Source organism: Equus quagga, chromosome 9 (assembly GCF_021613505.1).
Source record: "Equus quagga isolate Etosha38 chromosome 9, UCLA_HA_Equagga_1.0, whole genome shotgun sequence".
NCBI classification, from domain to species: domain Eukaryota; kingdom Metazoa; phylum Chordata; class Mammalia; order Perissodactyla; family Equidae; genus Equus; species Equus quagga.
In genome coordinates this window covers 29,219,661-29,291,749 of record NC_060275.1, presented here as the reverse complement: position 1 = coordinate 29,291,749, position 72,089 = coordinate 29,219,661, and the positions used below count along the sequence as shown (strand labels likewise).

The 72,089-nt window shown below is 43.8% G+C and overlaps 1 protein-coding gene across 6 annotated transcripts; it reads left to right on the top strand.

Annotated features, from left to right (window-relative positions):
• Window positions 1-34,416: 34,416 nt before the first annotated feature.
• On the top strand, window positions 34,417-60,554 carry SLC14A1 (solute carrier family 14 member 1 (Kidd blood group)). 6 transcript variants are annotated; one of them, XM_046672414.1, is made up of 11 exons: window positions 34,435-34,537; window positions 35,180-35,243; window positions 36,569-36,654; window positions 43,149-43,305; window positions 43,934-44,123; window positions 46,831-46,959; window positions 48,657-48,849; window positions 51,392-51,539; window positions 51,746-51,880; window positions 56,837-56,886; window positions 58,385-60,554. In XM_046672414.1, exons 4-11 carry the CDS (start codon window positions 43,164-43,166, stop codon window positions 58,556-58,558), a joined length of 1,161 nt encoding a protein of 386 aa, XP_046528370.1. In that variant the 5' UTR covers window positions 34,435-34,537; window positions 35,180-35,243; window positions 36,569-36,654; window positions 43,149-43,163; the 3' UTR covers window positions 58,559-60,554. The 6 variants fall into 6 exon arrangements, with proteins under 6 accessions (XP_046528372.1, XP_046528370.1, XP_046528369.1 ...); XM_046672413.1 differs by having other exon boundaries at window positions 36,499-36,654; XM_046672417.1 differs by lacking the exon at window positions 36,569-36,654.
• Window positions 60,555-72,089: the final 11,535 nt, after the last annotated feature.

Below are 72,089 nucleotides of genomic sequence, written 5' to 3'. Positions count from 1 at the left end.
CTCTAAGTGGAAGGACCCAAATAAGAAGATAAACGAATCTAGGAAATGCAGCAAGGGACACAGAAGTATAGGGGTGATCAAATACTTGGTAATGTTTATAATTTATTAGGACCAAAGGGGAAAAAATAGAAGAAATACACCATTACAACCTAGAGCTGGAATATTAAGTGATGGTGGAGGCCACCAAGCCAGGGCGGAATGGGGAGATGTGGGAATGGTGACAAAAGAAAGACGAAAGCCTGTTCAAGTACTGAGCTTGTACAAAAATTGATAAGTTTTAAAAAGTCTACAGGGGGGCTGGCCCAGTGGCGTAGTGGTTGAGTTCATGTGCTCTGATTCAGTGGCCCAAGATTTGTGGGTTCGGATCCCAGGCATGGACCTACAACTGCTCATCAACCCATGCTGTGGTGACATGCCACATATAAAATGGAGGAAGACTGGCATAGATGTTAGCTCAGGGCCAATCTTCCTCAAGCAAAAAGAGGAAGATAGGCAACAGATGTTAGCTCAGGGGCAATCTTCTTCACCAAAAAAAAACAAAAAAGGCTACAGGGAGGAATAAACATGGGTGATAAGGGCAACCACCACGAGAACAAAATTAGAATTATAATTTTTGAACTAGAAGAAAATTCCATCTTTCCAATGGAAAGCGGAAAAGGAGAAAAATATTATAGAAAGTCCCCCTAAAAATATCGCAAGTACGAAAAATAAATAGATGGCAGAAACTAGTCATAATATGACAGTAATTGACCAAAAGAAAGGTTAATTATTAAATTTACTGCTGGAAGACAGAGACTCTTGGTTGTATTTTTCAGAAAGACCTAACGGGGGCTGCTGGGAAGACAGCAGTACAGGAAGACTCTGAAGTCACCTCCTGCTATGAACACAACAAATCCACAACCCCCTGTGGAAAACTTCCTCTGAGAGATATCTGGAAACTGGATTAAAAGAACCGCCACAACAAGGGATGACACTGATGGGGGTGGAAGAGGCAGAAATACACCCCGCTGAGGAAAAAACCACATCCTAGCAGCAGGGGTTCACAGCTGGGAACAATCTCAAAGGTGTGAAGCTTTTCCCAGGGCAGTGGGAGGATCCCAGCAGGAGATCTATGCCACATGAGGCATCCCAGCCTTTCAATTCAGCACAACCCAGACGAGATCCCATAATACCAGGCTTTGCTAGCTTTGAAAACCGATGGGGAATACCTCCAGAAAAACTATCAGACTTCAGTGAGAGAAACACCTGCTCTTAAAGGGCCTACACACAGATTCACTCATGCTGGAAACCAACACAGAAACACCAGAAAAAAGTGCATAGTCCATTGGTAAAATGACTCACTTACTAACCTCTGAACACATCTCAGAGAGGCAAGAGGCAGCTGGGCCCACCTCCTTAATGTTCAATATCGCTAATTATTAGGGAAATGCAAATCAAAACCACAGTAAGATATCACCTCACACCTGTCAGAATGGCTATAATTAAGAAGACAGGAAATAACAAGTGTTGGAGACGATGTGGAGAGAAGGGAACCCTCACACACTGCTGGTGGGAGTGCAAACTGGTGCAGCCATTAGGGAAAACAGTATGGAGATTCCTCAAAAAGTTAAGAATAGAAATACCATATGATCCAGCTATTCCACTGTTGAGTATTTACCCAAAGAACACAAAAACACTAAGTTGAAAAGATATTTACACCCCTATGTTCACTGCAGCATTATTCACAATAGCCAAGACTTGGAAACAAGCTAAGTGTCCATCAATGGATGAACAGATAAAGAAGATGTGGTATAAATATACAATGGAATATTACTCGGCCATAAAAAAGAGAAAATCGTGCCAGTTGTGACTACAGGGATGGACCTTGAGGGTATTATGCTAAGTGAGTGTTATACGGGGAAAAATCAAATACTGTATGATTTCACTCATATGTGGAAGCTAAAAACAACAACAAACAAACACATAGACACAGAGATTAGATTGGTGGTTACCAGAGGGGAAGGTTCCTCAAAAAATTAAAAATAGAACTAGCATATGACCCAGCTATTCCACTTCTGGGTATTTATCCAAAAGAAAACAAAACACTAACTCAAAACGATATATGGGGGCCAGCCCAGTGGTGTATTGGTTAAGTTTGCACACTCCGCTTCGGCAGCCCAGGATTTGTGGGTTCAGTCCCAGGTGTGGACCTATACACCACTCATCAAGCCACGCTGTGATGGAGTCCCACATACAAAAATAGAGGAAGACTGGCACAGATGTTAGCTCAGGAAGAATCTTCCTCAAGTAAAAAAAAGGAAAGAGGAGGATCGGCAACAGATGTTACTTCAGGGCCAATCTTCCTCACCAGAAAAAAAAAGGTATATGCACTGCCATGTTCATTGCAGCATTGTTTACAATAGCCAAGATATGGAAACAATCTAAGTGTCCACTGATAGATGAATGAAAAAAGAATGAAAAAATATATATATGTATGTATATATACATATACAATGAAATATTATTCATCCATAAAAAAGAATGAAATCTTGCCATTTGCAACAACATGGATGGATCTCAAGGGCATTATGCTAAGTGAAATAAGTCAGACAGAAAAAGACAAATACCATATTATCTCTCTTATATGTGGCATCTAAAAAAATATTTTTTTTTTTTTTTAAAAAAAGCTCATAGATACAGAGAACAGATTGGTGGTTTTCAGAAGCAGGGAATAGGAGGTGGGAGAAATGTGTGATCAGTTTTTGTTTTTGTTTAAACAAATTGAACAACAACAAAAAAGAATGATGTAAAAAGGACAAAAACATGTAATCATCATAAACACATATGTACGTAAACAATCAGCCACAAAATACGTCAAGCAACAATTGACTGAACTAGAGGGAGAAATAAATCAATAATTATAGATAAGATTTTACCAAAACCTCAGAACTTGAAACATCAAGACAACAAAAAATGAGCAGAGATATCAGAGATATAAACAATAGAATTACGAAGTATGAACTATTGCATGCGTGTAGGATTCTGAACCCTCTCACTCAATACCTCCCCCAAAAAAACCAAGTCGAGAGCACACATTCTTTTCAAGCACTGGTAGAACATTTACAAAATAGACCACGTATTATGCCATCAGACAAGCTTGGGCTCCTCATGCGATGCTGGTGGGAATTGACCAGTGCAGCCACTTGGAGAGCAAGTCTTCAGGATCAACGTTAAGCATACACACCCCCTGTGACCCAGAAATTCCCCTCTAGAGTATGTGCTGGTCCCAGGAAGACTGCTCAGCATAGCAATCACTGGGACACACAGAGCTGGAGGAGAATGTAGAGGCAAAGCAGGGGGGCAGGCCACAGAGTCCTACACAGCCGGTGGAAGCCCAGGACCACAGACATAACAACGTGGATAGATCTTAAAACCTAGCGCTGGGTCAAAAATAAGAAAATGCCATTTATGATCAATACTATTTGCATAAGTTCAAAATGCCTGCACTCCAAACAGTACGTATTTTGCAAGGGCACAAAAAAAAGGTGCACTGGAATGCAGGAGGGAAAAGAGAGTGGAGAATAAAACTGAAAAGACGCACACACTTTCATACACAGAAGAAAGGTCGTTGCACGGACCAGTGAAAAGAATATGCAGGAACTAAGCCTCATGGTGAACTCCACTCTGCTGGAAAAAAATTAAAATGAGTGGGTCATGGTGTGAGCTCTGCTCAGCCATGTCAGAGCCTCTGGTTGTCAGTGTCAGAGTGACCTCAGAATTGGGGCAAGGTCAAGCTGCAAAGCCCCCAGCCCTCCTTTCTGCCTCCACTAGCGTTCGGAAGCATTCTGGCCACGCTACAAAGTGCTACATACATTGAAAAAAAAAGGTTTCTGCACTTTGCCTCCAAATTAGAGGAACATTTTGATCCCTAGAGTAACAATAGTAATGAACATATGTATTGATTTCCGCTTTTAGAATGTTTTAGAATCTCTGACGAAATGTGGAAATAAGCGGAATTTTTTTATTGTTGAGATTGCAGACAGATGGGAAAGAAAAGACATTCCTGAAAATGAGAGATGTAGGAACTGAGGCTGCGAAATGAGTTCACAGAGAGCATGGACCTAGGATAAAAAGAATAAATTCATGTAACCTCCCACAGTCTTCAAAACGAATTGGTGATTCAAACAGGAGGTGGGTGTGGAAAGGTCCCAGCTCTAAAGACAAAGCTGGTTTTGAATCCAGCCCTATTCCGTTACTTACTGGCTGGGGGGTTAATCGCTCAGAGCCTGCAGTTTATTATCTACAAAAGAAGGACCATACCTTCCTAAGAGCAGTGTTCACGTGGAGGCTAACCAAGAACCCCTGGAACGGAACCAGTCCATGCCGGGGCCCATCGGCACTGATTCCCAGGCAGCCCCAGTGACCAGAAACCCCCAGCAGCGCCTGGGCATCATCTCATGGATTTTCTTTAAAACGTGGGTGTCCAGGGCCAGAGGGGCCAGATCAGAACCCTTTCTTAGCTGTAAGATGCTACGGAAAGGAATGGCTGGACATCAAAGTGGGGATGCACTGTCCCCTCATTTCACCGTTTGAACTGTCCTTCCTCTTCCCACCTTCCCAGAGCAGAGCACCACCTGTTTTAGGAAAACTTCCTCAAAACAAACTCCTCAGAGGCCCCCTAGTCTCCTATTCCCTTAAAGTCACGACCATGGAGGGTGCTGCACAATTGTTCTCCGCTTTAGTTATGTGCATCTTTTCTCTCCAATTAGATTGCAAATCCTGTGAGGATACTGGTTGTAATATACACACCCAAATATACATACAACACACACACTCATACACATACATACACACATGGATATGTACACACATGCTATATACACAGGAGTGCGTACATATGTGCAGGCATACGGAAAGATACGCACATGTATGTATACACGTGTGTTTATGTGTTCATATATATATATCGCCACATAAATAAGTACAGCTACATACACACACACACACACACACACAGTTGTTTTTGTTGTCTCTTTCCTTTACAGAACTAGCCCACTGATGGGCACATAGTAGCCCCCAAAATTAATTGAATAATTGCCTGAAACACCCTCCCACTCCCACTCTCTCTCCCTCCAGAGAGTCTGTTCACTCATACTGGCTGGAACTCGACATCTGTTTCACACACACAACCACACATGCACAATAAACACGCAGAATCTCCTCCAGCCAGCTGACTGGAATCTCATCTCCAACACTTCCTGCCTGTAGCCTCCTCCCAACATGGATTCCTAAATAGTGTCAGGGAAAGAACTCTCCAGAACGATACACACCATTGAACCCATTTCATCATTTTTAGGGTAATAACTTCAAGCCTCTACAAGCGTCCTTTTGCACCATCCTTTCCTTACAGAGCCTCCACAGTTGGAACCTGAATCAAGTAACGGTCTCGGGTGAGGCAGGTAGATGGTAGACCAGCAGCTCCCAAACTTGAGCAAGCATCAGAATCACCCAGAGAGCTCGTCAAACACAGCTTTCTGAACCCCTGCCCCAGAGTTTCGGATTCGGTAGGTCTGGGGCAGGCCCTGAGAATTTGCATTCCTAACAAGTTGCCAGGTGAAGTTGATGTTGTGGATCCAGTGACCACACTTGGAAAGCCACTGGCATAGACTTAGAAATAGGATGGTGCCTCCAATCATGCCTTCCTCCTTCTTGGCATGGTGTAATGCACTGGTTGACAAACTCTTGCCCATACAAGAATCATCTGTAGTGCTAATTAAAACACAGATCCCTGGGCCTCAATCCCAAAGATTTTGCTTTAGTAGATCTGGGTGGAGCTGAGAATCTGAACTTCTAACAAACTCTTGGCTTATGTGGATGCTGCTGGTTCAAGGTCCAGCCTTTGAGATCATTGCATAGGTACTTAGACCTGGGTAGATTAGAGTCACCTGATTCTGATGCCCAGGCCCTACTCTAGACCAACTAAGTCAACAGTGGGCATGGGCACTGGGGATTTCTTAAAAGCTCCTGGAGTGATTCCATGGTGCAGCAGGGTTGAAAACAACTGTAGTGTCTGTTTCCTGGGCCCCAACCTTTCTCCAATCAGAGTTACTCCTAGAGACTGCTAAGCCCTCACCATCCTCAGTCCCCAGGAAGATTTTGATAAGGGGCATTGGGCCCAACATGGGTGCAGTGAGAAGGCCTGGGTGCCTGGAAGCAGGAGGGGCATGCGCAGGAGGCACAGACAATCCTCTGTGAAGTGACGTTAGCCTCTTTCTCAGTGTTCTTGGGTCCCAGCCCTGCCCCCTAAAGGAGACTAGATAAAGATAAATGAAACCACTAACAGGAAACATCCAGCCCAATAGGCTGAGCAGACAAGCAAGGTTTTGCATTGGCCCCGGAAGCCTGCAGGGTGAGCAGCCTTGACCCTGGAAAGGAAGAGTTGAGCAGCGGGACTGTCAGCAGCACCTCCGTCCACGCTTCTGTCAGTCAGAGGTCCATCTCTCTGGCCCTGTGGGCGCAGGCAGCGCTGGTCTGGTGGAGAGGTGTGCCTAGAGGTGAGAAGCTGCAGGTGTGCTGTGTGAACAGGTATGGGATGGGGGTCGAGGGCAGCCCTGTGGGTGGGCACAGAAAGTAGAAGGGATGGGAGGCCTATGCTCTGCAGGTGCACAGGAATGTGGGCATGTGGTGCGACTGGAAAGGGAGCTCCATCAAGACCTGCATGCGAGAAACCCTGGGCAGGTAGACATCTGAGATAAGGTTCAAGAAGACGGAGAAAATCAGAACACAGAGAAGTGCGGAGAGCAAGTGCTGGTGGGCCGAGTGGTCCTTAACCGGAAGAGGGCAAACAGCAGGCCGGTTTTGGTAATAAGACGAGGCTCCACTCCTCTGTGAATGGCCTGGTGGGGCCAGGATGGGACAGGGATAGGGGTGGCTCTCACTCCTTTCCTCACCCCTTGCTTCTTGAGGAGTCATTTTGAGTCAAGAGGACCCACCAGAATGTTGGAGAGAGACTGTCATCTACAGTGCGGCCTGAGTGGACAAGGAGGGTTACAGGAGGGGCACATGAGTAAATCGGGAAGCAGAGCATTTGAACATCCCGCTCGCCAGGCCACAGCCCAGACCAGCTCCATCAGAATCTCTAGGGTGGACCCGAGTAGGAGTAGTTTTCAAAGTTCCCCAGGAGATGCTGGCCTACAACCAAGATTGAACCCCCCTGCAGTGGAAGGTGTGGTGGGGCACTCAGTGCTGTGTCTGTGCTGGGCTGTGGGCCAGTGCCCTGGAAGATAGGCATGAGGGAGGCAGGTTACAGGGAGAAGATTCTCTAAAGAGTCATCAGCCAGGAGGAGGCACAGGCATCATTATTTGGTCAAGGGAGAGCTGTCATGCAGTTCTTAACCTCTGGAGCTGGACGCATTTAAGCTGTGCTCCTGGCCCCACTAAAGATCTGGCGAATCCTATTCTGCTCATCTGACTGTTTTTGTTTTTGAACTCCCTGAGAGACAGTGGTGCCCAGCTCGTTTCTGGCAACCCTAGCATGGAGCACAACAGAGAACGCAGGGCCCAGATTGAGGTGAGGGTCTGGAAGGCAGGAAGGGGGCTGGGGCTGGAGTGCCCACCACCATTCCTGAGCTGCAAGTTTCCCGTGCTCCTGGGACCCCACCTTGGCTCCCTGGCCTTGGTCGAAGCTCTCAACAGGAACATACTGTGAGCCCCTTGCAGACAGGGATGGAGATTCGTACGTCCTGGAGCCCCCACATTCTCGGCCCAGGCGCAGTGAGAGAGTGACAGACACGGTTAAACTAAAGTAAATCCTCTAAGCTATGTCCAGAAAAATGTGGCATTCCCTCCTCCGTTTTCTTCTATCCTCCAATTCTACCTCCTTTCCTCTCCTCCATAGATCGCTCAATCCTCTGACAGGCAAGTTATTTGCAAGTTAAAATGATGTGCCGTCTGTCCTGTTTCCTGTGCGTAGGTGGCCTCATGGGCATGGGACCCATGCATCACATGGGCCTCAGATTTGGCTTAATACTCTTCTGTCACCATCTCGAAACTCTGAATAATTTTTGAGCGAGTGGATCCACATTTACATTTTGCACTGGACCCTGCGAATTATGTAGCCTGTTCTGCACTGGGCTCTTGCTGGAGATTGGAGCTCTCTCCCATGGCAACAGCACCAAAACTCCCCCTATGCTTTTCAAATTCGCTCCTCATCCGTGACAGCATGAGACAACAACATGACACTCCAGTATACACAAAGGGACCTCAAGAAGAGAAGGGCGAGTACCCAAGGGAAGAGGGAAATGCAGAGAGAGGTGGCACCTGCCACCTGGGCTCCATGGTGCAGGGACTGGAACAAGCCAGGAGGACACCCAGTGACCAAAATGTTCATGAATTTCCTGGCTGGAGCAAATCAAAAACCTAGACAGTCCCCTACTCATAGCCAACCAGCAAAACACTCTACTGTAGAAAGGCAAAAGGGCAACCGAACTTCCCCCTGCCTCTCACACTCCCTGGAATAGATGCTGAGCAGGACTCCACCCAAACAGGAGGGTGTGTGAGCAGGGAACCCATCCATGACTTGGCTTCCTGTGCGTGCATCGCCACAACCAACTTGTCCAGTAATCTGTGTTCCCTGCACACCATAAGCTCTGTTAGGGCCAGATCATGCATTTCTCGTTGCCCACTCCTGCAGTGGTAAATGCTTTATAATTTAGCAATTAATTCCAGAAGGTGTATATTTAAGCAAGGTACTGTTGGTTCAAAATGCAGATTCTGGGGCCCCACCCTTGGAAATGGGATTCAATAGGTTGGGGGGACAGGAATCTGCATTTTTACAAGCATCCCAAGTAATTTGAGAAGGCCAATGCTTCTGAGTGTCTGAAGGACCAAGGGAGGTGGGTGGGGAGAGGAGGTCTCAGGGTGGGACACAGGTGGGATTCACATAGAGGCCTATGAGTGGCCATGTGCCGGTGGGTAGCTGGCTTACCATTGGGTGCAAATCCTAGGCCTGTAAAGTCTGACCTGGGAGCTGCCATCCTGCCAAGAGCAGCAGCAGCCTTGCAGATGACTCCATGCCCTCTGAAGCCCTCGCCCACCCTCCTTCCCTACCATCACAGTGTCACGTTTGCCCACGTGACTCAGAGAGGAGCTTGTGGGGGCCACGGTTACTGCTGACCCTGGAGCGAAAGGATCAAAATATGGTTTGGTATAATTTAAGGAAAACATAAATAGTCTGTGCATTTCTCACCTAAAAAGCTTCAATTTATCTTCAGCACAGATTTCTTAATAGAGTCCATATATTTTAAGAAAACTGTAGTTTTAACATAAAATGTGACCTTGAGCACCTAACACTTAATTTAACACAATTTTATATTGTCTGGTATCATTTGTTTTATCTGGGTAGGTCTTATTTCCTCTAGGAGGTGGTAACTTCTGAGGCCAGCTACTTCATCTTTGTAATTACATGGACACGGCATACTCTGGGGACAGAGCACATCTCAGGGTACAGGAAATGCTTGCTCCTGGGTGCCATTACTGTTTGGACCTCCTAGGAATATTGTCTGAGGGAAGAGAGCGGGTGCTGGGTGGGCTTCCATGGAGAGAGGGGAGCAGTGTCTAAGTGTTAAAGGGCGAGGGCTGGAGGTGTCCACAGCCTATTCCAGAGCCACCTTTGCTGCTGGCCATGTCCACGCCATGACTTTGCATCAGGTGAGCTCTCTCGGCTGCCTTCTATTTCCTCATCTATGAAATGGCAGTAACAAGAGCAACTGGTTCCCAGGTTTGTTGGGAGGATCAAATGAACTAAACTGTGAGGCTCCCCACTCTTTAATGTGCCCTCAGATCTCCCAAGGATCTTGTTAAACTGCTGGCTTCAGCATATCCCCAGTGGGGCCTGAGATGGTACAAATTTACAAGTTCCCAGGTGATGCTGAGGTGCTGTCTCCAGGCCAGACTTTTACAGAGACAATGTGCAGCCCTCAGACCAGCAGCTTCAGCATCACCTGGGAGCTTGTCAGAGATGCAATTCCTGGGCCCCAACTCAGATTTCCTAAATCAGAGACTCTGGGAGTGGGGCCGAGGAATCTGTTTTGACAAGCCTTCCAGGGGATTCTGATGCAGGTGGAGCTCAAGAACTACTAAGCTGAGCATGGTACTTTCTTTTCAATCACACAAGCCCTGATATAAGAACCTATTAGGTGCCCAAAACTGTGCTAAGTAATGTGGTGGGAGCAAAGACCCTGTAACCTCTTCTGGCCTCAAGAAGCTTAGAATTTAGTTCAGTGGGTCCCAGCTACCGTGTATATAAGAATGAGATGTGATGGAGGAGGGAGTGCTCATGAAAAATGTAAATCTATGGTTTTCTACCATTACCACCCCCAAGGGATTTTGAGTCAGTAGGTCTGGATTTTTAAAATAGAATCCTAGCTTTTTCTGACCCTTATTCTGTATTCCAGGACCACACTCTGACAAATAGTGATTTAGAAGATGAGAGATGACAAAGACCAGAAAATTCATTGGAAAATAACCAGGTGCCAAATTGTGTGATGCAGACCCTTGTGTACTGTAAGCAGCTTTTAGAAGGGGATGAGGTTAAAAAGTCCTGGCAAGCAAAGCAAGGTACCTCAGATCTGATGCAGTGTCAGGAAGTGGGATCAGGTGAGACAGATATGGCCAAAAGTTGGGAACTTTACGTAATATCTCAGTTAAGTCTCACAAATCCCCTAGGGTTGATCATCTCATTCCCATTTTACAGATCAAATACCTGCGGATCTAATAAGTTCAGGGGCGTATTCACAGATACCCAACTCGTAAATCCCATAGCCAGAATTCACACCCAACGCCCCATGGCTGCCCTTGGAGGCTCTTGAGTGAGGGTGGGACTTGAGGACAGTGAGAATTTGGGAATGTTGGTTTGTTAAAGGCAGGCAAGGTAGACTGGAGACGGATGGGAGTAACCAGCCTCGATTGGGGTCTTCTGGCCAAAGGAATTAAACAAAAGAGGCTCAGAGCTATCGAACGTCATTAATGGGCCCGGACACCTGCGGAGGGGCAGTCATGACAACTGGAGGAAACCACAGTGGTATAAACAAAGCATCGGACACAGAGTCCAAACACCTCAGTCTGTGCCCCATTTCTTTCTCATTGTGACCCTGAGCAAGACATTTCCTGTCCTTGAACCCTTTTTTTCACCAGTAAAATATAGATAATAATCCCTGCCCTGCCTTCCTGGGAGGTCACAGTGAGGATCACATGTGGTTAAATGTTCTGGAAGCTGCAACGTGAAATGCTATGAATGCTCTCAGCTAAGCTCCCTTCAGTGTTACTTGGCACACTGGTAGGCTTAGTCCAAGGAGCGTGTCTTCCCCTCTTTTCTCCAGGAATATATTTTCAAAAACTTTACATCCTTGTCACCATTTCAGATCGAGTAGCTAGAGCTCTTCTTCTAGTTTGAAAATTCAATTTAAAAATAAAGATTCCTTTTCGTATATAATTCTCAGGATCTTTCCACTGTCTCCATGGAGTAAGGAAGCTTATAAGATTTTTTTCTAGCATCTTTATTGAGACATAATTCAAATACTATGCAATTCACTCACTTAAAGCATATAATTCCACGGTTTTTAGAATATCCACAGAATCGTGCAAGTCTCACCACCATCAATTTTAGAACATTTTTGTCACCCCAAAATTGGCAGTGACTCCCCACTTACCCCCAACCTTCCAGCCCTATGTAAATGCTAATCTACTGTCTATCTCTATAGATTTGCCTGTTCAGGACAGTTCACACATAGGCAACCAAATAATATGTGATCTTTTGTGACTGGCTTCTTTTACTTAGCATAATGTTTTCAAAGTTCGTCATGCTAAAGCATGAACCAGTACTCCATTCCCTTTTGTTGCTGAATAATATTTCATTATATTGTTTTACTACATTTTGTCTATCCATTCATCAGTTAGTGGATATTTATATTGTTTCTACTTTTTCACTATTGTGAATAATGCTGCTATGAACATTCTTGTACAAGTTTTCGTGTGTTTTCATTTCATTTTGGTATATACCTAGGAGTGGAATTACTGAGTTATATGGTAAATATATATTTAACTTTTTGAGGGAATGTCAGACTGTTTTCCAAAGTGGCTGTGCCATTTTACATTGCCACCATCGGGAATGTATGAGGATTCCAATTTTCTCTACGACCTTATCAGCACTTATATTATCTATCCTTTTTTTTTTTTTTTTTGGTGAGGAAGATTGTCCCTGAGCTAACATCTGTGCCAATGTTCCCCTATTTTGCATGTGGGACGCCGCCTCAGTATGGCTCGACGAGCAGTGTGTATGTCTGTGCCAGGGACCCAAACCTGTGAACCTTGGGCCCCTGGAAGCAGAGCACATAAACTTAACCCCTACACCACCGGGCTGGCCCCTTACCTGTCTTTTTTGATCCTAGCTGTCCTAGGGGGTGTGAAGTGGTATCCCACTAAGATTTTGATTTGCATTTTCTTGATGGCTAACGACGTTGAGCATGTTTTCACATCCTTATTGGCCATTTGTAAATCTTCTTTGGGGACATGTCTATCCGTCTCTTGCCCATTTTTCAGTTAGATTGTCTTTTTATTATTGTTTGAGAGTTCTTCATATATTCTGAATACGAATCTCTTAGATAGATGACTTGCAAATATTTTCTACCAGTCTATGAGCTGTCTTTTCACTTTCTTTGCGATGTTCTTTGAAACACGAAAGGTTTTAATTTTGTTGAACTCTGATTCATCTGATTTTTCTTTTGTTGCTTGTGATTTTGGCATCGTATCTATGAAACCATAGTCTAATCCAAGGTCACAAAAATTCTTCTTCTAAGAGCTTCATAGAGCTAACTCTCATATGTAGGTCTTTGATCCATTCTGAGTTAGTTTTTGAATATGGTATTAGGTAAGGGTCCTCAATCTGTTGCATGTGAACATGCAGTGGTCCCAGTATCATTTATTGAAAAGACTATTCTTGCCCACTTAGAGGGGTATTTTTCAGAACACAGAAAAATCTTTAGTTTACATTCCTGTTGTTCTAGGGTGATTATTTCCCAAACTGGTCTATCATAAACCTTAATAAACGTGTGACCAAAATCAAGAGAAATCGTAAGAAAAAAGTCACATGATCCAAAAAGATCCAGGTACCTTTAGTTAAATAGAGTTAAACATCTTTCCTTACTCTAGGTGTCTCAGACTTTCATGCCAGGTGCTTCAATGAATCTCTCATCCTTACTTTATCAGAGAAGTTTTTTTCTTCGGCCACATATGAGCATCTCTGGAAGCACACTTCCTAGGAACTCAAACTTTGGATCCACTCTTTGGGGGGATAGACATTAATTTGAATGCTATTAAAATGTCTTAACTTTAGTCTTTGAGAATTAAGCCACCAGGATGGCTGGGCTTTGCATGCTTTGTAGAGAGGTGCCTTTCATCTTTAAACAGGTCAGAGAAGAAATAAGACAGTAACTCATGAATTCCTCTGGATTCCTTTCTGCAACTGGTTTAGGTCCCCCATTTTTAGTTTCCTACTGAAGTGTCCATCTTTTTAAAGCTAAATATTAAGCGATGTGGTTTTTTGAAAGTGCAGTCCAGGACCCACCTGCATCAGCATCACCTGGATGTGGTTTAAAAATGCAGATCACTGGGCCCCCTTCAGACCTAATAATCAAAGGCTCTGGAGCTGGGGCCCAGATCCTATGCTCCCAAGTGCTCTGGTGTTTCCTGTGCACACCGAAGGTTGAGAACCACTGCTCCTCCTTGAATTAAGGGACAGAGCCAAGTTGTCTGTAGACAGATGGGGGACAGAAGCTGACAGGTACTTAGGAGCAAGATGTGCCTTTTTCCCTTCCCTTCCCCATCTCCACTGCCCAATTCTGTGCCCTTTTGCAGGTTGACACATCCTGTGTATGTGATCACTGAACTCAGGTACACTAAGCGCTCCTTGGCTTATGATACCTTCAGATTGTCACCAGAGGGCGCCAGAGCACCTCCAAAAGCCATGCAAGTGTCCGCCGCCTTTCTCCCTGCTCTCCTTTTCTGTCGCAGGCTCTCCACTCGGGTCTTGTCTCCCAGGCTCAGGCCTGTCCCCAACCTCACTGATTCTCACAAGGACATCAGATCACAAAAGAATGAACAGCTGCTAAAAAAAAAAGTACTCATTAAGTGTAAGGCCCTGGGGAACTTACCTAAGACCTTTGAGTCCAAGTTTCTCATGCTAACAAGGAAAAATATGAACCTGTTATTGCGGTTCTTTTAATGGTTAAAGGAGGTAAGAGAGGTAACGCTCCTTGGTCAGCTCCTGGCTACTATTATTCTACCACAGGCAGTGATTTGCATGACCAGAAAACCATAAACTTTGAATTGCAAAAGTAATTTTTTTTAAATTTTATTACTAACAAATTATGAACAAATCTAAGTTCTGTCTTGGCTGTCTTTCATCCATATACACAGAAGCCTTTCCATCTCCTCTACAGTCTTCAGTGTGGCTCTTGTAATTTTGCTTGCAGCACAGTCCATGACACCAATGGTGAGCAGAAGAGTGCAGGTTAGCCAAGCGGAGCATCCCTCCCACCAAGGAGCTCAGCTCCATGCTCCACAATCACTCAGCTTTCTTCCCTAGGCAATGCCAGGTAGTTAAAAATAGGTGTCATTTAAGCATTGTTCCCTAATTAATAATGCTATAATTAGCATTATGATAATTCCTTCTGTGGAAACAATTATTGTGATAGGTAGGCTGGTAATAGAGGTGGAGGTGGTGGTGGTGGAGGTGGAAGTGATGAAGGTGGTCATGAAGGGAGTACTGGAGAGGGAGATGACAGTGAAGGTGGTGATGGTGGTGAAGTTGATGGTGGCAGTGGAGGTGATGGTGCAGTTAGTGGTCGTGAAAGTGCTGAAGTTGGGGGTGTTGGAGTTGGGGGTGGTGGAGGAAGTGGAAGTTGTGGTGAAGTTGGTGCTGTACTCGCCTCCTTAGCGTCCTGCAGAGATTCCACCTGCCTGAAGGGTAAATCCCAAACTCCTGAGCTTGACAGACAAAGCGCTTCATGGTCCAGCTGCTGCTTACTTCTTTAGCCTCACTTCTCACCAGCTGCACTCACACACTCCCGCACTCACACATACTCACACTCACTAAGCGCTTCCACATTAGAAGACTTTCTGAGCCCGGGACCCAGCACACCTTAAAGTGATTCTGTCTTTGTTCATACTATTCTTGTCATCCCTTTCTTCCATTTTCCACCAAACACACTCCTATCCAGACTTTAATACACAGTTCAAACGTCACTAGCATCGTTTGGGAGGAGTTCTCTGATTCTCAAGGCAAAGTTAAGTTTTCTTCCTCAACGCTTCTGTAGTATTTTGTGCATACCTCAACTCTAACATTTTTTGTTTGTTTCTTCGTTTGTTTGTGGGGTTTTTTGGTGAGGAAGATTGGCCCTGAGCTAACATCTGTTGCCAGTCTTCCTCTTTTTTTTTTTCTCCAAAGCCCCAGTACATAGTTGTATGTCCTAGTTGTACGTCATCCTAGTTCTTCTAGGTGGGACGCTGCCACAGCACGGCTTGATGAGCAGCGTGTAGGTCCATGCCCAGAATCCAAAACAGCAAACCCAGGGCCACCAAAGCAGAGCATGTGAACCCAACCACTTGGCCATGGGGCCAGCCCCAACTCTAAGGTTTTTGATCTAGCTTGTAACGGGCTGATGGGGTCTTCTTTCCTGCCAGAGATGGCCTTAAAATTGACCTATTCAAGGATCCCTTTAGACTGATCTGAGAACTCTGACCCAGTGCCCTCATGCTGTCCTCGCAGCCACTCTGTTACAGTCTCGAATGCCTACTATGAGGTCAAGTGGCAGAGCTCGGACAGCCTGTAACAAATCTATTTTTAATATATATCCAGAAAAAGTGAAAAAAACATAAAGTGAAGACTTCATAAATGAATTTCCAATAAATGAGCGTATTCATGTAACCAGCACCCAGATCAAAAAACAAAGTATTACCAGCATTCAGAAGCCCCTCAACAATTATATTTAAAACACGTTTCTAACAATGTAAACTGATGATTTTAAAAATGAGCTATCAAATTCCAAATAGACAAGTAGTTATTAGATTTTCAAAGACAATTTAGAAGTTACAGAAGACAAATATCCCTGAGGAAGTCATTCAAAGATCTGGAGACACTGTGTTCCTTTCCATAGCAAAACCCAAGCCCTCAGTTAACACAAACCCCACAGTGGGCTCCCCCAAGCCTTGGAGCTGAGCCAGGATGAAAGGAGACAGGTACACCATCTAACTGAGTGAAACCCCTAGCGATGTTAAGAGAGCAAGTTCACGTTGGCCGTAAGGACATTCCAGGCAGGGGTCATTGGAAGTGAGAGGACAACTACTATTTGTTGCTTGCCAACTCTGTGCTGGTCTCTCTGCTAAGGGTTTCCCATGGACTAACCCAGTGATACTAGTGAGAGAGTTGTCCCCATCTTAAAGAAGAGGAAGCTGAGGAGAGCAAACAGAACTTGCCCCAAATCTACATAGTATGATGCTCAGAAGCCCCAGAACGAGGATTTCTATCCATCTGACTCCCAAGAACATCTTTCTAGAAGGAACAGCATAGGCAAAGGCACTGGGGTAGGAATGAGGACCGTTTGTCCTGGGGCACTTCTCCTCTGGGGCAGCTGACACATGCATGTAATATCCCATTGAGGAAAAATGAGAATTAAGGATGCAGGGGTGGGGTAGCACCGCACTACAGAGAGAGGGCCCTGAAAACAAGTAGAGGAGATTTGATGGAGGGCTGCTTTCTCTTGCCCCAACCAGCTACTTTGTCCCTCCTGCCTTCCGTGTATGATGGTTAAGAGTTCATGGTGGGGACCTTGGTGGGCGGGAGGGGGGGAGGAATATATGTGTGTAACATCTTGATATATATTTTTATTATGCATTTACGCAGATGCTTTGATCCTTCATGGGGGTGTGTTGATAGTCCCTACTGCCCTGTTATTTTCCACTAGAGGAAATGTACTAGCTCTGTTGTTGACATATCACCTCAGCCTCCAGCATCACACAGGTGTTTGGGATGGTACCCTCACCTTCTGATCTAATGTGCTTATAGGAAAAGCACAAGCCCAGCAGCCCACATGAGGTGGTGGGACAATAAGGCTGTGTCACTGCTTTGTGTGTGTGCACAGGCTGACCTTCAAGGCCCTTCCGTGGGGCCTGCCAGCCTACCCATCTGCCCAGGTGCCTCAATGCCCCCTGCTGTTGGCAGCAACTGTGTCAAAGGCATCACATGCTGCCTCACCCTACCACTCACCAGCTCTCGACTGCTTGCCTCGCCAACCCTCTCTTTCTGCAGCTTTTAAAGGGACGATGATGCCACATGAAGGAATGAAGGAACATCTGCCCTCCACCCCATCAAAATATGAGTCCCAAAGGATAGAAATCATGGCTAGCAGAGCGAAGCAGAGGGTCCTGATGCAGGGAAGTGCTGAATAGGCTTCTGAGAAATGACTTTGCTCACTCCTCATCTTCCTCTTGCCTTCTGATGGGACCTAATAAATACTGGCTCTATCCACTCCCCTACTGTCCCAGAAGACAGACCCATGCTGTCGTCTTCCCTGTCACTTCTGTGTAAACAGTCCCCAAGTTCAATGTTGCCAGCCCTGGGTTTTTGCCCAGACCAGAGTCCCACATCTCCAACTTCATCCTAGTCATTTCCACTTCCTGTCTAGACATCTCAAACATGTCACAAAATGGGCTCTCAATTGCCTTTACTCTACTTCGTATTGTCATTTCAAAATGTTTATTACAGTGTAATAGCCTTGCATTAAAATGCACATATCATAAGTACACAGCGTGGTGAATTTTCACAAACTAACACACCCAGGTAACCGTGACACGGAAGGTTGTCAGCGCCTCAGAAGTCCCTCTTGTGCCCCATCCCAAAGGAGAGTAATATCCTGACTTCTCTCAGTTTAGCCTGTTTTGAACTTTGTATAAATGGAATCACAGTCTCTACTCTTTTGTGCCTGGCTTCTCTCACTCGACACTGTGAGGTGCATTCATACCATCGCATGTTGTTGTAGGTCACCATTCTCTTGCTGTGCAAATATATCATTATTTATTCACTCTACCGTTGGTGGGCAATTGGGTTATTTCCTATTTTTGGCCGTTATGAGTAGTGCTGTATTGGATTTTGTCGGGCATGTCTTTGGTTGTGATGGTATGTACGCATTTCTTTTGCATGTGTTCCTAGGAAGGCATTGCTGGCCTGAGGGGTGCTCAGACACCCCCTCTAGTAGATACCACCATGCACTTTTCTAAAGTGGGTGTATGCATGTACATTTCCCCCAGGAGCACATGTGAGTTCTGGTTGCTCCACTTCCTCACCAACACTTGACACCATTTTTTATTTACCCATCCTTCACCCCATGTCTCTCAGTATTTCTTTTTCTTCCCAAATTCTCTCCTGTTTGCAGCCCATTCTCTTTGGTACTGCCCTGCTGCAGGCTCCATGAGCTCAGGGCGAGCCTCCCTGGCTTCGGCCTTCAGGCCACCCCATTGAACTGCTCCCAGATAATCTCCGTGAATGCTGCTTTCATCATCGCCCTGTTCTCTCTACAGAACTTCCACGACTCTTGATCTCTAATTACTTTAGAGGAATATCTGTTCGCCTGATTTTTGACCCTCTGAGCGAGTCTAGTCAGTGATCCAGCAGACCTCATCTTTCCTTCCAGCCTCAATGCTGCCTTTGTAATTCCCACATGTTGTTTTCCAAGCCTTAATCCCTCTCCCGTAAGTCTCGGACAACAGCTTGTTTGGCAGGAAAACTGTCTCCTCTGCTGGCCGTTCTACAAGAAATCCCCAAGCTGAGAGGTTTGGTGTTGGCAGAGCCTTAAAGAGGCTGTTCCAACACTCTCATTTCCAAAGAAGCCTCAAGCTATAAAGCACTTTAAAGAAATTCTAATGACTTGCCGGGTGTTTCATGGCTTTCTTAAAGTAACAACTATCACTTATTTGCTGGTGGCCTTTATTTGATCTGAAGGCAGGCAGTGCTTGGGATATTAACTGGATGGGGAGAAAAGTGAATAACAAAGAAATTTCAAGTCAGCTCTGCTTTTAAAACTGCTTCTCAGGGAGAGAAACATATTCTCAGCTACAGTTCTTCAGCATCTGCCACAGTGAAGGAGATTTGGGGCCAGTAGAAAGTTTTTGAAACCTCTTCTCGTTACAGAGAATCATAGAAATAAATGCACAGGAAATAGAAAGCAGGCAAATTTCACTTACTCCTCCCAAATTTTAAGGAGACAAATAAAACTATGTGTTTAATGTTTGCTTGCAGTTTATTATCATTATTGCTTGAATGTAAACTTTGCGTAAGGAACCTCAATACACTAGTTTATATTGCCCATATTTAGAACTTAAAGCAGAATTTTGCTATTTTAAATGGCCTTAGAGTTTCATAGTTCCACCTTTTCTTTTCCAGTGTAGTATTTTTCTCACCTATACTTTCTTTGATGCTGAGTCATTTGGTAGGGGGTCAATGCCTGGTTAGCGTATCGTATCAGAGGAAGCGAGTGTCAGAGTGCATCATCAATTCAGACGCCTGACTCGAACATGATGGAGCATTGCATTCATTGTGTCCCCAAGCTGCAGCTGGACTCACAACACACACCCTTCAGTGTAATCACAAGACTGTTGGCAGCCCACAAACCTGCCGTGCTTCTCTCAGCTGACACAAGTTCCTTCTTGAAAGGCTGTTCCCTCTTTTCCTGCCTTCCCTAAATTCTGCTCAAATGTTGAGGGCCTTATGAGGCCCATATCTTCAGGAAACCTCCCTCTGCCTACTCCAAACACTGCTGATGTTACCCAAACGCTTTTAGCCCTAAATCATGTCTGCTCACAACTTAGCGCTTAATTGCACATTTCTCATATCGTTGGAGAGCCTCAAAATCTAGCAGTTCTTTTTTCTTTTTTTTTTACTTAAACAACAGACAATTATTTCTCATAGTTCTAGAGACCAGGAAGCCTAAGACCTAGGTGTCTGCCGCTTCCATTCTGGCGGGGGTCTTCTTCCTGGCTTGTAGACAGCCACCTTCTCGTCTTCTTCTTGTGCACTGATATGGCCTTTCCTCTGTGTGTGCATGGAGAGACAGAGAGAGCCCTGGTCTCTCTTCCTCTTCTTATAAGGACACTAATCCCAGGATGCGTGCTCCACCTTCATGACTTCATCTGAACCTAATTACCTACCTAATGTTCTATCTCCAAGTTCCATCACATCAGGGGTTAAGTCTTCAACATATGAATTTTTTTTTATTGCTGTAACATTGGATTATAACATTGTATAACTTTCAGGTGTACATCGTAATGTATTTTGAATTCTGTGTAGATTATACCATGTTCACCACCAAAAGACTAACTACAATCTATCACCACACATGTGCATAATCACCCCTTTCCCCCCCCCCCCCCCTTCCCCTCTGGTAACCACCAATCCAATCTCTGTTGCTATGTGTTTGTTTGTCATTGTTTTTGTCTTCTACGTATGCGTGAGATCATCCAGTATTTGACTTTTTCCTTCTGACTTATTTCACTTAGCATAATACCCTCAAGGTCCACCCATGTTGTCACAAATGGCCGGATTTCATTGTTCCTTATGGCTGAGTAGTATTCCATCATGTATAAATATCACATCTTCTTTATCCATTCATCCCTTGATGGGCACCTAGTTTGTTTCCAAGTCTTGGCTATTGTGTATAATGCTGCAATGAACATAGGGGTGCATGTATCTTTGTGTTTTCAAGATCTTTGGACAAATACCCAGCAGTGGGATAGCTGGATCATATGGTAGATCTATTCCTAATTTTCTGAGGAAACTCCAAACTGCTTTCCGTAGTGGCTGCACCAGTTTGCACTCCCACCAGCAGTGTATGAGAGTTCCCTTCTCTCCACATCCTCTCCGACACTTGTTGTTTCCTGTCTTGTTAATTATAGCCATTCTGAAGGGAGTGAGATGATATCTCATTGTAGTTTTGATTTGCGTTTCCCTGATAGTTAATGATGATGAACATCTTTTCATGTTCCTGTTGGCCATCTGTATATTTTCTTTGGAGAAATCTCTCTTCAGATCTTTTGCCCATTTTTTAATCGGGTTGTTGGTTTTTTTGTTGTTAGGCCATATGATTTCTTTGTATATTTTGGATATCAACCCCTTATCTGATATGTGGTTTGCAAATATCTTCTCCAAATTGTTAGGTTGTCTTTTTGTTTTCTTGATGGTTTCATTTGCTGTGCAAAAGCTTTTTAGTTTGATGTAGTCCCATTTGTTTATTATCTCTATTATTTCCCTTGCCTGAATCAGACATGGTATTTGAAAAAATGCTGCAAAGAGCATACTGCCTATGTTTTCTTCTAGAAGTTTCATGGTTTCAGGTCTTACCAGCAGTTCTCGATTAAACTTGACAGGCATCTCTCCCTCCCTGGAAGACTACATCATGGGCTCCCTCTTAGGCCAATGAATTATAAATCCCTTCTGTGCTAAGGAAAAAGCACTAGCATGACCATTGATCGTATACAGTCTTGACCTTGACACCAATGTTCCCTTTGTCTTCTTGCTCCACCAGGATGCAAGAACTGTCTTATACCTCATGCCATCCTCTAGAGTCCTGAGGACTTACCTAGATACACAGTAGGATGAGAAATCAGGGATGAACAAAGGCAGCTTGGAGCATGGCCTACAGCCTGAGAGAAGATGCTGGGTCCCAGGTCAGCAGGAGGGTGGTGAGCTAGCCAAGGCATCATGAGTTTACAGCCTAAGACCTGGGATGTAAAGGGAAGAGGAGCCAGCCATCCCCACACCCAATCTTTGGAGAGCCCAGGCCCCCTGGGTTTGGCAGTTGGGATTGGGACTGTCCTGTATCATCCACATTAATCTCCACCAAGGAGGCCCTGAAGATGCAGGCTTCCTTTCTGCTTGGCCAACTTCAGGATGGCTCTGGTACCCCCAGAACAGGCCAGCCTGCACATCAGGAGCTGAGGCCCAGTCCTCCTCGGTTTCAGGACAGTCCTAGAGGCAAGCCAAAGCCTCTAACCATGGAGGTTGACCTGCAAGCAGGAGTGCCAGGTGTGTGGTGCCTCAGACTGACTGACCTGTGGCAGGAGCAGATGAGAAAGGGTCATCTATGTGTGTTCTGCATGCAGGGGCACTGTCCCCTGGACTACATGTCCCAGTCATAATGCTATGCCCTGCTCTGAGGGCTATGTTTGGGGAAAATCTACCCCCACTCCCTTGCCATACCAAAGACACACACACACCCCTATCTCATTATGGCGCAAGAACTCATCCTAGCCTTTCATGTTCCCAGAGCCCCAAAGTTAGTTTCCCATTTAGTCATCCATATACTCAACGAACAGCTACTGAGAATCTCTACAAGCCAGACATTGAGCCTGAAATTGGGGCCACAGCAGTGAACAAAACCAGCCCAGACTCTCCCCTCAGGAAGCTTGCAGTCTAGTGGGCAAACTTAATGAAGCAAATATTCACACGATTATGTAATTACAAATAATGACCAATGGGGAGATACATGCCAATCATTGCAGCCATGGCCTAAAGTGTTACCTTTCCTCAAACAGTGAGTGTTAATGAGGAACATTTAACCACCCCTGCCCTGGGGTAGGAGAGAAAGCAAAGGGGAGGGCAGGTATAGTTTGGAAAGTGTATTTAAAATGTCTATTGTTGTAATTTAGGCTATAGAGAGTACAGTTCCACACAGATTTTTTGCCTTTACGAGTGAGAGGAATCATTGCAGGGCCCCAGGGTAAAAAGGCAAGGAATTCAAGATGGAGAACCAAGGGGTCGGGGCTACCCAGGAAAATGATAAAGGAAGATCCCTGACACCTGGGGTAGGGGGGTGGGGCAGGAGTTGCTCCTTCAGTGCAAGGGGTGTTGGACCTGTGGGTGGGCAGGATGCAGAGGCCTCTGGCTGGACCATAGGAGCCACTGCCAGGCTCCCCGAGCAGGAAGAGGCCTGCCCCTATGCATGCAGGCCTCACCCTCCTGTGACCTGAGATGATCTGAGGTGACTGATGGCTGTGTGGCACTCACCAAGCCTATGTAAAGCAATTAGCACCAGACAGAGGGTGGGACCTGATGGAGTGGCTTGATGGACTCTAATGGGATGATGAGGTTTCACCTAGAGCCCTGCCTTCTGGTGTGGCCCAGCATGTGACAGCACGCTCCAGGCTGCTAGTTGGAACGCACCCATGACCCACTTGGGCTCACTATGGTGTCTACAACCAAGACACTGGAATTTGTAAACTGTCGCCACTCCAGGAACTTGAATTCCTCCCTTTTCACCAAGTCTCAAAGACAGTGATGCTTGAGAGCAGTGCTTCCCAAACCTTAATGTGCATGAAAATCCCCTGGGGATCTGGTTAAAATGCAGATTCTGATTCCAAGGGTCTGGGCAGGGCTGAGATTCCTCATTCGGAACAAGTTCCCAGGAATGTCGACACTGCTGGTCTGTGGACCACACTTTGAAGACTTGAGAACATTAACAAGGGCGAATGAAATTAAACCTTCTCCTCTCCTTCACGAGTGAGGATCGTCAGATCCACCATCCTTTACTCACCCATCACACATTTGTTGAGCGTAAGAACTGGGATGATGATGGCACCACTAGCAGAAATAAGGAAGTCAGAGGTAGGAACTGTTTTAGGGGGAATAATAATACAGGTTGCCTTTGCTTGAATGCCTATCATGTGCCATGATCTTGCATAATCTTTACATTTTGCAAGGTAGGTATTATTAACCTCCATTAATTTCATAATGGATTTAAGGCTTGAAGAGGTAGAAGTAATTTCCCCTGGGGTGTTATAACTGCTGGAATTTGAACCTGGTCTGTCAAACTCCATCTGAACCCACTATGAGACACTTCCTTGTTTGGGAGAGTAAGGAATTAGGATTAGATTCAATCCAGTGGTCCTTAATCTTGCCTGCATGTTAAAATCACCAAGAGGACTTTTAAAACTCCTACACCCCAAACCAATTACGTCAGACTCTCAAGGAGAAGGACCCACTATCAGCGTTTTTTAAAAGCCCCCCAGCTAATTCCAATGTGCAGCCAAGACTAAGAATCACTGATTTCATTCAACTCCTCTTTTATTAAGTGAGGTAATTGAGAAGCTGATGGGTGAAATGCCAATCTTGTCAACAGTAGGACCTCTCAGTTCCTACTCTGGGACTCCTCCCGATAAGCCAGCGAAAGATAAACCAGGCTGGGGGAGGAAGCAGGATGGAGGTGCTTGCTCAGGGAAAATACATGGAGAAGAGCAGAGAATTTCAGCCAACACTAGAGACATTACACATTTAGAAGTTAAGGGGAAGATAGAAAACTCGCCAAATCCTTGAAATTAGAACAACATCTTGTTCATCTATGCATACTCTTGTACTTAGCATACATTAGACAATGGATAGATGAATGAATGGATGGAACAGGAAAGATAGTGTGGGTCCAATGGAGAAGAAGGTCCAATGGAGAAGAAAGTCCAGAAGTCAAGTTAAGCTGAGAAATGGGGAGCCACACTGGGATTGAGGGAAAAAACAATGATAGGAGAAAATACTTTACCTAGGATGAAGCTACCAACACAAAAGTAAATGGTCACCATTAGGAAATCATGTTTTGGGGTTTTATTTTTAGGATTGGGATTATTTTTTAATAGTAGGATGGAATGCCCCAAGTGGAAAGATAAATGGAGCAATCTGTTTGAAGCAAAAAAGGCTTGAGGCTCCTGTAGAGACTTCATTGCGTCATCTCTTGCCATAATCAAGGTGAAAAGCTGAGGCTGCCCATCATCTCCTCAAATAGAAATCGCAGATTCTCCACTGAGCAAAGCGCTGGATCCTCCACCTGTCCCCAAGGCAGCCTTTGGGTAACTTTTTTTCTCCCTTCAAGACTGTAATGGAAATTAGTTTAAGGCTAGTTTCTCCTTGTAAATTGTTGGGGATAAAAAGCTATTGAGAAATTGGTTGTCAGACTTACATGGCAGTTGAATTTCTCTGTAAGATTCTGTAAGCCCCAGACTCTGCAAAAATGTGAGTCAGGAGGAGCCAAAACTCTGAATGATGTTGGGCATTAAGAGTCCACACTGAAATATTGTTTTGCTCATCCCTTATCATTATGTTTGTTTAAATTTCCTACTGGATTCGTCCCCTCACCCAATAGTGTTTAATTCATTGTCACTGTCAGAGGTGGGTTTAATTATGAGCCCACAGACCCTTGTCTTCAAAAATGACACCCCCTGAGCTGTGTCTTAGGTGCTCTTCTGTAAAGAGGAAGGACTTTTCTTCATCCATCCACACTCCCGTGGCCTACTTTGTGACCTCATCTGGCACATGGGCATGGCAGGCCAGTATGTCATGCATTTGAGGGCTAGAGAGCTAACCAACCTGCTCAGAAATAAACTCTGAATTCACTCACACCAGATCTGGGACTCTGACCTGTCCCTATGGATGACTATGTCCCCATCACAGTGACAGTGACATGCCATCGATGCTCTGATAGCACTTCCCATCCTGTGCCTTGGGACAGAGAAAGGCGGATCTTAAGATCTATGACTAATAAATTCTTCCCAATCAGAGATACTCTACTATGTGTTTATTTATTGGAGGTAGGAACAGGGGGGTTGCTCTTTGTAAAAAAGAAAACAGCCTAGGGAGCTTGGGGTCCTGAAATCAGAATTCAAACATATGATGATGATCAGCCATTGTGCCATCTTGTAAGAGAAAGCTGAAGATCACAGAGAGGTTGACAAAGATTTGAGGCAGACTCTCGGGGACAACAGGAACCATATCTGTCCTGTTCCCTGCATACCCCAGAACCTCCCACAGTGAATGTATACAGGATGGGCTTAATTATTCTGTGACTGAGTGGAGGAGCTAATGAATTACTATTTCCCAAACCAGTACTGAGCACCCAGGAGCACAGCCTCTTTGAAGAAGCCCTGATGTTGATACCCCTGAAAAGTAGATTCATTAAGAGCGGCCTGGGAGGTAAACCAGCTCCGCCACAGCAATGCCTCAGCCTTCTGTTTCTTCACATGCCAAAGCGAGATAACTTGTCTTGTAGGAATCATGATAGTTACAGTGAAAAACACCCAATAGCCAAGTGTGCTCTCTTCTTTATTTGAATTTTAACACAAGGGTAGGAACATGTCCCCAACTCCTGCCCCCAATTCAAGCTATTCCATTCTGAATGGACTATGGAATTTGTATACTGACTACTTTCCTACCATGAAAGCACAGTGTACAAAGAAAAACCAAACACACTTTTTATATGCTTATGTTAAAGATAATTTAACTGATCTGGACATTTTTGATTTTCACAAGTAACATTTATAATTTAATATCTAACCAGTTAATTTTACCCACTACTGTAGCATTGTTTAGAAGACTAAATATGGTCTTAAGTGACTTTCAAAAGGAAATTGAACACAAACGAACACCAGTTAAAAATGATGAAAACTGAATAACGTCTGTAACCTACTTAGCTGCATTGTATCACTGTCAGTATACTGGCTTTCATAATGGACTATTGCTACATAAGATGTCACCACTGTGGTAGCTGGGCGAGGGCTCCATAAGACTCTGTACAACAAGTCTCCCCTTTTGGGAGATTCTAGTATAACACATGTCAAGTGCCACCTGCAGAGGACACATATCATTTTTCTTTTTATTAGGCATTATTTCTCACCTGAATGGTATCCCATGGAAAAACAATTTTTAAAAATGTACGTCAAAATACATACACAATAAAGGCCTTAGAAAATAAAGATTACAGGGGCTGGCCCAGTGGCGCAGTGGTTAAGTTCGCACGTTCTGCTTCTTGGTTCGCCGGTTCTGATCCCGTGTGAGGACATGGCACCACTTGGCAAAAGCCATGCTGTGGTAGGCGTCCCACGTATAAAGCAGAGGAAGATGGGCGCGGATGTGAGCTCAGGGCCCGTCTTCCTCAGCAAAAAGAGGAGGATTGGCAGTAGTTAGCTCAGGGCTAAGCTTCCTCAAAAAAAAAAAAAAAGAAAAGAAAGATTACAGAGCACTGAGAAGCCATAGAGAGGAAATGGGGGATAATTTTACCAGGAACCAGGATCCATACTGCAATTGACGTAAGGATTAAATACATATAAAATGCTTAGAACTTGGCTGATGCTCAGTCAGCACTCAAAAAACATCCATTATTAGCTATTAATATGGGTTATTTTGCTCTCATAAAGTAAAAGAAGCCAATCAGCTCTTCTGGTGAAAGAGACATTCCCTACCAAGAAGAAGGGGTCACAGGATCCTTTATAGCAGGGGCTTTGATTCACATCCAAGACACTGTCATTGGGCATGGTTTACTCACAAGAGAGAGAGGATTTTAAGTGACTATTGTTTCTTTAGCTGACGTGGGTGGGTAGGGCCCAAGTGTGCATCTGGGGAGAAGCACAGTAGAACAGAATTCTCTTTCTAGGGGGGTCACGTGTGTGCTTATTTTTATTGAGACATAATATTCTTCCATTTCTTTGGTGGTGACTTCTTGACTCCTTTTATGCCATTCCTTTGCGAATCAGTATTTTAGTGTATGGAGAAGGCATATTTTTGACAAGCAGCACTCTGCACTGCTTGAAGACAGATATGGCCCGTGAGGCCCTTTGGGATGACCACACTGAGAGTCCAGAAACCTGGGACCACATTCACATTCCGGCTACTAACCCACAAGGAAAAAGGCCTGGATAGCGACCAATAAATGTTGGCAGGCCGTGTCATATCTCTATGTCCTTTTCAGTCAGAAGTGTAATAGAATGTGTGTAGAATAATAGTAATTTAAAAGCAATAATAATATTAACAATAATGGCTATCATTTCTCATGTGTATCATGTGCCATGCCCTGGGCTAAGTCCTTCACGTGTCTTATTTCATTTGACTTTCCCAGCAACCCTGTGATGTGGGGACTATTTCCCTCCCTGTTTTATGAATGGGGAACTTGAGGTTCAGAGATGTTAAGTAATTTGCCCAAAAGCAAGCAGATAAGAAGTGGCAGAGCCAGGATTAGAAGCAGGTCTATAGGACTCTAGAGCCAGAGCTCCATGGACTACCTCAAAATTATATTAACACCACAGAGAACAGTATATTTATTATCATCTGGTTTCGTAGAAACCTTGTTTTCCAGGGTCTGCAGTTCTGTTTTTAAATCTGGGCATTGTAGCAGTTTACAAAACATTAACCTAACCCCAAAGATGACGGTTCAGGAGAGACAGACAGAGGAACGCTAGGTGAAAGTGTGAGGGTTGCGTCTGGCTCTTTGCTCCCATCGTGCCATCTGACGGCTCTGGTCTTGGAGTCAAACCAAACTCTGGGCGCTGCGGGCCACGTTCCTGAGCACGGGCTGTGTGACTGGTAGCACCATTCTCTGAATTAGATAGAGGCCCTGATTACCTCAACCTTGAAGAAAATCTTCCCTTCAGCCAATCCATACTGAGGCCAGCACCAGGGTGCCTTTCTGTCTAAACATTAATTATATGCAGGGCTACGAACAGAAGAAGAGTAGCAGATAAGGTGGTTTGGGCATCTGCATTCTTAGCATTCATAAAATGCTACCGGGAGGAAAATAAATATTTTTGGCCCATAGAGTTTTGGCTAAGAAGAATACATTAGAGTTAGCAGCTCCCTTGTTTTTCCCTAGTTTAGTTTGTGCTTCTAGACTTTAAGAAGCAGAGCCCTTCATTCCCCACCCAAAGGGGAGAGAGAGTATCCGAAGAGAGAGGAGTGTCGCTTTTTGTAGTGGCTTCAGGAGAAATCCACTGGCCACAATCACAATCAAGACAATGACAGCAAAGAGAATGCCAGTGATCTGTGAAGATGAAAACGTTCTCATCACAAAGTCAACTTGCGCCCTGGCTCAGATCGCTGGGATGGCCTTTGAAGCAAAGATCCTGAAATACCTGTCTTTTGCCGGTCAATAATTGTTGGGCAAATCACTAAATGAATGCAATCTAGGCTGAGTTGTGCTTCACTCTGATTTTTGTTATTTCCTTCCTTTTACTAACTTTGGGGTTATTAGTGCTTCTATCATGATGTCTCTGGGAGCCTGAGACAGGACTTGCTCCAAATTGGAATCAACACTCACTCATCCAGAGCTATTCCAGAAGTGGAGTGTTATAGGAGCAATTTGGGATCTAGTTTGGGCCTGCTTGAGCTGTCTGGATCCCACGAATATGGGATCCAACTGGCTTTGAGAATTAAGATTATGCACAGTTCACAGTTAGCCAGGGAACTAATTTCCAAAAGTGACACAGAGAGTAAACTAAGAAATGTGAAGTTTCTTAACCTAAAAAAGGCCAAGAATTAAGGGGACACATGCTAAGAAAAACTATCAGGGATCAGAAGTTATTTCCTAGACAGAGCAATAGTGATCATCATGAAATACAAAACAATGGCCAAAGAGACCTAACAGCAGAAGAGACTGGTTGTAAAAATGTGAAAAGTATCCAAGAAAATTTGACACTAGCCAAAGAGATTCTCAGCAAAAATGCTAAAAGCAACCCTAAACCTTGTGGGAAGGACCTTACTTTTTTTTTTTTTTGATGCAATATCTCTTATTAGAACTTAAAAAAATCAACTAAGCATTATACCACCATTATTCCTATATATAGCTATTTGGAAATTTAAAATTTTCAATTTCTTAGTTAGAATTAAGACGTAAAAATGGTGATAGAACTAGAAGAAAGCAAGAAAGCAATTAATCACAAATCCTTACTTTAAAATAAAACATAGCAATTCTCAACACCGTTGTAATCCTTAGTTAGAGAAACACCCCCATTGACTTTGTTTCCAAATGGAAGGAGCTGGGTTAGAACTCAGCTTCTTGGAACTAGTGGTGCCTTTTCCCAAGTGAGGTGTCAGTTCTGGGTCTTGGAGAAATAGAAATGTGGGAAGACGTAAGGTACAGACAGGGAAGGACTGATTTTTCCATTGCTTTATCCACTTCCCCTACTTGCAGTTTTTTCTCTCTCAGAGCTGGTGGTTGTTTATTTTCTCCCAACACCTGGATCAAGGGATGTATTTGAATAGAGGGCTAGTATTTAGTTATGTCATGTGGCCCCCTTGTTCAGAAAGCCCCAGTTGCAATGGTGGTATCAGGCCACCCCACCTTCTCTTCTCAGTCCAATTATAAAATAAAGCTCAACTCCCTAAACTTGGGGTGGATATCACAATATCTCTAATGGTGAGGAAACAATCTAAGGAGTTGTAAATTACTCTCAAGACAGGGCCAGGGAAACAGGGCCATGCCAGTCCCCAATCTCATTTTTCCCAACACTCCAATCCCTTCCTCAACCTAGTCTAAAGAGACTGACAAGATTGTCCTCCTACCCCTTTGCCTATTGTCCCTCATTGGGAAATTGTTTTTTTTAATCCTAAAGAAACAAAGGCAGCAGCAGACCATTGTTAGCTGATAAGTCCCCTTTGTGCAAAAGCACCCTAGCACCCCTCTCCTCAAGATATTTTAGGGTCATCTGCAGGAGTTTTGTTACAACAAATATATAAATGTCTAGAATGTTAATGAAGCCTCTCCTTAGACATGGTGCACTTGTGCAATACACAACCTGCACACCTTTAGGACTGGCTGTGGACACCAGAGACCTACACGATGGGCCTTACCCTGGCCTGAGTTTAATTTAAAAGCTGGAAAGAAGGTGATGCATGGAAAGAAGGCATCTGATAAAAGTCATGGTAGGGATGGAGATTCCCTCACCCTTCTGTGTGTGGGAGGAACAACCAGCTATTGAATGGAGCTGAATAATTGTCCAACTGCATTGAAGAGCAAAATCATAGGTGCCTCAGTGCCTCCTGCCATCACCCATCCCCACATCCCTTGGCAAGGGCAGGCAGTGGAGGTTTGAGAGAGATGCTTGCGCTGTGCTCCTGCTTGCATCTTGACTCCACACCTGGGGAAGGCCCATGACAAGGGTGCCCCCTGAGTGGTGTTCTGGGTCAGTGGGAGTTTGGGATCTCATCTGGTGCCTTTTCATCTGACTGCTTACCTAACCAAATGTTGTGGGCTCAGAACACACTGCAGAGGAACATTCTGTTCCAGACTGGCCATCTTTGCTTCTCTCTTTGTCAGGAGTGGGAAGAGGGAAAGAGAAGAATGAGAATGTTTTTTCCTTAACGCTCTCTGTTCCATTTAGCAAAGCCCTGCTCACGAGGCAGAGGAGCCTTCTAGAGAAATCCTCTCCTGTACAATTCCTGAGTGCGGACATTGCCCTGTTAACGCTTGTGGTGCAAATTATAAAGTTAAGCTGCCTATAGATAAATTGGTATCAAGCAGCGGTCAAAATGAAATAGTGTTGGAATAATTTCCAAGTCAAACAATACGTGTTTAGAAATAGCTATGAATACAAGCCATTGCAGAAAAATATATTTAAATCTTATCATTATCCATAGCTTTGTTCTCCCTTCTTCACCATTTCTTGATTTAGATCTTATCACCCCTTACGCATATTTTATGAACTCCCTCAAAACCTTTCTAGGAAGAAAGAGAGCTGATATGGATAAAGAGATCCTGACCTTGTCATCCAATGCCTACCAGCCCAGGTGGGACTGTGCAGCATAAAAGATTTTTTTAAATAAAAGACAATAGCAGAGCTGTTGCAGGGCCAGGGGCTGTGGTCACTTGTCCAGGGAAGAATATGTACACAAATTGCTTTCAGTTCCCAGAAGTGCAGGATGGGTGAAAGTCTGCTGGGAAATCCAAATAAATAGAGGAGGAAAGAAAGCTGGATGTGAATGTTTGGGCAGAGTAGGTAGGGAGAGAGGAGACAGATAACTTTCTAGAAGCAGAAAGTCTATGGAGAAACTCATAGAGGAGGGAAAGCTTTACATTTCTTCAATTGCGATTAAGCCAGACAGAGGGGTGGCAGACGAGTTCAGAGAACCAGGAGAGGAGGGGGCACACGTGGAGGAGAAGCACGGGGAAGACTCGGGGAGGTTGGGAAAGGAAAACAGTGTCAGGGCTTAAATGCTCAGCAGATGATGCTCCATAAATGACGCCAGAAGGTGCTGGAGAAAGAACTGAGAGAAAGTCATCGAGGTGTGTAATAGGAGTGTTTAAAAACACCTAGGAATCTATGTAAGCACCTGTTATTGGGTGCCCGATTGTCCCTCTGATCTCCAGCTCAAGGGTTCTCTCCAAAGCCACTGCAACTGGGCAGCAGCAGACCCTGGCATCTTGGCATCTTGCAGTAGGAGAACTTGGCAAGCAGTGTCGGCCGCCTGGTTTAGGATTCTTGCTGAATAGTTGTCTGCAGGTTTGTAACTATGACCTCTCCGATGTGGGAGCCAGAAAGAAACTTTTCCCCTGGCTGAAGCTGGGAGGAGGGACTCTTTCAGGAATCCTCTAAGGTAAACCAACGCTGACTGAAAAGGGCAGACGTCGGAATGGTGGCAACTCCCCATGTCAGATACAGAGCTCTACGAACATCATTGCCAAACCTCATTGCAACCTTATAAGGAGAATAAACTTACTGCACTTTCCAGTGAGGGATCTGAGGTTCAGAGACGATGAGTAACAGACCGAAGTTTACACAGCTAGTAAGGGACAAGGCAAGGATGCAAACAGGCCTGTCTGACTCAGATTCCACTTGCTTTGCTCTACCTTGTGGATACCATATAGCAAGGCTGTATTTTGTGAGTGGCACTTAAGGTGTGGCTTTACAGGGAACGGGGAAGAGGCCAGGGAGGGTGGAGGAGGTGGCTCTGCCAAGAAGACTTGAGACTCAATACACACCCTCAGTCCGTGCCCAGGGCCACTGAAGCAGAAGGCTGCCCGGGTGCCGTGCGGAGACGGCTGCAGGATGAGGTTTATAAATGTGTGTTGATGGCTGAGTTCATCAAGTTAATTAATAAATTAATGAAAGGCAAACACTGGGCAGAGGTTGGAAATATTGCATGGTGCTAGAGTTCACCAAAGTACAAAGTTTGATGTTAGACTTTTTGGACAAGTTATTTCAAGTGTGTGAACCTCAGCTTCCTCATCTGCAAAATGAGGATAATGGCATTTACCTCGTAGGATTTTTGTGATGGTTAAATGACTGATGTGGATAAAGTGCTCAGCAGAGTGCCCAGCACGTAGAGTGAATGCTCATCCGTTCGTGCAATAGAGTGAATGGTCATCCGTTTGTGCAATTCTTATCAGCATCAACGTTATTACTATGAGGGATTGTAACCGATCTGCATAAAGAACTCATAGGAACACTGGCATGATTCCCTTCATTCCTACAGCAGGCCCTCAGACTCTTCTCCTGTGGATTGTTTTTCTCCTTGAGGGCAGCCCTAAGAGTTGATTCTCCTTATTGTACCAGGAAAAAAATGTTGGGAGGAGATTTGCCTGAACCTCAAAAATTGAATCATGAACCTGGACCTATGATCTCCCTCCCAGGCCCCAGATACACACACCCTTAGCTGCAGCGGGCCCCTGGAGGGAGGGCATCCCCAAAAGGACAAGGAACCTTGTGGTTTGGCGGGTGTCCAGTGGGTGGAGCCAGAGAGTTGCCCGGCTGCCTTGCTGACCCCCGACAAGAGCTATCAGCTCACCCAGGATAGGGGGAGGCCCAGACGAGAGAAAGACCAATGGTGTCTGCACAGCTTTCTGTGGGTTGTTTGTTTGTTTGAATTCTGTGCTCATAGAAGTGCAACTGAGTTAGTTATATTTCAGAACAAGCCAAGAAACTGAAATTTAAGAAGAATGGGGAAGAAAGGGATTTTTCACTTGATATATGCATTCCTCTGCTATGGAAGTTTTGCCTCTTAACTTTTAAAAAGCAGCAGTTTGTCCCAGGATTCTCACCTGGAAAAAGGTACATTCCTGAGAACATTTATATTTTTGCTTTCTCCTCACTGGAGAAAAGGGCAGGTTGGTTTCCAGAAAACCAACTGTATACCCCTGTCCTCCCAACTCTCGCACCACGCCCCTTGGGACTTGGCTGGATTCTTACACCTGTGTAGAAGCTGTGACAAGTATGAGAAAATTCCTCTCCAGGAGTAGTCACTTAGCTCCAGAGTTCACTGTCTAACAACCCATCCCTCAGTTTTTAGCGTAAGAGACACTCTGTTGATCCTTTTCAGTTACAAATCTTCCCCAAAATATTTCAGGGTGAGGGTAGGAGCTGGAGGGAAGAGAGTGGAGAAGAAAAAGATGAGCTTGAATAGGATAATTGCTGGGCAAAGACCTCGGAAACCGGCGGGAACTACGGCAAAGCTGTTGGCATGGAATCAAGAACAGAGAGAGAGACAGACATCAGGTACAGCCCAGGGGACCAGTTCCTCGGCAATGCTTTGGCGTTGGTGCCTACAGTGGGCGGAGAAAGCAGAGTGCTCTGATATGCAGAGTGGGGCTGTGAGTATAAAACTGTAGGTGCCTCTCCAGGCACTATCTCCTCGTAAGCAGCCTCTCTTCCAATAGAGCCCAGAGTGGCTTTATCAGCCAGTGCCTTCTGCCACTGGGAAGCCAGCTGGAGTGTGAGTACCCTCCTTATGCCTATTTGTTTCCAACTGTTCCTTCTTGGGGGGTTGTCCTTCTAATTTTGGCTCTTTTTCCCTTTTCTTTTTTTAATGGAGAAATATGTTGCAGATGGTCAGAACTGAGCAGAAGCAGCAAAGTCAGAGTTCTGGTAGACTAGAAAGCAATTTACCAAAGCCCCGGGCTTCTTCCCAGAAGCTTGAAAGCAATGTCTTTGTTTATGGTTGAAGCCAAGTGGAAGCTGAGGCTGAGCTCCATGTACAAGACGGGTTCCAGCAAGGAGTCCACTTGATGTGCTAAACGACTCTGAGTTCATCAGTGCTGTATAGTTTTGAGCTGTGTTCTTGAAATAGTTAAGTAAAGTTGGAGACTTCAAAAACAAGTGGCGTACTGGGAATGGTCCTTTCCCATTACGGTTTAATGGACCTTTTTGCATGTGCTGTCATGCTGAAGGGAGTGTACATGATAACCATCGGGAGAACTGGTCGGCCACGCTGAAGCCACAATTGGGCAGCTGTTTGCAGCTGCTTTTTCTGGTGTGGAATTCAGACCTCGAGGCTTCTAGGAGTAGTGTGTTCCAAGAAGTGTTTTAATCAGGAGACAGGAATATCTGACAGCATTTTCTTTGTTTCTGATTACAGCTTTAAAGAAAACTGAGTACCTCCCACCACTTAAAATCAAAAAGTACCTAAAATTAAGATTATTGTAAGTACCAAATAAATGTCAGTGCTGAAAGTCTCTTTATTATGATAGAACATGAATGTTAAAATGCTTTCTTCTGTGTCAATGTCCAAAACTTTGTACTATTTTTTAAAGTGATACTTGAGACATAGAAAATTAAAGACTTTCAGGTTTCTCCAATCGCACAAATTTCTACTATATGCTGACAATAGAATGAGTCTTATTTCATGCAATAAAATAAGGAATGTTGGTTGAATTGAAATCTCGATATTGCCTCACATTAGAATGATGAGTACTGCTTGTTTCACTAGTGATCTGGGCTACCAAAAGTGCTTTCTGACTCCTGCTGGAAAGCTCATCAGGTGCAGCTCCCAGAATATTCTTAGGATGTTAACTTCAACACACACAGGCCCTGGTGTGAATGTGTCAGCCACACAGGAGAGTGAGGCTCACTTTGAGGCATGGGAATATGTTTTACTGCTTCTGGTAAAAATTAAATAGAGGAGGGAGAAAAGAAGAAATATCACACATACAACTTTTCTGGAACTTCTGAAGGGAGAATGATATCCTTGGATGCAATGGAAGTTTAAAAAAAGAAAAAGAAAACATAAAAAGTTATCACACTCGTTGAATTCAACTAAGAATTGTTTATTATTAACAAGGTGATATCCAATATTTAACAATTCTTATTCACATACAAGAAAAAATGCCACTTAGCAGTCTCTTAGACTGGGCTTTGGCTGTGCATTAAAAGTGTGGCAGTATCTTATTGCAGAAAAAAGACCCCACACTGTGCCTTCTTCTCCTCACATTTGTTAAGAATGAAGCTGAAGGAAACTGCTGCATTAGCGCTGGTGCCCAAGATGGAGCCCCAAAAGTTAGCCTGAAGCATTTCAGAGCCTGAAGCCCAGCCCCCTCCTCTGGAAGAGGCTTCAGATCTGTCAACCTCCTACTAGTGGAGATGCGCAGCAGAACTAAATCTGTGCGTTGGTCTCAGTGTGGGATGGTTTGCCACCATTTTTTGTTTTGTTTAAGCAAAGTAAAATAACACTCAATGTGTGTAGTCAGCTGGTTGTCCCTCTTTGCTGATGGAGCTCTTTGCTGATGGAGAAGTCTGCCTTCTCTGTTAGAGGTCTCCGTCTGGGGCCACATCTCCTATCCCCAGGAACCCACTGAGTGCGCTGCGGCATCCCTCTGTCTTGCATTTCACGCGCTCCTCAGAGCCAGGGCGCGCGTCCTGCTGATTCATGTATTTCTGCCCTTTGTCATGTATGGAGAGAAAGGAAAGATGAATGGACGGTCTTTGATTGGCGGCGCTGATGATGCCCCTCCTGGTCCTCTTTGGACAGACCCTTTTGGAAATAAAGCTGTTGAGGCAGCGCATGAAGGCTTCGCCCGGCTAAACTTGACCCTGGCCCATGGGCCACCAGAACAGGTACGCTTCCTTCGTGCAGCCTCTGTCTCGGGAACCTCGTGGCCTGCGCTCCAAGCTCTGGTGTGTCTTTTCTGAATAGAGCACGGGATTAGGGGTGCTCAAGCTCTGCTGAGTGGTGAGGCTTGGGCTGAGCTGGATGCACAGGGGCCCTGGTCCAGAAAGTCATGTGGCACTCATCTTGGTTTAAATGGTGGACTGTTGAGCTGCAGCTAGGAAAACGTGGTCTAGGGTTTTTAATGCATCCTGCTTCTATTTTATTAGACTTTCTTCCTTTTATTTTATTGCCCTGTCTTCTTAGTTGAAATTTAACGGCCTCCTGAGTCAGGTTTGAGAAGTTTGAGCATCAGTGGAAGGTCCCTGCTCCATTGCTTTGCACTGCAGTCCCAGTGAGGATGTGTGAATCCTTATAAATTCCCTAAAGAAATGCAAATAGTCTAGTGTGACAAAACTCTTGAGTAAACTACAACTTTCAGTTACTGGTTTCTCAGAACCAGTTCTCATGTCTGAGTTCTGGAACAAGTAGTCAGGGCTTCCAGGCTGCAAAGGGTTCAGCACTTCAGCATAAATCGTTCCTGGGGGCTCAGCAACAGCAGCAAAGGTCCCCATGACTCACCCCAATAGGCGGATATTGGAGAGACAAATCATAACAGCCTTCTATATGTTGGGCTGTGGTTTCAGACTAAAATACTTCAATCTTTATTTACCTTTGGGTGGCTTGGCAGGGAACTCTGGCCATTCAGGTTCTCAGTCACGTCTGGCCAGTTGTATTAATCAGGTTTCATATCTGTATCTCCAAAATCTCTGAGGTGATGATGTATTTAAAACCCTCTAAAATAAATGCTGGAAAATTTGAGAATATGAGTTTTTCACTCTGGAATAACCCATATACCTAATTGTTTCTGTAGTTGGTGGAAAATGCCACTTTAATGTTTTCGTTTGCTGCTGCCTCTGTAGGACTTAACCTACCTAGTTATGGAAACTCAATGCAATTGTGTGTATCTGAGCTGCTTGCCGTTGCCCCAGCTGAAGCCTGATGCCTCTCCTAAGTTGGTACGGCTTTGAAAATGAGTCACTGCACTGAGGAAAGGGCTTACGAGCAATATTTTCAGTGATGAGATTTAAAGAGGGACATATCTGAAAATAAATGATAGCCATCGTTTAGATTATGAAATAAAAGGCAATTTTTCATCATTGCTTAATAATTCAGTTTAACTATGGGCCAGCTGAGCTCCATATGGACTTAATTTTGGTGTCTGACCTCCAGCAGTTTTCAATTTAAGAATTTCTTAGTTCTGGCAGAGAGCATGGTGAGAAGCAGAGCGCGGCCTTCTCTCCCGCGGCCCTCCAGGCGCTCAGGCCGCAGGCCAGCGGGTGAGCTGGGGGGCCTTGGAGACAGACCGTGGGCTGTGCCCTGCAGAGACCCAGAGCTTTCACCGCACTGCCTACTGGCCAGGCCCAGACCTTGAAGCAGCAACAGCGAACCTCTCCCCCCATCCCCACCTCTGTGGCCTAATGACAGCCATCTCGCCAAGCCCAGAGCCTGCCAACCACCTGGTATCGGAAGAGACATGGTAGAAAAATAGACCACATGTGGCCAAGAGGAAGTGCCCACCACCCTTTGGGAAGGTTTTCTGGCCCTTTATAGAAAGCCTGTGTATATACTTTTAAAAAGCTGCTCTCAACTTGCCCCTCGACCTTTCAAAAGAAAACCTTTGCCACATCTAAGCCTTCTAGATGTAAAGAGGCTGCCAACATAGGATGAAGTAGAGTTAGAGAATCACACATCTTGCAAATGCTTATTTGTTTTCTTAAAAATCGTAGAAAAGAAATGGCCTCTAGAAATGACTGTTTGAAATGGAATTGTTAGGCCACGACTAGAAGTGACGTCAGGAGTGACACACATCCAAGTTTGTTCAGTGGGTTAGAGGACATAGAATAGAGGACCTTGAGGAGGAAGAAAGGAAGGTTCTATGCCAGAGTGGCCATGGTTAGAAGGCATTTTCGTATTATAACCGTTGTTTTGTGTGCGCATTTTATTCCTCACTACTATATATATAGTTGACAATGCTAAGTACTTTTTTGAAATATCTCATCTTTCTAGGTGTTCTGAAGTGCCTGATATAGGTTAAAACTAGAGGGAGTAAAAAGACATTTTGTAAATATCTTTTTGTCAAAATTCATGTGAAATATTGCTTCTTTTGAGGGGAATGGCCAAACCCCATCTTTGAACAGTACACACGTGTTTGTGCACTGGCTCAGGGGAGAAGGAAGTGGAAAGAGCTTTATGCCAGTGTGTTTACAGTGAGGCCAGATTAACCATTGTCCCTTATGTTCCTGCGTTTGGTTACCTTGCTGTGTAGGTAGTGTATATCGTAAACCAATGAGTCCTAATTTTGCAATGTCTAGTCTCTAGATGTTAAAAGAGGTTGCCAGTGTATGACAAAGTACTTAGTAAAATTAGCCCATTTTGTACACTTTGTATTGAAATTCATAGGAAAGCTTGTCTCCTGTAAACGACTTTTGGATATGAATTTGTGAAACCACATCTAAGCATTATATGTACTTGCACTTGTCCCCTGGATTGGTAGGGGAGAGAAGGAGGGAGGGAGGGAATGATTCAGGCCCAAATGGTCATATTTAGAGGATATCTCAGATTATAACCATTGTTACGTGTGCAATTTTATTGAACAGTGCTGTGTACATAGTGGGCAAGTAAGTTCTTATGTGAAATATCTAGACTTTCTACATGTTTAGAAAGGCACAAAGTAGGTTAAAAGGAGAGTTAGTCAAATACATTTTGTAGATACCCTTTTGTTAAATTCATTTGAAATACTGTCTTTTAGAAATGGAATGATCAAAATGATCAAACTGCCTCGCTGAGCAGTACACATTATTACATTTGTGCTGGTTCGGGAAGGAAGGAAAGAAAGGTGCAAAGGGCTTTATACCAGTAGGTTTATAGTTAGGCAGATTAACCATTGTCCCATATGTCTGTGCATTTTGTTTTACTTAGCTGTGTATATAGTGTATAAAAGACAAACGTCTTAATTTACAACATCTAATCCTTCTAGATGCTAAAGAGCTTGCCAGTGAATGACAAAAGTAGAGTTAGAAAACAAATATTGTGTACACTTTGTGTTAAAATTTATGGGAAAGACTGTGTTCTGAAAGCAACTTGAGGAAGAGAAATTGTTGAAATCCCCTCTAAGCATTACAAATGCTTATTATGCTGGTCCACGGGGTTGGTAGAGATGAGAAGGCGAGGGCATCTAGGCTAGATATTCCTATTTAGAAGATACTTTCAGATTATAGCGTTTGTGTGCAGTTTGTCCAATGCTGCTGTTGTCTGGTGGACAAACTTAAATCCTTATTTGAAACAGGTAATCTTTCTAGATGTTTAAAAGGATACAACATATGTTAAAAGTAGAGAGTTAAAGGAACACCGTTTAAGTATTTTTTCAGTTAATTATAGGAATGGTTGTATTTCAGGAAGGGGATTGTTAAACCTGATGTCTTGGAGAGTATGCTGACTGTTCACCGGGTGGTGGGGGAGTGGCACAGGAAAGGAAGTGTCTAGAGAAGCGCTGTGTGCCCGTGAGTCTTTAGACAAGTTCAGATTATCTAACCATTGTTCTATATGTGCATTTTAGTTAAGATTTCTGTGTATTAAAGGATAAACAAGTCCTAATGCCCAAAGTTTATTAAAAGTAGAGGTAGTAAAGTAATCCTTTTCTAAGTGCCCCTTTGTTAGCTTTTAGGAAGGGCTATCTCCTAGGTGTGTCTTTGTTAATCCACCTCTTGGAGCCAGATGTAATCCTACACTTAGTCTTTGAAATGGCGGAGGAGGGCGATGAGAAAGGATGGAGGGAAAGGCTCTTTGCTTGCATCTCCATATCTAAAAGGCAGTTTTAGGTTATAACCGTAGGTCTATACGTGCGTTTTTGTAAAGTACTGTATTTATTGTGGACAAGGTTCAATATTTTGCAACATCTAAGCTTAGTAGATGTCCCGAGGTGACAATGTGTGATAAAAAGTAGAGCTAGTGAATTAATCAATTTATAAATATCTTTTTGTTATAATTGACAGAAAAGAAGCATCTTGGACATGGAATTGTTAAACTGTCTCTGAGCAATGTCCCTCAGGACTGGCTCATTAGGTTGGCAGCAGAGGGGCTGAAGGAAGTACAGAGGAAGGGATGTGTGCGGATGTGTTCACATTTATACTTGGATGATAACCATTGATGTGTGTGGCCTCTTTTGGCTGTACTGTAGGAATATATTGTTAGGTAATTCAATGGAAACATAACTCCTTGCTAATATTTTAATAGTGTAGATCAGATAAATTCTCTTAAAAGTATTATATTTTGTATACTCTGCTGCTTTATGTCTCTCTTTTTCCATCTGTAGAATGTGGTAATCAGGTGCTTTCATTGCTGTGCTTTTGTCTCACTTTTAATTGAACTTTAAGGGAATGCAGTATTTTAATTGTTAATTCTGCCAACATCTTTATCTAGAGAACTGTTGCCATTTTTGTCTCCAAGAAAGGCAAGATTACATTTTTTTTCTTCCAGTTTGAGTTGGTGTAGTGTATTCTTGGTTATCAAAATACTCATAAAGCTTTGGGACTTTGAAATGGTAAATATTCATGATGTCTGAAAAAGCATGATACGTAACTGTGCAATCTTAATTACATAAAAATGGATGTTTAGTTGTGCAGATAAACACACAGGACCTAGAAGGACGTATCAAACTGTAAACTTCTTATGATTAGGGATGACTTTGTTCATTGCTTCTCGTGTTTTTCAGTTTCCTATTATGCGCATGTTAACTTTTAAAAAAAATAAATATTACTTTAAAAACAAACAAAAAAAAGAATTTCTTAATGCAAAGGTTCATTGGAAGCCTCACAAAAGCTGGTGTCTAACACTATTTTGCCAAAAATAAATGAGCTTGGTCTAGAATACGTTGCATAAATAGCTTCTGCTTTGTGTAATGATTAATGGTTTGCCATTGTTTAAAAGCAGGATGGTTAGTTGGGCGGTAAAAAAATACAGCTGAAGTGTAATTGTTACTCAATTAAAAAATCAGTTACCCACAGTGATTTCCGAACCAGGATTAACGGAAGCCAAAACTAGAGTCAAGGTTGAAAAAAAATAAGACATAACTTTATTATCTATTAATAGCTATTTGTTGGCTCTGTTAAAAGGAATCATGATGGAGCCAAAAATAGCCATTAGAACTCCTTATTCACAGCCTGTCCAGAGGGAGAAGATGAGCTGGTTAATCTTCGAGGGCTCTGGGTATTTCCTTGGTCATGTCTTATGTGCCCGTAGCTTCAACATTTCAGAATGATGCCTTCTGGGGTCTGACGGTTTTGTTGTTCCCCTTTGTCACACTTACTTGGCTATGCTCTTGGCTTTTCTTGCACACTCAAGGTGGTTTTGCCATTGTCTTTCATCCTTCGTCTACCTCTGGGATTACATCATTGGTCTTCTTTTGTATCTACCATCAGCACCATGAAACCTTCATTTTTGTCTCCAGGGTGCCACATTCTGGTGATGTTGGTGCTTTCCTATTACATACTTCTCGTAAGAAGAGAAGGGGCTCGTAGTGAACACAAGTCATGGTTCTATTGTTAGCATTTTCTCAAGGCATACTTACTATAGTTATGCCCTGTACTTTCTTATATCATACTATCCTTAGATCACAACTCTTTGGTTTTCAACAGCTTTGTGCACTTCTACCTTTCCCAGTTTCTACACCTTTGTGGAATATTATTCTTGCCTGTTTTTAAACATGTAAATAACAAATTCCAAAAATAAAGAATATCTGAGACAGTTGCCTAATGTGAGGACATATTCAAGCAATCTTTGAGTTGGAGAGTGTGGATGAGGGGGTTTCTTAGGTTGTCTTGACACACAAACTTTTTAAAATTTTTCTTTGCTTTCAAATTTTTAAAACCAAAACCTTTTATTTTAAAATAAAAGCTTAATTTCAGGAGGCTGCTTGTCTTGGAAAGTAGCTGATCAGTTTGCGTTCACGAGCAGGCCATTTTGTAACCTTATGTCTGGCTCCTTGAATTGATGGCACGAAGCTTAAGGAGTTGATCTTAGCTCTGTCTATATTATTATTTGACTCATTATGTTAAAATTAACTATTTTTCAATCTTTTCCACTAGACTGAGCTCTTGGAGCGCAGGATTTGGTGCTCAATAAATGTTTGTTGAACTAGAAACTGAACCTTATGAAATTGAAAACCGGAAACTTCTCATGGTAGCAGTAAAGACAGTGACGGCAAAAGTAGTAGGGGATTTGGGTAATAATCTCCACGGTGTTATTTCAAGAGGAAAATGTGCTTTCTTAGTCCCATGGGATGTCATGGTCCAGATGAAGTGCCTTTAGACCTATCATCTATGGCTACTGCGACCAGGCCCACAGCTGACCAGTTTGGAATGTCCTATATTACGGTGTTTATGAGCTCTGTTCTTTCCTCTAGGAATCAGAGGAAGAGATGGCCATGGAGGACAGACCCACTATGATTAAAATGGACCAAAGTGAAAACCAGGGTTCACCATGTCGAGGGAGCAGGTGCCTCCCCAAAGCGCTTGGCTATGTCATGGGTGATATGAAAACATTTGCCAACTGGCTTAAAGGTATTTATGCTTCCTTTCCAGGAGATGGGAGAAGTGGCTGTGGGGGAAATGGTTTGCTGGCTCTTCTACTCATATCTTTAGTTATATTTTTATATATACTTAGTTATATATATAAAATATATATAAATATATATTATATATATTTAGTTATATATACCTTTTATCTATCTCTTTCCTTTCCACTTTTTAACTTTCTACTTTCTGACAGGCAATCCTCTTCAAGTGTTTTTATGTAGATGGGGTCAGGGCCAGGGTCCTCCTCATATCAGAGGAAGGTACTTAGTTCCATTCTGTAATTTCAGTACTTAAAAACTGAAATTTTACTATTGGTAATTCATTGGTTTAGTTTAAGCATCTGTACCTCTGAACATGATAAATAAGTGCCTTCGATGCTTTCTGGAGCTGAAGTTCTAGTACGGGCAGTGTGGGCTGAGCGTAAAGAAACTGGGTGCCAGTGAAGGGGCAAAGTGTACAGAGAGCTTCAAGGAATATCAAAAATAAGTTGATCCCTTCACCAGAAGGGATTTTGATGATTTTGCTCTGGGCCGGGGGGCGGGGGGCCTAGACTTGGGAGGGAGTACCATTTGACTTGCCACTTCCTTAGCTCTGCCCGTCTCATCTCTTCCAGACAAACCCCAGGTACTCCAGTTTGTTGACTGGGTTCTTAGGGGCATGTCCCAAGTGGTGTTCGTCAGCAACCCCATCAGCGGAATCCTGATTGTGGTGGGACTCCTGGTCCAGAACCCCTGGTGGGCTCTCAATGGCTGTGTGGGAACGGTGGTCTCCACCCTGACGGCCCTGTTGCTCAGTCAGGACAGGTAGGCACATCCATCCAGGCCTGCTCTTCTCTCTTCTGAGAACACAGGAGCCAACCAGTGAGTGTGGGCAGCCGCGATAAAGCCCCGCCCTTCCAGGAGAAACAACCTTTATTCCACAGAATTCTTTATATTTGCCTTTAGTGAGAGGTCAGGGAATCGTTTATGGTCTCTTATTCATGGTATCTAAATAAGTGGCTAGTCCGAATGTTGCCAGATTCTCATGGCAGTACATGGTAACCAGAACTAAGCTATAAATAATCCCCAAGAGAAGTTCAAAAGGGCTCTTCTTTAATAATTAATCAATTATTTATCATCAGCATTTTGTTTGTTTGGGCAAAAGTGCATATGAGTTCATGAAATGCCTCAGAGGGTTAAAAATGCCCCAATCCCACTGTATTTTGTCTGCATGCTTAGTTTAGCAAATTCATTCTTCATAGCATAGACAGTGCAAAGGTTAGGTCAGCTTCTAGAGAGCTGAATAACCACAAATTCCCAATTAGCAAGTGCTGACTTAAGAAGTGTTAGTGTTTCTTCTGAAATATGTGTTAGGTTAAAAATAGGCTGAACTTGGGGCCAACCCCATGGCTGAGTGGTTAAGTTCACACTCTCCGCTTTGGCGCCTCAGGGTTTCCCTGGTTCGGATCCTGGGTATGGAGCTAGCACTGCTCATCAGACCATGATGAGGTGGCATCCCACATAGCACAACCAGGACCTACAACTAGAATATACAACTATACTAGGGAGCTTTGGGGAGAAGAATAAAAAATAAATAATAAATAAATAAAAAGATTGGCAACACATGTTAGCTCAGGTGCCAATCTTAAAAAAAAAATAGTGTGTACTTTATAAATTGAATATCAGTTGTCATTGAAGAAGTGATGAACTGACTCCCACCAGGGTCTAGCCAGCTCCTGACTAACTGGTTCCTTCAGGGAGACTGCTGGTCTTCTATGTGTCCAGGATCAATGCATAATCCCCAGTGAATGGTCATTATACAACTAAGCTCTTGTCGCTCTTACTGTGAGTTGCTAAGGAGCTTCTTGGAGAGTCAGGAAGTGCCCCACTTTCCATCAAGTCCAAGGAGGCTGATTTGATCTCTATGGAAGGTGATTTTGTATCTTAGGTTAAACTCTATTCCAATGTACATCAAGAAACGGGATTTCCAGTTTGAAGGTGTGGTCCAGAATTGTGCCATATCGAATATTCCTTTATTGTTTTGCTCCAGTGAGAACTGACCCATTTTCCTTATCAGTATTTTTTTAAAAAGTCATATTTGTATGTATTAGTTTTCAAATCTCTTTTGCTTTCCTTGGTCCTAAAGGACTATTAAAATGGCAATCTTCTGTTTTAAGTGAATCCACATCTTCCTGTTGTTTTAACTGTGACATTCCACAACTTGTAGATGTTGCCATTAATTTTTTGTTGATCGAAGCCAAGCAGTAAATCGGAAAGCCAGTAGCAGAGAGGACAAATCTTGGCATAGTTCTCCACTGTTGTCGTAAACGGTCCCAATTTCTGGAGAGCATTATTACTTCCTGGGTTAAACCAATACAAATTGTGTCACCTCCCACATGTCCCAAAGGATTATTTAAGGGAGACAAAAGACTTTTGAACAGGGGGTCCCACACTAATGTTCTCACCCAGATGAATATAAGTGATATTACGTTGCTGTGGTACTATGTGCCCCCTGCTCCAGTTAAAAACAAGCCAAGGAGAAGCTTCCACACATTCCTGTACCACTCCCGTGGTGTGGCCCACTGGCTGCATCACCTTCCTCGCAGGCCCTGCATTCGCACTCACGCACTCGCTTCACCATCTTTATACCGCATGGCTCCCACACACTTCATCCTTTAGTGCTGGGCCTTTCCTGGTGCCAGATGTTGCCAACTCTCAGAGCCCCGGCGAGCCTCGCTTGTCAGCCTGGGGGCTCATTCTACAGGAGTCACTTGGGGCTTCCAGTTCCCAATTATGAAATGGGAACCATTTTGGCCAGGAGTACAAACTTACCCATAGGACAACTTTTAGAAGTGAGGTTAAATACTGAGAAGCAAAAAGGAACCCAAGAACGAATTAAGTGCTAAATATCCACCTAATCAAATGGAATACTTTGCCAAGTAAAAGAAAAGTAATTGTTTACCTTTGCAATAACTTGGAAATGTATATTTGGAGAAAATAAAATGGAAAGACAGGAAGATGAAAATGTATGCTGAGTTGGAAGATTGATGTTTATAAGGTCACAGACACTATGAAAGTGAAATTACATTTCAAGAATCATATACTTCTCACCAAGAAATCACACTTAGGAAACAGTTTCATAACACTAAAAATACTATTCAAGTCAGAAGCCCTTAATGAGTTAAAAGAAATAATAATTTTCCAAATCAAGGGCTAAAAGGAAGCAAAACGGGGTAGCTTGCTGATTTTTGTTTCCTCTTCTAGATGCCATAATTCTATCTTTAGAATTTCGAATTCTATCTTTAGCTATGATGCCTCTGTAGGGCGTTGTTCTGCATGCACATTTGTATTTTATCTATGTATTTTTTTTCATGTTTTTATTAGTATTTGGCTTCTGTAGACTTTGAAATAAATGTCTAAATATAGTCTCATTTTCTAATGTGAATGTGATCTGGAAGTTACAAGTGTCATTTATGTGCCAGTCTAGCCAATGTCCACGTGGGAAATGTCCATGCTGTGCTCTTGCCCACAGGTCAGCAATTGCCGCAGGGCTCCAGGGCTACAACGCCACCCTGGTGGGAATACTCATGGCTGTCTTTTCAGACAAGGGAAACTACTTCTGGTGGCTGTTAGTCCCTGTATGTGTTATGTCCATGACTTGGTAAGTTGTACCTGGTTTGCAAAATGCCCTTAAAAAAATTTATAGGGGGGAGGAGGGAATGCGGAGCTACTGTTTAACGGGTGCAGAGTTTCAGCTTTGCAAGATGAAAAATGTTCCACGAATGGATGGCAGTGACGGTTGTACAACGTGAATGTACTTAATGCCACTGAACCGCACACTTTCAAATGGTTAAAATGGCAAATTTTGTATTATGTTTATAACACAATTTTTATAAAAATAATTTCTTAAAATTTAGATTCAGGTTATGTCTATTGGAAACAGGAAGCATTGAAACACACTGATGCATGTGGCCCTCCACACACACCTCACCACCCATGATTCTGATGTATTTGGTCTGGGGTGCTGCCTGGGCACTGGGAGTTTTAAAGGCTCCCCGGGGATTCTAAAGCGCAACCAAAGTTGAGAACTAGCCCATACATCAGTGGTCCTCAGACTTGCACACCGTCAGGATCACCTGCAGGGCTTGTTAAAACAGACTGCTGCTCCCCTCCCCAGGGTTTCTGACTCAGTCAGTCTGGGTTGGGGCCTGAAATGTGCATTTCTAACACATTCTCAGGTGATGCTGACGCGGCTGATCCAGAGACCACACTTTGAGAACCACTGTATCTATATGGACTCCCCTTACCCACCTGGCCTGCCCCTTCAAAAAAATTCTTTACTGCATTCAATTCAGTTGTTGTTTTGGGTTTTTTTTACCCTAAATCCTTTTAAATCTTTTTTTTGGAAGCAAACATTTCCTTCTTACTATAGCAAATTTAGAATATAAAGTACTAATATCCACACAAATGAGAAGAACAGCCCACTGTGGATGGTGTCTGCAGGAGGGCAGCTCACCCTGGCTGCTCCCATGGGTGTGTGGAGGAGAACCTACCGGCAGAGCCAACCGCCTCAGGAAGTAACTTCCGACCTGTCCTGAAGAACAGGCTCAGGGCAGGAGGTTTTTCCTGCAGGTGCTCACCACAGCCCCTCCCACAATCCAGGAAATCTGGTGTTCTGATCGTAAAATGATGGCTCCTTGATTAGGTCAACAGGTGAGAGCACAAAAGGAACCCAGAGACCATCTAATCCAATCCCCCAGGTTACAGACAAGGAAACTGAGGAATGGTACCTTGCCCAATGTCACAGAGTTCATCAACACTAAAAACTACGCCCCCCTGAGTTTAAGATCTTTTTCCTCTAGCCCACACCGCCTGCATCCTCCCTTGGACAATTGTTTCTCTTTGTCAAAAATAGATATGCTAAATACTCATGGAGATGATATACAGGTTCAAGATCACAGTTGTCTCTGGTGGGGAAGGAGGGGCATATGATCAAGTGGGTTACACAGAGCTCTTTAACTGTGTTGTTAGTATTTTATCTCATACATCTTAAATACTTCAAACATATTTTTAACCCCCAGATATATAACTCACTGTGAGCAGCCCCAGGGTATAATCTTTTTAAAACCAAATAAGCTAAGAGTTTATTTTGGACTTTATTCTCTCTATGACACAATTTGTCCCAGGTTGCTTTTGGGGGGTTTTGTTTTGTTTTGTTTTTTCTGTGAAAAATTTGCCAACACAGCATTTTAGGGACTTTTGTCAATGACAGAAAACCTTTCATAGTACAGAGATTTCGTTTGTCAACCTGGCTTGTCACATGCACATTCTTACATTCTGTTCTGTTGTTGTTGTTAGCCCAATTTTCTCAAGTGCACTGAACTCCGTGTTCTGCAAATGGGACCTCCCTGTCTTCACCCTGCCCTTCAACATGGCGTTGTCAATGTACCTTTCGGCCACAGGACATTATAATTTGTTCTTCCCAAGCAAATTGTTCACACCTGTAACCTCAGTTGCCAATGTCACCTGGTCTGACCTCAATGCCCTGCAGGTAAGATACACTATCTTCTCACGTGCTCCTGGCTCCGGAAGATACCCAGCATCCTCCTTGTTAATTGTTCATGGGCGTCAGAGACTTATAGAGACTCAGTTTGAGGGTGGCCTTGCTGCCTCCATCTTGTCATCTAAAGCATTTGTTCTCCTCTAAAACTTTGGGCTCTAAGGGATTTTTTAAATGAATATTTGGTCACAGCTAACTTTTTGTAAAATCTGCTGTGCTAACTCCAGAGTATAGCTCTGTTGGAAATTAGATACCGTATTTCAAACTTGGCCCTTGTTTGGGTGAGCGTGACAGGGCCAGCACTTGAGGCAGGGCCCTCCAGCCTGGGGTTAAGTCCTCCATGACCTACCTCCTCCAACAAAAGAACTGACTGCTTACTGTTAGATCCCATTACAGAACCTCTCTATTCTGCTGTTTCTTATGGTAGATCTCATAGTATATGTGCAATAATTCAGGGTTCTCAAGCTTTGGTAGGCATGCAAACCACTCTTTTTTAAATACCAATACAAGCTCCATCTCAGACTGCCTAAATTATAATATAATGTCTGGGGCTTGGGCCTGGGAACCTGTATTAACAAGCTCCCAAAATAATAGTGGTGTGGGACAGAGTTTGAGAACCACTATCATAGGATGTATACGATGTATCTTTTCACAGATGTGCATAGACAGAGCACTCATTCTTAAAAACCTGGTTAAACCAAATCAAATTCCAGCTCTTCCTACTGGTGTTTATTTAATAAGTCTGTTTAAAGTTTCTCGATTATTAAAAACAAGAGAACACTTGATATCAGAAGAAAACCAAAGACCTTATCTTTTTTAAAGCGCAAAAGACTGGCTTTCCCATTATCAGGTTATGAAACACCTTTTACTGCCCTCTTCTCTGAGTGATCAAAACATGGGAAGAGTTTTTTCTTTAGCTTCATTTCCAGAAAATGAATGGGAGCATTTGGAAATACCTCAGAAGAAAACTCAAAGATTTATTAGAGCTACCCATGAAAAATAACATTATAAAATAATATTAATTTATCTATCTAAAACTGCACCATCCAATACAGTAGCTATTAGCCCTATGTGGCTATTTGAACTTAAAGGTAAATTAGTTGAAATTAAATAAAATTTAAAATCCAGTTTCTTAGCCTCACTAGTCACATTTCAGGTGAACAGCACAGACGTAGAATATTCCATCATCACAGAAAGTTCTACTTGACAGTGCTGATCTGGGGACGTGGCGCTCTTGTCCTTCCCACTCTGAACTACCACCCCATCATCAGCATACTTATTTCCCATCTCACCCAACTCCCCACCTCTGTGGTTACCTGAGGGAAGTTCTGCTGTCCAGTTCTAAGATAAAAGCCTATGCAGTCTTTGCTTGTGTCAAGTTCCCTGGTCTAGAAGAAACAGGAAATCGTCTTGTATGTACATGAAGATCCACCAGGGGCCGGAAGAATTTAGGGCCTATCCTAGAGTAGGCTCAAACTCACAGTATGGTCTGGTGTGCTGAGCAAGGACTAAATCAGCGTTTGGAAGCCAGATTAGACCCAGCCTAATGCAAGAAGAGAGAGGGCTCTCCTTCGTGCCCAAGCTGGACCTCACCCATCAGACTCACTGCTTCTCAAAGGTCCTTGCCAGAAGGTACACATGTGACCTAGAGAAGGTGGAGGGAGTGAGATGGGAGCTGGGGAAGGCAACTTTCAGTAAGTGGCCTTGGTCAAAAGGGAACTAACATGGCTAATTTTGCCTATCCTGCCTCTACCAGAAGGGTTGCTAGAAAGAATTTTCGTTTGTTAGCTTGAGTCGAACTCTGTACCATTCGGAGAACTGCCATTCTGTGAACACATTAGCTGAATTCAGGCCTCAGCCAGAAAGTAGAATTGTGGCATTTACATGTATTTTGTGTTTTGAGGACTATCTGACGTTTGTTAATAAGTTAAGGATATCCTAGTTTAAATTAATATATGTTCTTGTTAACAACAGAAGTGTAAATATGGTCCTGATTCATGAACTTGCCAATAATTGTTTCTGAATTGTGGATAAAATAACCTGACTCCAGGTCTCTGGCCTCAGTATTAACAACCAAATTGCATGGGAGTAATAACATTTCTGTTGACTATAGGAATGTGTTGATGTATTGGCATCAGCACTGACAGACAGTTGAAAGTCCTAGAATTGTAAGCTGTGGTCCCTGCCATCCTCTCTGGGAGGCATGGCAGATCCTCACAGTAGTGGGTAGTGATACTGGGAGCTCAGCAGCAGCCAAGGCCAAGTGTCTGTGCCAGCAGTAGAGCCAGTGAGTGAAGGGGAGTTGAGAAGGCATGCTCAGCATGCACCACGGAAGAGCTGATGTGTCTCAGGGGATAAAGCAGAAGAATGACTGAGATTTTTCTGTAGCTAGAGAGAATTTTAAAAATTAATAACAATGATCTTGAAAGATAAGACATGCTAAATCTATAATTACATTGTATGTGTTGGTGGATGTCCTGTGGGTTTCTGTTCAATAATTTTAATGACCTCATTTTCTAAATTGTTTTTGCAGTTATTGAAATCCCTGCCTGTGGGTGTTGGTCAGATATATGGCTGTGATAATCCATGGACAGGGGGCATTTTCCTATGTGCCATCCTGCTCTCCTCCCCACTCATGTGCCTACATGCTGCGATCGGATCATTGGTGGGGGTAATAGCAGGTAATCATAAGACTCGTTACCAGATATTGAACATCCCCTCCATCCCGTGCATTGTCTCAGGCATCTTCTATGCTCCAGACCTTTCTTGAGGGCTTTGCTTCTAAGGGACCAACGGGAGTTCTCGGATGCTTCCCCCACCCCCAGACTCCCTCCAGAGCATCCCACCTTTAGTCCACAGCTCTGACCCCTCCTGCCTTGCCTAACAGGAATCAGTCTTTCGGCTCCATTTGAGGACATCTACGCTGGACTCTGGGGTTTGAACAGCTCTCTGGCCTGCATTGCAATTGGAGGAATGTTCATGGCACTCACCTGGCAAACCCACCTCCTGGCTCTTGCCTGCGGTAAGTATCCCATGTGTCTGGGGGAAGGGTTGCTCATGATTATGGGATAAAAATCAAGGAGAAACAGTAAAGAAGGACAGAGTGAGAAACTAGGGTTGGGGTTCTAGTTTGTGCCCCCTGGTATCTAAGTTATCTAAAGTGCATGACCAGGGCAAGTGACATCCCCTCTCTGGGAGGAGTCAAGTCTGCTCTACCTACCTCACTGGTTACCATGAAGACAGGAGAGCCTATTGAGTTGTATTAACCATTTTAGAATATGTATATGTTGGGGGATAGAAACTTGACATGCCCTAAGTTCTTCTTACTAATTCTTTGACACAAGAATGTAGACTCAAGCTAAACACAGAGTCATTTCCCCAGCTGAATCAGGTGGGATTACATGTGACCCTTTGAGAATCACATTCATCCAGCTATTCCCAAACTTGAGCGTACATCAAAATCACCTGGAAGGCTTGTTAAAGCCCAGATTGCTGGGCCCCACCCCTAGTCCCCGATTCATTGTCGGAGGTGGGGGAAGGGGTTTGCATTTCTAACAAGGTGCCAGATGGTGCTGATGGTGTTGCTCTGGGGACCACATTTTGACAACTACTGTATTAATCCTTTCTTTAAATCCCCATATTCTACCCAGACTCAGACTGTCAGAGCTAGAAGAGGTTCTGGAGATCTCCACTCCATCCTTCTCATTTCACTATTAGGGTACTGAGGCCAGAGAGGTAAAGTGATGTGCTGAAAGGCATCCAGTCAGTTAGGGGCCAATGCAAACCCAGAATTCACATTTGCTAACAACCTCCAGACTTATTCCTGCTACACTTCTCTGCTCCGTTTGGTAGCATTCATGCCTTTAGGTGAAAACAGACCTCAAGTGATTTGGATTTGAAAAGCTAATGGATTTCTCAGGCCATTATAAGGGGAGGCTTGTTCACCCACAGCCTCTGGCACCACTAATTCAATAGAAGTGAAAGTATTTAAGGGGCCGGCCCCGTGGCCTAGTGGTTGAGCTCCCTGCACTCCGCTTCAGTGGCCCAGGTTCCGTTCCCAGGATGCAGACCTACACCACTCATAGCAGCCATGCTGAGGCAGCAACTCACACACAAAAGAGAGGAAGATTGGCATGGATGTTAGCTCAGGGCAAATCTTCCTCAACAACAACAACACAATGTATTTAAGATAATGTGCTAGAGTGAAGGGAATGACAGTCCCTGGGGAACAAAGGAGCAGAGGAATAGGGGAATGTGCAGAAATTATTTCTAATGTTATGGATTAGAGTTGGTTTTCGACCAGATTAATCAATCCAAGCTATCTAAATCATTATTAAAATGGTGGACTACATGTCAGGCAGGATTTAGAGGGGACTCCTTGATTGTGCAGGAGGTAGGATAGGACCAAGGATTTCTAAGGCCTCATTCAGTTTTGCTTTTCCAATGCTTTAGCAAGGTTAACAAAACCTGGTTATAGGGTGTTTCCATTTACCCATCATTTTGTCAATTTCTTTATAGTTACAGGGCTATTTCACCTAAGAGCCCTGTCAAAACCTTTTGCTCGTTTTCCCATATTTGTTTATAAGCTTAGGGCACAGGAGAAGTTATGGACAGATTATGTGGCCACTTGAGTTCAGCTGGATTAGACTCTTTTATCCTACAACCTTCTATCTTTATTCAAAGATTGGTTTGAAGTTTCAAACCTTTATTTGATGGGCATACCTTTGTGTTGACTGTAGCAGCAAATTTGTATTAAATCCTCGTGTTGCCACCTTGACAGTACTAGGCAGAGCTGGGGGTTTAGAAGCTTTAGATGCCATGCGGTTCCTGCATACAGAGGATGACATAGTGGAAGGCATAGACGAGGTGAGTCAGAAAGGGAGCCCACAGGAGACCATACGATGTTTGTAGCAGAACAAGGAGACACGTACAGCACACGATTCTTTGGGAACACTACAGCTCAGAATCATCAAGAAGTACCTCCTGGAGAAGGTGGCTTTTCTATAAGTCCTAAAAATTGAAAGGAGGAATTCTAACTGGTGGAGGGAATGGTCTAGACCAGCATGGGGACAGCCTGAGTATATCCTTAAAGACCAAGCAGAAACTATTTTTGGTCACAAGAGTTGTTGATGAGGTCTTGACAGACCACGGAGAGGGATGAAACCAAAGATGTTTACAGGTGTTTCCCCAAAGCAGGAATATCTTTGTTATTTTCATTTTTATAGAAATCATACATTTATTGTACAAAGTGGAACAAACAAAAAATCAGTACAGGAAAGTATAAAGCAAGAAGTTAAAATATTCCATCCTACTCCCTAGATATAATTTTTTGCCTCCCTCTTATAAGGATCCTGTGATTACTTTGGGCCCACTTGGGTAATCCAGGATAATCCTATCTCAAGATATTTAACTTAATCACATCTGCAAAGTCCCTTTTGCCATTTAAGGTGACATTCACAGGTTCTGGGCGTTGGCATGTGGACATCTTTGGGGGCCATTATTCTGCCTAGCATGCCTTGCTTCCTTTGGATAGATCAGATTTTCTTTCTTAGTGTAGCATAATGGTTAAGGCAGTATATTGAATTAGTTAAGAGCCCGACCCTGGTCCCAGAACCCCAGCTCTGCCAATTTTAGTTTCAATAAATGCCAAATTCACCCACACAAAGGCCATACCAGTCTCCCTTGCCACCAACAGTGTGTGAGAGTACCTATTACTATCAGTCTTTTTCATCTTTGGACATAAAGTTTTGAGACAGACCTCCAGCCCCTCTCGTAAAGCAAATCTCACATGTAAAATGTCACAGCGAGTTTCACCTTGCTTGCATCACCCTGATACTGCCAGTCAAAAGACCAGCCTTGTCAGCCAAGGTAAATAAATAATAGACATCTATTACAGAGTTGCTCTTCCATTAGTTCAAATGGCTTTATCAGGAAGAAACCTTGGGAAACTCTGATAGAAACTGTCAATGCTTCCTTCCCTGCCTGTAAACTAGAAACTGCATAGCCAGGAAATTCCTCATTTTTATTTTATCAGTGCAAATTGTAAACACATTTTGTATTTCTTTTTCATGGTTGGGGTGTCATAGTAGGACTCACATGTGGTGGTCTGTTGGAAGGGATGTTGTCTATGAAGAGCTAAAATCCAATCTTCCCTTGAGCGCTGAAGGGCCTCTGCTCTCCCTCAGTTACCCAGCACACTGGCAGGGTCATCACCTCCAAGCCATAGTGGGCAGATTCCACTTCTAACATGAGGCTTTCCCAGGCCTACTCAGCAAGTCTTAATTGGTGGGCAGCTACTATTAAATTGTGTGACACTCATTCTGGGGAGAGAAAAACAACCTGGGATTGAATATCACTTCAAAACAGCATAACAATATGAGACTTGGGTGCCAAAAGCATGCCTTAGAAGTACAATAGGTATTAAAAAGAGAAAAATGGCAATAAGTTCTCATGTGCTAAGGGAAAGTGTTGTAAGAAGAACTGGTACTCAAGAAAGTAGGGACAGAGTGTCCCTGGTGCTTAGCCAAGGGCCAGTGAATATTTGTTGGATGAATGAATGAATGAATGAAATGGAAAAAATAAATGAAATTAGCAAACCCAAGCAAAGAAACTCTTCCAACCCAAGCTATTTCACCCTTCCGCTCACAGCAGTATCTCAGTCCCATGGTGACAGGCATGAGTTTACAGCTGCTGTTTGTGGAAATACATGAGTTCATTCAAGATACATCATCTCCCTGTAAAGTATGTCTTCAAGTTGTCTTTTTACAGACAACGAACCCAGATTCCAAGAAGTTCAGTGATTTGTCATCAACAAACAGAATGGCAGAGCTGGGATTTGAAGCCAGGACTGTTTCCAAAGACGAACCTTTCCCACTAGCATGAGACAATTCACATGTGAAAGAATTAGGTATACTGTTGAGCAAGAAATACCAGGACACAAAGACGAAATATTGATGAAAGGACAGAAGTCTATAGTAAAGTAAATGAGGATCACAGAGTCTCTCCCATCACTTCCTGTCCTGCCCCCCAACATAGCTGATGCAATTTCTCACTGGACTTGAAGACTAGATGGTGAGTGTGTCTAACAGTGAATGCTGGTGGCCCAAGTGGCTGTGTGGCCATTGTGTGGAGGTCATTCTTCAGACTGTCTCTGTGAACCCTAAGGGCTTCCCTGAGCCATCTTGAGCCCACTCTTCAACCAAAATGCACGAATTGATGATTTGCTAGTTGAGAACTTTCTTTTCATTATTTTACATAGAAAGGCACACATACACTCAAATTAACCACTCTAAGATTCGTGCTTACTCGAAGTAAATTAAAACATAGCATGTTTATACATTGACCTGTATGACAACTTTAATGGTATTTAGAAAAATGTTATTGTGGGAAGGAATCTCAATTTTGTGTTCAGTTTCTGCTGATCTCTGAGTTACTGCCTTCTTATTTTTTTATACCATGATTTTTTGTAGTTGTGAATTCTAACCAATAATATGAGAATCCTAGATGCAGTGAGATTGTATAGAAACTATGTATATCAAGAAACATTCATAATTTTCATTTTAATTCACCTGTGCTTGGATAAAATAACAGGGAAGTTTATTTACCATGGAAGGCCTTAAGTATTAGCAATAGCAGCAATAAAATAGTAACAATGGAAAAGCTACCTTTATTGAGTACTTAATATGTGAGCACAAGCTTTATGTCCGTTCGTACTCACACCTACCCCATGAGACAGATATTCCTATTACCTGCATTGTACAGGTGAGGAAATGGAGGCCACCAAGCTCCCAAGTGGTGGAGTCCAGATTTGAACCCAGAGCTGCTGACTCTAAGCTCATACTTATAACCAGAGTGCTGGGCTAGCTGGTGAAATATGGAAGTTTACATTCCAGGGGATTTACACCAGAAGACAGTCTTTCCTGTGATGAAAAATGTGCCTACAATCATTGTTCTTTCCTCTCTTTTTTTGTTTTTGTAGCCCTGTTCACTGCCTACCTCGGAAGCAGCATGTCAAACCTGATGGCTGTGGTGAGTTTGCTTTAATCTCACTTTATCATCAGCGTGATTGATCAGATTTCAATGATATGGGAACCCTCTTGAAGTCTACCTGGGTGGGCTCCCAGGGCAGGATCTGTGACTGTGATGGCCACTAATTTCCCATCTCCTGGACCTTCCTGTCTTCACTCACCTTCCAGCATCATAGTAAATTTTAGCCCAAACTGCAATCACCAGGCTTGTTAAGAATATCAGATTCCTTGATTTAAAAAAGTGGAACTTAGTTTGCATAGCATATTATCAAGTTCATAGCCTAACTCTGAGTGTCAAGAAGTTGACTTTACAATACCTTTTACTTAAACAGAAAGGCAAGATTACGTAGTAGTTGAGAAGTCAGGAAAGGGAGGAACAGGATAATTGGCTAAAGACAGATACTTTTTTAATGAAGTCAATAGTTTTTCATATCCCTTTTTTTTAAATCCCCAGTCAGTCATTAAGACTTATTCAGACCCACGTCCTGGCTGAATTATTTAATAGGCAAAATCCTTGCCCATTAAGTACCTCCTGCCACTCCTTCTCCTTCCTTTTCAGCACTGTCCTACCCGTTGACCTCCTCCTTCCCCTCCCCTGAGGAGCCCAGTGTCCCCTGACTGTTCCAGGACCCTCCACCTCCCAGTGCTCTGAACTTTTTTCTCTTACCCACCATTGCTGGTGATGCAGGGCCGGTTTCTGATAGCTCAGTCCACGTTGATGTGGTCATGGCTGCTAATGGGTCAGGACAGTATCTAGCCCTCTCAACAGCAGCATAGAGAGTTTGTCTGGGAGAGTCCTTCTGGAGACACAATATCTTTCTGGTAGAAAGTCAAAGCTCCCATCCATGATGGAAAGTTCATTAGAGCATTGTGGGGCCCTTTGCATCCCAACAGAGGTTCACAGACATCAGTCCATGGATCAGAATTGGGCAGGCTGCACAACAGAGGCAGCTAGGGAGATTTTGAAAGATACAGACCCTTAGGCCCTGTTCCTTGGCATGTCTGATAGAGCAGATCTTGTATGGTGCTTGGGCATCTGTGGTTTTTTAACTCTTGTTCCCCATGATTCTGATGTGCAGTCAGGTTTGGGTACCATCACACCCAAGGGGGGGGTCGATGCATTGGGCCAGACCTAACCAACTGCATGATGTATGCTCAGAATTGCATGAGTTGCCATGGACAGCACAGAAGAAGGACTTACCCACAAGGAGCCTAGAGCCTATTTGGGAGATGGAATGAAAAGAAGTAAAGCAAGTAGAGTCTAAGACCTGGTCTGGATGGAAGTCAAGGAGAGAGAGGTCATGAATGATGACATTTCAACTGCTAAATGCTCTAAGATCTTAGACTCAGTCTCCATGGACATAAGCAGAGTCCAGAACAATACCCCAGTGACTCATTCCCCCTGGGTTGAATAAGAATAGAGTGACAGGTAGTGCTTTGTGAACATGCGCTTTCTGATGGGATCTCAAAGGAACATGTGGCTTGTCTCTTCTTCTCAGGTTGGATTACCATCTGGTACCTGGCCCTTCTGTTTGGCCACACTGTTGTTCCTCTTGCTGACCACGAAAAACCCCAACATCTACAAGATGCCCCTCAGTAAAGCCACTTATCCTGAAGAAAACCGCATCTTCTACCTACAAGCCAAGAAAAAGATGGTTCAAAGCCCTTTGTGAGAGCTACCCCCGTCCACGTTCATGGTCACAAGTCATTTCCAGGGTCTCAGCAAACCTGTTTTTCACTAGTAACAACTTTCATTCTAAACCATCAGTTATCTGTTCTTATGCTCATTTTGTATTTTTCTTTTAGACTCCAGGAACATCCCCAAAGATGTAAGAGACACATCCAGATGATGTGCCCTGGCTACGGAATTTTAAACCCTAGTGGGACATTGGCGCTAAGACTGTAATATATTTATAAAGTCAAAATACTCCAACGGAAAGAGGGAGTGAGACTGGACTAATTATTAATATTTATTAATATTCTTGGTGTTTGGTTGGTTACATAATATTAACAGTATTAAAAATTAAGCTCTATAAACTAATCAAGACTTAAGTGAATGGAATTCAAGGTCATGAAATCAAAGTCAACTCAGAATTCTCAGATAAGCAGTTCGGCTTATGAAAAATCAATGCAAGTTACACATTACAGCTCTGGTCAACATCACAGGGGTGCAGGCTGATCACGCAGCTGGCTCCCCAGCGACTCACCAGAATGGCCTGGATGCTGTCCACTGTGTGTGTGGCATTCTTTTACAGGAGATCATTGGTTTTTCTCAAGCTGACAGAGTTGCAGAAAGGAAAAAGGGATTTTGTCAGTCAGAATTATTCTATACTGTCACGTTTTTCTTGGAGATTGCAAAGGATTTTTTAGGTAGAATTTATTATTTTTTTCTTATGAGAATGGATTTGTTTTCAATAAGATAAAATAAGAGAAGATCCTGGCTTTACCAGTTCCTGGATATTAAAGAAAAGTTACATTTTTATAAATACTCCTCAAGGCTATTTTTATTTTAAACCCCAAGTTGATTTTGTAAATGCTATGATTGCATAGAATCAAGTCGTCAACATCCGAGAGCCCTTTAAGGTCACATTTTCAATTCATCTGAGCATGTCTTACATGTTATAAAGACTGAAAGTTAAGGTCAGCTTGTTCCTGGGTGCTTAGAAGTTGTTGAATTTCTTACTTTAAAAGAATTCATTATTTTCTACACACAATATTCTTGCTCAGAAACCAATGGCATTTGAACCTCCAAAAAGAAATACAGATAACGGGTTCTCTTGTTTTTCTTTTTTTTAATTTAAAAGTTATCCGTCCTTTAAAGATTCTATAACTAAACATGCTGAAGATGGAGGTGGAAAGTTATCATCATTACTATCCACTTCGGTGTGTATCAATTGAGTATTTTGGAGGATTCAAAAAGTGAAACAGTGGAAGCCTAAAGATTTTCTTTTCTCTTTGGGTTTGCAGTGATCCGTGCAAAGCACACAGTTTGCTGAATGAATAAACAAAAGGGAAGTAAACCTAGAAACATTTTAGGGAGAAGTTCAGTTCTTCCTTATCTCAGGAAAACAAACATTGTTCTGATTGAAAAACCCTGGGACCAAAGCCTTTTGAAACCATGAATTTGCAACTGTCATAGAGTCCTGGATATTCCTGTGGGAAAATGAAATTTTCAGTGTTTGAACTGAAATCTCCCTTGTTAGGGATTTTGTGAAACAAGAGTTGGGTGGGGGGACAAAAAAACAAGCATAACCAAAGAGAACCAGGAGTGAGGAACCCGGCCCATGGCGAGTGAACCTGAGGCCTCTAGAACATCTCCAAGTCCGCCTTCAGAATGGAGCTCCAGTGTGCTAACTACACGCCTTCTTCCCCGTGCTCACACAGCCTTGTAAATAGGAACATTTAAAAGCCTTGTACATTGTCTAATTTAAATAATATTAATTTTCTCAAACCATTTTTGTTACTAAATATTATCCTAAAATTAAGTGAGTATTTTATTAGTTTTCTTGGGGAGCATTTGTATTTTTCCTATTGTCTGTAGAACAAATTTCTGTGTAAGAATATGAATAAATTATATTCACAGGTCAGTTGTGTGTAAGTGCTGTTTAAAGGCCATGTATGCCTTTTATAGCTATTGTGTATATTAAAAGTCCCATGCATAAGTATGTATGGCTTCCATCTCAATGTGCCAGACTCCTTATTCCTTTCTTATACTTGGTAATGGCACCAGATGTATAGCTGAGCAAAGCCTGTTCAGTTTCAGATTTATGAGCCCATCCCCTCCGGTATCATCTCAACTATCCATTGTTCTCCTCACTCAGGGATGAGAATGATTACTGAGGGCAGGTACAGCTGTTCAGAGCATGCTCCTCGCACTTTGAGATGAATATCTCGAGAGCCAGTTTCCACACATTCCCAGACAGGCCCTGGGTACCCCACCAGGGCTGACCCTGGGCCATGGTATGCCTCAGGGGTCAGCTCTCTACAACAAGCCACTTCTCAGAATGTTATCCCCTGAGGGTGAAGTCCCCTGAGGGTGAAGCCACTGGCTGTGCTTGTCTCTACCACCTGAAATGCTTCTTTTCCACCTCCTTTCCTCCATAGTTAGCATAGTTGAAAGAAAACATAGTAAGAATGGAAACATACTCCAACAAGCTTCAAAAGCAGCCCAAAGAAGAAACAAGAGGCCACCATGGATTGGCCACATCGGAGTGCTGTATGTCAAAACAAAACCTCTCCTACCTATTGTTTCAAAATAATAAGTTTATGAGAATGATCTGGTCATTAAATCCCCACTTTGGTCTGAGGTAGAAAACAGAGGTTTTGAGGCTCTTTTGCTAAAGATTCCAGATACTATTTATCTTTAGGAGCTACAGGTGTCTGCTTGTTATCCATGACACCTGATTAGCATGGAACACATTGAGATCGAAGGTTAAATTCCATGGGAGATCAGGAATTCCCAAAGGGGCTTCTTACAGACAACCTTGCAAGAATGTTTTTGTGGTTTTGAAGTATAGAACAAGGTTTTATACAGATGAATGTTTTCAGTCTTATCTAGCGCTATGGAACAACTCCTTCCAAAACACTTGAACTTTAGAGTTACATCTCCTTCTTGAATGTGCATGGACAACCCCCAGACCATTAGAAGTCTTGTAGCTTCAAGGCTACAGAGGTCTATTTACTAAAACAATCGGGAGATTCTGAAGGAATCGAAACAATATAGTAAATAAAAGAGTTTTAAAGAAGTGAATATAAGTCCTATAATAGCCTGCCTTCACAGCTCGTAAAATTGAACTATAACATACATAGACTAGATCAGGGAAGACATATGCAAAATCATCTGAAAGAAAATATTGCTCCCAGGCCTGACCTTAACATTATTAACCAGGTAAGTGTTAACAGAACTAAAGCGAACTTACAGCTGATGGGGTAGCAGCTCAACCCCTGAAGTTTAGGAGTTGGAGGCAAAAGCGAGGCAGGGGGTCTTTAGCGCTGGGGGTGGTGGCCCAGGAACAGGTGTCAAGGGAGATCTCTGCGGTGAAACGAGTGCAGTGGTGTATCATGGTTTCACCAATTTAGTTATTTAGATCAAGCAGCTTATGCCCGTTGTCTGATCCTGTACTTACAAGCTATTGACTTCCTGTGTAGATTTGCCTTCTAGGGGAGAAAATGTACTTGTCCAACATGAGTTTCTGATCCTGGATAGTTACATTTCTCATTTGAATTAATAATTTAACTTTGATTCGTATGTCTTTTGAAGTTTTATTTTCCTGTATGTGTCACCAAAAGCCAAATCACCCCACGGTGTTCCAAGACAGTTAATTCTGAGGCTACAAAGGTTGGGGGTGCAGTCATGGAAGGCCTCCCCAAGTATGTGACATTTAGGCTGATACCTAAAGAATAGACCACAGATAGGCAGGTGGAGAAAGGCAGAGGTTGGAGGGAGCGGTGTTCTTGGTGGAGGGAACCTTGTGGATAAGGGCCATGAGACAAGAAGGAGGTTAGTGCGTTCAAGGAGTGAGAGAAGATTGATGTGGCAGGAATACAGTGAGTGAAAGGGCATTGGAGTGGACGTGGGAAACCAATTAGAAGGCCATTGCAGTAGTACAAGAGAGAGGTGGTTGGCTTGGACTCCAGCGGTGGCAGCCAGGGATGGAGAGAAGTTTACAGATGTGAGAGACAGGACCTGGAATCCTCAGTACCTAGTGATGGATTGATGTGGAAGGTGAGGGAGAGGGAAGTGCGGAGGATTTCCAGCTTGGGCAACAAGGTGGACAGTGGTGCCACACAATGAGATGTGAGCACTGAAGAATCCCTTTTCTCATGCTACACATTCTTCCTGGCCCATCCTTCTCAAGCTTCAATCCAGACTTTATGTTCAACTGTCTAAAGGAACTACTCCAAAAACACCTCCTGAGTTTCAGTACATCCAGAACAAAACTCATGTTCTTCAACTATTCTGCTGTCCGTCCCATGTAGACTCACGGGGGAAGGTGGCACACTCTAGCCAACTACACAAGCCAGAAACAGTGAACCATTCTTGACTTCATCCTCTCACCTCTAGGCAATAACCAAATTCTAGGGATTCTACCTCCTTGATAACCCCATTCATTCATTCATTGGCAATGAATGACTATTTATTACATAACAGGAACTGGAACTGCAATAGTGAACCAAACAGTCATGGACTTTACCCTCACAAGAGCTTTATGAGGTGAACTGATAAGTAAATGGAGTAGTTTGGTGATGAGGATAAGTAAGAGGTAGCCAGGTGACAAGGTTGAAGGAAGAGTTATTCCAATGCCTTTTTCCTTCTAAGAAACAGAAGACAAGAATATAGCATTAAATACTAGGCATCTGTACCATTTAGAATGCTTTTGGCAGCAAGTAACAGAATACCTGTCTAATGGTGGTTTAAATAACAGTAGTTTCATTCCTAAAAGTAGGAAGTTCTGGAAGTTCTATTCCAGATTTGGTGCAGCTGTCCACTGATGTCGTCAAGGATGCAAGCTCTTTCCATCCTCCTCATGATTCTCAGCATCCTCAGAAGACTCCACTTTCATCCTCAGGCTTGTTGCCTCATGGTCCCAAAATTGCTTCCTTGGTTATGAACATCACAACCACATCAGGAAGAAGGAAGCAACCAGAGTCACAACAGAGTCATTCTCTCATCACTCTCTTTTTATCAGGGAGCAAAGTCTTTCCCAGGAGCTCCCCCAAAATAATTTCACTGGTGTCTTTTAGGCAGAACTGGGTCATATGGCCATTCCTGACTGCAAAGGAGTCTGGGGAAGCATGTATCTGTCATTGTCAGCCTCTATTGTAGCAGGCACCATATTGTAGTGGGTGAGCACTGCCATATTACAGCAAAAGCAAGAGGAACAGCTATTTGACAGGCAGCCAACATGTCTGCCACAGTGGTGTATAGTGCCACCATATAGTATACAGTACCTATGTGCCCAGACCACACTGGAAAGAGCTATGTGGAGACAGACAAGATCGTCTATTGTGGGATTCACAAAAGAGTTTGGGACAGAGACCTAGACCAAGACTTTTTACACAGAGATACTTTGTGGAATACTTCCTGGGATATTCCCAGAGTACATTAGGATACCCCAGCTTCATACAAGGTTTTGTAGTTTCTGACGGACAAGATTCTCAGCAAAGGGTGAGACAGCCAGTGATAATGATTAAAGCAAGGAAAGCTTAGGGTCAATTCATGTTCTAATTAGTCCTCTTGATCTAACAGTTGAAGCCTCTAAATCATTCCATGTCAGAAGGCCCCACTGGAAATAGCTGTGTTTCAGTTCAGTTCCAGCTCAATGAAGCACTAAAAACAAGTGTCGGACATTTTCTGCTTCATGGTTCCAAATAAACAAGGAGAAAGCCAGTTTCCTGCTTGGGTTGGGTCTGTTGGATCCCAGCCCACAGAAGCTTTGAATTATATCACAGTGACATGCAAGGACATGAAGGGGAAAAAATGACGCATAGAGGAAAGGTGGCACAGTGCCAGGAAACTTGGTTAAAGTTAATTCCCTCAGAACACAAGAAACAATGGCCACTAGGACGTGAGTTAGTGGCCCAAGAGCAAGCACATCTTGGGGCAAGAAGAGCACACACAGGCGGGTCGGGGGGGGCCACTCCAACAAGGAGGCCTTTCCATATTCTGAGACCCCACGTTGGCCTTTCCACCAGAGGCTAGATCTTTGGTAGCAATAGCCACATGCAGCACTTGAAATAAAGCTAGCCCAACTTGAGGTGTGCTATAGGTATAAAGCACACTGGATTTCAAATAGAAGGACAAGAAAAATGTAAAATATCTCAATAATTTTTATATTGATTAAATGTTGAGATGACAATACTTAGGATACATTGGGTTAAACACAACGTATCATTAAATTAACTTCACCTTTTAAAAATTTTTTAATGTGGCCATTAGAAAATTTTAAATTACATATATGACTTGCATTTGTGGCTCACATTCTATTTCTATTGGACAGTGTTGGGCTAGACAGTGCCCAAGACCTAGGCTCTTAATGGTTTAGTAAGTCTTTATGGCAACTCAGATGGCACTGGGCTGTTGGAACTCACGCTTCTGGAGACGTCATTCTTCCCTTTGAAAGAATGATAGGTAAGAAGCCTTTCCTCTGTTACATTGTGGAGACAGAGCTAGCTAATTCTGGAGACTTTATCTCAAATCTATGAGTTCAAAGATTATAAATGTAATTTCACGTAAAATTTTACACCTTTCCAGGAATACCCTGTGCACCTTGAAGGTGTAATTTTCTAAAAAATAATTATTACATGACTATAGAGTAAGGAGACTGATTTTCTTGTGGGTGGTATAAAGTTATTCTGAAGTACCTGAAAAGGAGCCTCAGAAACATTCAGATCTACGGCAGCACCGTTGGGATAAGTGGGCTGCCTCCCAAAGTGCCCATGTGAAGGATGCCATCACCCAGATGTACAAGTGGTCATCAATCAGAGGCAATGAGAAAAGTGAAGCACTTGGTTATAATACAATAGGGAATAGCGGGGACTGTGGCAAGTTGAAGACTGCACATCCCCACCTAAAAGTGTTCACATTCAGATTTTTTTTAACACTTTGCTAGCCAAACAAAGCCCATTCTGGAACTAGATTTCTTCTGTGGGCTCCATTTTGCAACTTCTATTCCCAGACACATCTTACAAATGCTCTACAATGTTTCTCAACCAAGGGCATTTACCAGAATAATGCATAAGAGCAAAAAATGCAATTATTCCCATCCCATCCTGGGCCTCCTGAATCTTTAAAAGCTCTACAGATTATTGTAATGTGATCTTCTACATAAAAGCAACTGCAAGTTCAGAAAATTCAGAAAGCCATGGAAGCTGGAGTAACTGAGAATGGCTTCCTGGAAGAGGTATGATTCTGCCGTTGTTCTGGCACATTCTCTTCCTGGCTCACCTGGACATGGCTTTGGAAGCCCATTTGGGTTCCTCCTGGATCCCCTGACTACTGCCCTTTCCAGAACCACTGCTACAGTCCAAAGAAATGATGCTCTTACCAATGGGCCATGTTTTGGTGGGCCCTGAGATTAACAGTGTAGACATGTATATAGATGGTAGCCAGAGGCAGAAGGAAGTGCCTGTGACAGAGAATCTATTTTCCTCAAGTGCCCAAAGCTTACTTACATTGTCAGCCCATCATAGCCATCATTTCCCATCTCGCTCCTACCCTGTCCCGTGGCCAGGGCAATGGCATTGAATTCATCTTACCCACCCTCATGGACTTCTTTTCATCTGTAAGGATGACCTAGAAATAGCTAACCAGATTTTGCATAGACACGAAAAAGCCAAAAGAAAAGGCTGACTTTGTGATTCCCCAGGCTGTCCCTTGACTCCACCTCCACCTCTCCACTCACTGTGCAAGAAAGGTCTGTGATTCCCTTTCCTTCTCCTGAGGACGCTTTCAACGTCTGCACCTGTCTCATTTGTCCTACTTCTGACCTTCATGTTCCTCACGGACAGTACCCTTCACCTGCAGCCCTGCCCCTCACTGCTCATCACAGGATCCTCAAAGGCTCCCAGATACAGGCCCAGAGTAGCCTGAGGAGCCCCTTCCTCAGCATCCTGGATCTGACTGCTCAGCACCCTTACCAGACCGGTTAAAGTTTTTGAATATCACCCTGGTATACATTTGCTCAAACAATCCAATGCAGACAGACTTGGTATGCCTAATGCTGGTTGCAATTTACTGCAAAGCATTATTTCTTCCCAGGCTGCAAGGTGGGGTCTGAAGACCCAGGATTCAGTGTTAGGTGCATGAGGCATCAGGATCTGCACAGTCACACCTGGACCAGATCAGGCCAATACCGGCATGATCTGAGAGGTACCAAAGCTCTGAGATGCCTTCACCAGCAGCCCCCCATGGAGCCTAAAATTTCTCCGGTGAATTCTCAGTAAAAGAGCATTATGCTGTGACAGCAGCAACTCATTAAGATCTCAGATAGTAAAACCCTGGTGGAATTAGTTTATCTTATCTTTTCTGATAGTCTTATCTTGGCTGATAGTCAGCAAGAGTAAATCCTATAGGAGAGGGATTCTAGAAAGATTAGCTTTGTTGGGCAAATCCAAGGAAGACGGTCATCCAGAACCAGGGCAGTGGTCATGCAAAAGAAAATAAAGAGAAGGAGCAGGGACATACAAGAGGAAACCAAGGACAAAGCATGATTAAAACATGGTCCCTGTGAGCACATCACAGCGAAGACAGAAGCCAGCAGGGGAGGACCAAGGAGTCCAATCAGGCGTGTCCCTGTGCCAGCAGGACAGTCTGTGGGGTCCATGCAGGTTAAGAAGCTTCCCACCTCTGTGTAATTTACAATGTGGTTACTTTCTCTCCTCATAATCTTGGAATCCCAGCTTGCCTTCCCTAATGGCCATTTGTTGCTTTTATCTTCCCAACATGCTCCCCACCTTCTTCTGGTAACAGCACCTCCCTTTTCTTAAAGAATCTGATCCTTCCCCATCCATGGGGTTCTCTTGGGGTTGCCAGCCTCAATACCCTACTCCTAGACACAGTGGAGTCAAATGGCTCAGACCTGGTCAGTTACAGTGCTCCAACCACCTGACCACAGGGATTGGCCTAAGGAATAGCAGCCTGACCCAAAGTGAGCCAAGCAGATTCTGGGTCTGACACCAGCGGTTTAGAGGAAAGGCTTTGAAATACCAGAAACACCATGGCTTCTTCTCCTCATCCTACCCCGCAAGACCAGGATACTATCGCTTTCATGTAGTGAACGATCTCCATATCTTACCAACAAACTCAATTGGTATCTAAGTGAGTCAGAATCTGTTTCTGTTGTTGCAACTAACAACCAAAACTGATATAGAATATTACAAGTGACCTACCTAGAAGATCAAATAGGCTGGGTCAAGACGAGACGGGGTGGGGACTCATTCTCTCATCCCAGGGTGGGAATCTGATAGTCCTTGCTATGTGGCGTTAAACTACTAACTGATGTATATTGTGACCCAAACCATGTGTCCCCGTGATTAAAGCTTTAGAAAAGGCATGGCAGGAAAATGTCAGGATATTAGAGTGCTGTGGCTACTTTTTTTGGCATACATTACAGCAGGACGCATGGGCATGTTGAGATTCTTTTTCTGCCTTTAGCAAATGCAACAGACCCCTGGGCATTGAATAATTGTGCACTGTGCCTGTGCAGGTTATTAAGCTCTTGTCCCCAGCTCCAAATGTACCCTCGGGCTCTGCAACCCACATTCTCCTTTGCCTGTTGACTTTTGCAAATAGGGTGAACCAGAGGGAGACTGGGAGGCAGGGTGGGGGAGAGGAATTTGTCACTTTCAGCAGTGGTCTCCAGTTTCTTGTCACTCTCCCATAACCTGATCCACCACGCCCCCTTGGAGGCCCCAGCACCAGTTGGGACCAGCTCAGAGGTTCCTTCCTCAGCTGAATTCTGTCCTTGTGCTAAAATTATGGCCTGATAGGAAACAGCTACTTGGGTGGATGAAGAGAAATGGGGAATTCTGATCCCCAGGTCCTTCCCAACTACCTCTTATTATAAATTCACTCCTTGTCAAAAACGGTTAGCAATTTCTGGCTGTGATTCAGTGTCACTTACTGGGGAGCAGCCTGGGGACAGAGGCAGTACTGGCTTTTGATCTGGGCACGAAGGGCCCTATCCTGACAGCCCCGTGCTTTAAAATGTCCTAATCTGAACTTCCTTTGGCCGTGCCCTTCCCCACAGGACAAGAAGCTCATGGGTCCCAGGGGATATGTCCACCTAGAGCCTGGGACCCCCTTCTAGACCATGCTTCAAGCACCCAAGATCACAGAATGTTCCACCCAAATGGCCCAGAGCCTGTTTTCTGGGCCCATGAGGGTCCCTTCCCTGAGTCATTCTTCTGAGTGGACCCTGTCCTTCCAGGTTACACACCCCTTGGCCCATGGTGCTAATGGAGGGTAGGGTGAAAAGAGCTTGGAAGCACCCACTGAGTTATCTACATGTGTACATGAGGCCCCATTGTGCAGGACAGAGCCAAGTGGGAAGAAAAGGAGGTACTAGGGACCTCTTTTTGTGCTCTTGCCCTAGCCCCAGAAATGTTAGAGGAGGGCCTGACAGGAAGCAAATCAGCTCTGGTCCCAGAATCTAAGGCAAAGGCCAGACAAAGCCAGTAAGCTGAGGTCTGAGCAGATGAGTTAAGAGACAGAACTGGAGTCTGTCTGCAAGGCTGGGGTCCAGATTCGAAGCCCATGACCTACCAGTCAACAAAGCTCCCCTAGATGTCATCAGTGAGAATTTTGTTCAGCTTTGTTGCCAGACACACTCTAGGCTGGACAAGCAGGACCTTATGATTGTCAACCCCAAGGCAAACCCAGGCCTCAGAGCTCATGCCAGGAGGGAGTGGGCCTCACAGGCCCTGCGGCAGAATCCTGCCCAGCGCCCTTCAGGCGTGGCCAAGGTGAACCCTGGATGGAGGCTCTGGCAAGGAGCACAGGGAAGCCACAGTGACCCACAGAGGACTCACCCACAGCCGGGGCAGTGAGTTGACAAACATGCTGCCTGCTTACTCACTGCTCCTGGCCAGCAGGAAACGCTGTCCTCTGGGCTAGTGGCTGTCGTCTCCTGTTCCCTTTCCCCTTTTTTAAATGGCAGCTTTTATTGTTACCCTGTTCCCTTCTCATAATCGTTATATATTGGGTGTGTTGGGGGTGACGACACATTGATCCCTTTGCAAGGCCATGAGGAGAATATCAGATCTGAGGGGGAAAGATTCAGTAGACTTCTTGTTGTCTCCCAGGGGAAAGGAGGTGGTTTATCTTATGTGTGGTTTTTATATAACAGGGAGATTTTTGAAATTGTGTATATGGGAAGAAGGTGGAGTGTGAGCTGGGCAGCAAAGTGACTGTTGTCTTTGTCCAGCCTGTGTCCACCTCCCACCCCTGACCTTTCTGGTCACAGATCTTGAACCCCTGACTTCAGAGGGAGGTCCATGAGCAGGTTAGAACGATGGCTACACTGGACCACAGTGATTGATTCAGGAAGGTCACGTGACAGCCACTGCCAATCTCGATTCTTCTGGCTGAAGCTGGTGGGAAAAAACTCCTTTCTTTCTTGGTGACACAGCTGCTAGAATGTGAGTCCAAGGCTGTCAGTGGCCATGTTCCCCACCGTGTGGAGAAAGACCATCAGCAGTAGGACAGAAGGAGGCCACAGGCCAAGAGAGTGTGTGTGTTCTAGAAAGCTCACATCTCTGATTCCAGTCCCTGAAGTCCCCTTAAATTCCCTGATTCCTGCATGTCTTCCTCACCTGTTGATTATGTGAGCATCCTCAGCTTTTCTGCTTCAGCTAGCGCAGAAAGTATAACTATCTCTTTCAACTAAGCTTTGCAACTAATCAACCAACCCTGAACATTTGAGTCAAATTTTTTTTTTTTTGAGGAAGATTAGCCCTGAGCTAACATCTGCTGCCAATCCTCCTCTTTTTGCTGAGGAAGACTGGCCTGGAGCTAACATCCGTGCCCATCTTCCTCTACTTTATATGTGGGACGCCTACCACAGCATGGCTTGCAAAGCGGTGCCATGTCTGCACCCGGGATCCGAATCGTCGAACCCTGGGCCACCGAAGCAGAACATGCGCACTTAACCACTGCACCACTGGGCTGGCCTCGAGTCAAACTTTCTTAAACACAGCCTCTTTAAAATATTCTCTCATTCTGTTTGTATATCCTTGCTAACCAAGTACATTGTATTGAGATTTATTTTCAATTGTTTGTATTTTTAAAAGAAAAACAAACAACTGAATCAATTAGAATTAAGTATGACGAAGTAGCATAGACTCAAAATAACAGTGGCTTAAAGTAAAGGGATATTTATCTCTCCTACATGGAAAAGTCTGGAGATAGGCTGCCATGGCTATGTGACAGCTGTGTTCCACCAAGTACCCAGGGACCCAGGCTCCTTGTATCATTCCCAAGGGTACATCCTGGTCTCAGATGACTGTTTTAGCTCAGTGGTTCTCAATCAACAGCATTTTTCCCCCAGAGGACAACAGACAATATCTGGAGACATTTTTGATCGCCACAACCTGGAGTGAGGGAGAAGGGAGTGGCGCCACTCACACATGGAGAGTAGAAGCCAAGGATGCTGCTAACTGTCCTACAGCAGCACCTCGCAAAGAATTATCCAAGCCCAAAATGTAAATAGTCTCAAGGGTGAGAAAGCCTGTTCTAGATCCACCCATCACACCTGTGATCCAAGAAGCAGGTAAGCAGACAGAAGAAGGTGGCAAAAGGCATATGCCAGTTATCTTTTAAGGAAAGTTTCTAGAAGCTGCCACACAAGTCCACTTAGACCCCATTCACCAGAACTTAGCCACATGGCCACATATAGCTGCAAGAGAGGCTGGAAAATGTAGTCCTTATTCTCAGCAGCATGTGCTCATTAAAAATTGGGGGCCAACTATCAGTCTTTGACACAGTAATTATATTGAACATGATTTTTTTCAAAGTATATTTGCCTTCCTCCCCCTTGCTGCCTTTCCCATGACTGAGCCCCCAACCATATCATTCATCCTCCCTGCCAAGGAACGGGTGCTTCCCCTATCTCTGCTTTGAGAACTGCTGCCATAGGAAAAAAGAATGTTGTCTTGGACCATAAACTCAAAACCAGTTGGGATTCCCTCTTGCTTCACTGACTTCACACAACAAATATTGACTGAGAGCCTGTAATGTGCCATGTACTGTGCTGAAGCCATAGGACCAGTTCAGACACAGGCATGGGGCCAAGCAAGCTCCTATTTGCTAAAATAATCATCCTCAGTGAATTGGCCACAGGATGTAGAGAAGCACCCTCTGCATCTTCCCCCATCACCAAGCAAGCTATGCCAGAGCTTGGGCCCAGGACAACTTGGTTTATTGAAGTATACCTACAAGGCTTGGAAGCAGTGCAGTTAATAGTCAGTGGTACTCAAATTAAAATTGACAGCAAATGAAAGCCTTTTATAGGTCTCTGCCTCTTGAGTTCCTACATTCTCATATCTCATTGCCATAAAAATAATCAAAGTACAATGAGGTTCCAAGTTTGAGAGATCTAAAACATAAAGATGCTCACAAGGTGGAATAAGAGTAGAGGCTCTGAGAAGGACAGTGAAGCTGAGCCCTGAAGGCTTAATAGGTGTTGTCACAAAAGAGGTGAAGGA

Bases quoted from the DNA above. Each gene is read 5' to 3' on its own strand.
- SLC14A1 (XM_046672412.1), top strand. From the start codon at position 36,487: ATGTATGGAGAGAAAGGAAAGATGAATGGACGGTCTTTGATTGGCGGC. The intron at 43,306-43,933 runs GTATTTATGCTT...CATCTCTTCCAG, and splicing joins ATTTGCCAACTGGCTTAAAG to ACAAACCCCAGGTACTCCAG. The intron at 51,540-51,745 runs GTAATCATAAGA...CTTGCCTAACAG, and splicing joins ATTGGTGGGGGTAATAGCAG to GAATCAGTCTTTCGGCTCCA.